Source organism: Carassius carassius, chromosome 13 (genome assembly GCF_963082965.1).
Source record: "Carassius carassius chromosome 13, fCarCar2.1, whole genome shotgun sequence".
NCBI classification, from domain to species: Eukaryota; Metazoa; Chordata; class Actinopteri; order Cypriniformes; family Cyprinidae; genus Carassius; species Carassius carassius.
In genome coordinates, this window is record NC_081767.1 from 2,298,676 (window position 1) to 2,370,764 (window position 72,089).

A 72,089-nucleotide genomic window follows, 5' to 3' on the forward strand; every position below is an offset into this window, starting at 1 on the left:
TAAATACATACATAAAATGTTGATGACTTTTTTTTTATTGCATGAAATGCTTGTAATAAATGCCAGTGTACTAGGTCACCTTTTTTGACACTGTTTAGTTGTTGCTTGGCATGTTTTTCACAAGCTCTGACTCACTCATGAGCACAAACACACAGACATGTAGAGCCGTCCAAAGACACAAAAATACATCTAGAGGTAAAGACAAACACAAGCACGCTGCACCACATGCAAACGTGTGCTCACAGTCCCTCAGCCGCACTGACACACATTCCTTCACATCAACACCTGCTTCTTCATTTATCTTACACCTACATCTTCAGTAACTTGTGTTACGATACAGCTGTATACAAAATAAAATGTGTCTGCTAAAATTTAGCCTATGCCCTTAATTTGAAATGTTCACTTATTGCGGTCGCTGAATATTAAACAGCGTATTTTACTATGGAAAAAGTGACATGCTTTAAACAGAAAACTCAGTCATCATCTTCCCTCGTATTGCTTGACGACTCTCATCGAACACAAAGCGAGTTATTATTAAAAAGTCACACCTCAACGAAAATACGCAGTAGTCACTGACAGTCGAATTTAGCTGCAGAAAATGTACGCACGATGCCTCTGCTGCCATCCCCCACTATTATCATGTAATTTCATCATATACACTTCTAATAAATGATCATATGCAGTCAAGCAGAGGCAGATAATGTGGGCAGAGGTGAAGAGGTCTTTGGGACGAGAGAGTCTTGGCCTCCGTATTTTGAATGTGGGAGTGCTGATTTGAGCTCAGATTAAACATAGGACAGGAACCGACAACATTCACAAGACTGCTGATAAGAGCAAAGAAGGGTTTTAATCACCAGCAGAGAGAAAGAGAGAGAGAGAGAGAGAGAAGTAGAGCTCACTCCATTTCCTCATTTAGTATCAGACTACAGGATAGACACTACATCCTTAAACCACATCTAAAAATAATCCTGCTGTTTTGTGGTGGGGTAGTCTGGTTTATGTGTGTGTGTGGTCAGGCTAGTGTCTGGTTGGCTGTGCATAATAAGCACGCTAGCATTAGAATATGTGTGTTGTGAGAATCTGGGAGTTAGAGCGGAGTTTGATGGGAACGTGGGCTGATTATTTATGTGGCTGTAATCTAAACCCCCTTCAGCTACACCCAGATCTTCTCCATCTCCCTGCAGTCAGTAAATACAGCCTGGAGATCATCTGCAGGTTATGAAACGTTAATACATCCTTACATGAGCAGGAACACCTGAAACGCATTTTGTGAACTGCCTTGATGAATGTACTAAATGGACACTGAACATCATAGTTATGGAACCAGATTTGGGCCTAAGATTATTATTCAGAAAAGTTATGTAACTCAGTATACAGCCATAACACTTTCACATGCTTTTATATGCATCACTTAAATAACCAAGTATAAAAATAAGGAAAAGTAGTCCGTTTAAATCAATATCACACTTGTGAGGCAATGTTATATGTGGAATTACCTCTAAATACCAACTTAGAACTACGGCATGGAAACGTTTTTGAAAAGTCACTGAAGTATGCCGAACAATTTGTGGTAATTATTATTATTTTTACACAATGTTACACAAATACAATGTTGATGTTGAGCAACTTACATTTCAAAAGCATTTTTGCAGTTACTCTGTTTTTCGCTTTGCTGATGATAGTTTCTGACAAATCCACAGTAGCGCTTAATTCGCGAATGTGTTATCGCCACCTACTGGTGAAATAACGCAACCTGCAGAAGAGTATTCATCAGAATCTCATAATTATGGTAAGTTTCCTGCCAGAAAGAAAAGAAAAAATGTGACAAATATCTAATTATAGCTTATGTGAAGCTAAAATGTGTTATAGGAAAAAAAAACAGTGTAAATAAGAGAACTTGACTGAATATTAAGTTTTTGGAACAGTTTATCTTTTATCATTTTGGCGATTTCCTAATTTGCTGTGAAAGCTGTGCTATAAATTGTAGTTCCCGTGGCTCAGTGGTAGAGCATTGTGTTAGCAGCGCAAAAGGTTGTGGGTTCAATTCCTAGGGAACACGTTAGGTTAAAAAAAATGTTTAGCCTGAATGCACTGTAAGTTGCTTTGCTGAATGGATAAAGAGAGTCACTCAGCTCTTCCCATCGCCAATCAGTAGACTCACGAAACAGGCTGTTTTGAGCACATTTGTCACACAAACACACATAAGCGCAGTCATAAGAATCAGTGTTTGGAACATCCACTTGTGAAAAGAGGAGTAACTGAGGAAAACCGTGATCCACTATTCCGATATATAACGATGCCTCTGAGTGTGTTTGTGTTGTAAATGTCAGATTTTGTACCACTAATGAAGAGAAGTTCTGCTGCTGGATGTTTAGGCTTGTTTGTGTTGGCCCGGTCTTAGTGAATTTTTGCTTCATTGTTGGATTGCTCTCATTTTTAATCTTCTTTTTTTCCTTTCCAACAGACAATCTTCTCCACTGGCACACATAAACTCTGCTGGCATCCATCTCCATATAGAGACACTCTGAGCTGAGACAGCTGTAAAATGCAGAGAAAGAGCTGAGATAACATCAAGGAAAAGGTAAAAAAAAATAGAAGGGTAATAGGTGTGAAAATAAAAAGGTAACTGCAACATTTTATCTCACAATTCTGACTTTTTTTCTTGTAATTTTCACAGAATTGCAAGATATAAACTCAGAATTGTTATATAAGAACATTGTGAGATATGAATTCAGAATTGCAAGATATAAACTTCTGAGAAGTCTGAATTGTGAGAAATGAGGCCAAAATTGCAAGAAAAAATTGAAAAATAAAATTGGAATTGAAAAATAACAAGTTACAAATAACTATTTCTTTATTTATTTAGTTAATGGAAGCTTTTTTCCACCATGAAAAAAATAAATAAAATAATAATAATAATAATCAAAGAGACCACTGAAAATTCATAGAAGGTACATGAAAAGTAAAATGTACCTGATTTTAAAACATTATTATTATTGTAGTTATTTTGTTATAGGGAAGTAAAAAAAAGCATCTCTGTTAATGTACATAAATGGTTTAAAATGAAGGAAAAGATGAGGTGCTGAGTTTAAGGGCAATCAGATGTTGAATACAGCAGCATATGTCTCCTGAACACTGAACAGAGTCCATGCAGGTCTTTAATTCAGTAAGGCTTGAGTCTCTTTGACCGTTCCTCACTGTTGGCCAAGCTTCACACGACAGCGGCCGAGTGACACTCCCTGCTCCCAAACACCCCGGTCGCCTCGGACAAACAGAGCTCCTCAGAATGAGCTCCAGCACATGTGTCCCGACCGGGGAGTGTAGGCCCATTGCGAAGCCCCTTGGAAGGGCAGAAATCCTAGAACACTGAGCAGGCCTGTTTAGAGGCTGTTTGCACAACGTATAAAAGGGATTCATGACAGACACGGCACTCCTTAAAAGTCACTGATTCTTTGGCACAGATGCACTCAACTTTGTGAAATCTCCCTGTCAGTATTAGTAAAAGACCCACATTTGGTCCGAAGGTGCAGTGTCTTTACTGTACATTTATTTCCATTCTCATGATGGCCAGCTCTCGGGTTTGGGTGATCAAGGGTTGATACTGTCACGAAGCATTATGAGCTCTCTTTTGTCATCATATCCATGGCTTTTATCTAAAAATACCTCAGGAAGAAATAAAACCAAGGCTTCAGCAGAAAAGAGATACCTCTCGGAAACACTGCGGCCTAAAATAGACACGGTCTTCATAAAGACCTCCTTCTTTGTAGTCGCTGGAGCAACATCTGTGGGGCAGTTTCTTTAGGGAAAGAGCCGGGCGGTGAATCAAAGCGAGCGAGCGAGTGGGAGGATTTTCTCTCACACGATCTCTCGCTCTTTCCCGGTTCGAAATGTTAGAAGAACCTGCAGCATTCGGGACGATTCTAATAAAAGCTCATATGTCTCCTGTTCTGCAGTATCTTTGGGAAATGTGCTAGTGAAGCGTTGACTGAATGAATAGATAGACTCTGCTAGATGATAAAGCTTTGATGTTCTGATTTATCATGTCATTTGATGGCTTTAAAAGGTCTAGCAGCATTTAGACGATCACGTCAAGGTCACTGTATCCTTTCGGCTTAACACTTTGAAAAGCAATTATGCAACAGTTCAGTGTGAGGTGTGATTCTGTGGCGTTAGAGATCTGTGAGATACGCCAGCAGTAAAGCAGTCAGAAGGAGTGAGTGATGGACGCTTAGAGCTGCAGGAGAGGGAAAAGTGCTCTGTTTAATGTGTGGCGTGACCAGACCAGGAGAGAGAAAGAGAACGAGAGCGAGAGATGTACAGAGACAGCGTGAGAGAGGCAACAATGGATAGGAAAAAACTTTATTCATTTCCTGAAATGATTTTCACAGAACTCTGAAAAAAAGGGAGGGGGGGGGGGGGGGGGGGGGAATGTAACTGATCTGATGTAACTGACAACAATAAAAATCTATCTATCTTATCTATCTATCTATCTATCTATCTATCTATCTATCTATCTATCTATCTATTGGATTTAAATGTGTGGCATTAATGACTACTTGAAAGAAAAAAAATGAAAATAGTAACGAAAATACAATAATATAATATAATATAATATAAAAATGAAATAATAATAATAATAATATCAGATCAAAATTACATTTGGTTAAAAATCAATAAAAATCAAATAGACGTTTTTTGCTACCCTTTTCAAAATATTTTTTATTTTATTTTATTTTATTTTATTTTATTTTATTTTATTTTATTTTATTTTATTTTATTTTATAAGTAATACATAGACCAACTAATACAAATACCTAACTGATTTTAAAGTTTTTTAAAAGATTAAGTCTCAAATACAGAAATTCTTGAAATTCTGCCAAAAAATAAAAAATAAATAAAATAAAATAAAAAATAAAAACAATTATAACAATAAATAAATTTTGTTGCTTTAAATAAATGTTAAAAATTTAAATATTTAAATGTTTTATTTTAGGTAGTTGCCAAGGAAACATTTCTCGCTTTCATTAAGCTAAACCTGACGTACTTAAATAATAAAAAAGGTTTAAAACTATCATGAATTATAAACTATTATAAATCTTCCCTTATCAAAAGAATCGCCCAGATATGTGAGTGAGAAGGGAAAGAGTGAGAGAGTAGGGGGGTGTTTGACAGGGCGAGCGAGAGGTGCTGGAGTGATAAGAGCGTGCAGGAGGTGATGAGAGGAGATCATGTGGAGCAGAAGAGCGTCAAGGCCTCTCCTTTGAAGCCGTTATCATGTTAATTGAAACAGTATTGTGGGCACACGAGGAAGATCTGGATCACATTCACTGCCTTTTAATTTAATTTGGCTCATCAGAAGGGGTGCGTCTTACCCACCTATCCCGTTTCTCTCAGCACATGGCCATAAGTCACGCAGCTCCCCCTTTGCCCCTGATGTGTTGGCCCTTCCTAAGCTCTCTGGGATTGCTTTGGCTAGCTTCAGAGAGATACCCGTCCGAGACAGAGCAGGATGACATGCCACTTCTTCATGCTTCTCACCTTGGACTTGAAAGCATCTCCAGATTTACTTTCAAGGACCCGCACAGAGTATCTCTGACCACGCACTTTCTAATTCAAACAAATGAGAGCCGCGGAGGGCTTATCACTCACCGCAAAGTGTTTCAGATGAGACACGGATGGCACGCTGATAAAAACTTTGAGTGGACTGTTTTGGGGAGAAAACAGGGACATAATCATCAGGAAAATAATTTCATAGAAATAATCCTGTGTATTCACCATGGTTATCATGTAGAAATAATTTTATTGAAATTTTTTAATAAAATTGCTTGTAAATTTCACCCTTAATTACAAAAAAAGTAAAATTAAAATAGTAATTAAGTTGGCTTGAAAAAGCCAATTTACTGAAATCATATTTAAACTTCTTCTTCTTCTTCTGAGACTTAATTTGAAAATGTATCTCCTCCTAGAGCTTTCAAGCTAGAACCACCAAACTCGGGTCACACCTTCAGACCGGTCTGACTCGGGTTGATATATCTTTTCTAACTGATCCGGCTTACGGTTTTCGTAAACCAGACTATCAAAACCACCTAATAGACTCCCATAGACTTTCATTGAGGGGGTGAAAATTTTAGACAATAAGACTTGTAATGTATTTTAGCTGTCTACTACTATAGCAAAGCTTAAAACTCCCTACTGAAAATACAGCTCAAACCAGCTTAAGCTGTTCGGTTGCTTTGGCTGGTCTCCCAAGCTGGTGGTTTTAAAGTGGTTTTGGCTAATGTCACGTTGGTCTTAGCTGGATTTAGTTGGTTTTTTACTGAATCAACTGGTTTTAGCTGGATTAGCATAGAAACATGTTAACAACATGCTAGTAAATTGCTAATCAGGCTAGCTAGAAAAATGCTTTTAACATCGCTTTAAAGTGGTTTTGGCTAATGTCACGCTGGTCTTAGCTGGTTTTAGCTGTTTTTTTACTGAATCAACTGGTTTTAGCTGGATTAGCATAGAAACATGTTAATAACATGCTAGTAAATTGCTAATCAGGCTAGAAAAATGCTTTTAACATCGCTTTAAAGTGGTTTTGGCTACTGTCATGCTGGTCTTAGATGGTTTTAGCAGTTTTTTCTTTACTGAATCAACTTGTTTTAGCTGGTTTTAGACTAACATCGCACTTGCTAGTCATGCTAGAAAAATGCTTAAAACATGCTAGTCATACTAGCAGCATGCTAGTCACTAGCTAATCATGCTAACAACATGCTAGTGACTTTGCTAATCATGCTAGCAACATGCTAGTCACTTGCTAGTCATGCTAGCAACATGCTAATTACTTGCTAGTCATGCTAGCAACATGCTAGTCACTTGCTAATCGTGCTAACAACATGCTAGTCACCTGCTAATCGTGCTAACAACATGCTAGTAACTTTGCTAATCATGCTAATAACATGCTAGTAACTTGTTAGTCATGCTAGCAACATGCTAGAGACATGATAGTCATGCAAGTAACATACTACTAACTTGCTAGTCATGCTAACAACATGCTAGAGACATGTTACTCACTTGCTAATGACATGCTGGTCACTTGCTAGTCATGCTGGGAACATGCTAGTTACATGCTAGCTTCAATCTTTCTGGCTAAGGTTTTTCAGGCCAACTTAAAGTTTGACCACAAACTTTACTATCAAATTCCATTTAAAATACTAAAAAATATGTTAACTGAAATAAAATGATATATTAAAAAGCTTATTATATTTTATTAGTTGCTTGGGAAAGCATTTTCCATTTTATTTAGTTAAACATGAAAAAATAAAATAAAATAAAAAAATAAAAACATAAAAAATTAAATTAAATTAAAAATAAAATAAAAAAATAAAATAAAATAAATTAAGGAAGTTAAAACATCAAATATAGTAATTTTGTCAAATGTAACTTTTAACACTAACTAAATAAATCATATTATATTTTATTTATATAACATAATAAAATAATTATATTTTTTGCTGAAATACAATGAATGTTACAAATAAAACAATTTTTAAAACATTTTATTGTAGCTATTGCAAAGGAAACATTTCTAAACGTATCATCTTTATGAACTAACGTGGCTAAAACTGAAATAAAAGCTGTATTTAGGAACCACGCATGATAAATAGCCTCTTTTCTCCTTTCTTCTATCCAAAACTCATCCTAGCTCAGCAACACATCATCGCTTCGGCCCAAAACTGCCTTCCACCCACCAGCAGCATAAAGAGGATCCTTGGACAGTGTGTCCAAACAACACCGCTCCCTAAACCTCTCCCCGATGCTCTCCTCCTCTCCACATCCCAGCAACCTGCTGGACAGACGTGACCGGAGGAAATCCACTCATTGTGACCCCCCAATGGCCGCGCTCTTCCTCTGTATATGGACTTTTTCCTCCAGCGCTTTACCAATCAGTGCAGGCTGCTGGACGCCGTCTGTCAGACACTAACGGAGGAACTGGCAAAAGTCAGTCGCTCCACTTCCTCTTCAACCTTTGTGACGCAATCAAGCTCAGGAAGAGCTAGTGTGAATTACTAAGAAAACAGTCCCAACTGCTCACATCATGTGTGTACTAGACATTATTAGATCATTATATGCGCCTAAAGCTGTCAAAAGTCTCTTATAGTAAAATATCAGGAAAACTTTCCTTTAATTACATTCAGAAAGTCATAATATTTGGCTAATAAATGAATGAATAAACAACAACAACAACAAAAAATCTAATGATTTCTTATTTTTTTCTAATTATTTGATATACTACTAGTATTATTATTATTATTTATATCATTAATTGTTTTTTAAAAAGTAGTAGTTTTACGTTTTAGTGCATTTAAAAATAACAACATAAACAACAAATATAAAGATTACATTTAGGAACTTGATATCTATATTTGAAATAATAATAATAATAATAATTGAATTATTAGTAGTTTAACACAACAATTTTAGTCTCATTAAATCTAAATAAAAAAAAATATATATAAGTAAAAAAAGGGTTTAAAGTAGTTTAAAAATATAATAATATTACTACTAACTACAAATATTCGTGTTTCATATTTTTAGTTTCATTGTATCTAAAGTGTAAACATAAAGATTACATTTAGGAATTCACTTTTAAAGTGGTTACAAAAATAAAGTATAACAATAAATGTAAACTAGACTAAATCACACACATCATCATCATTTTTTTAATTAATTTTTTTTTTTTTTTTATTATTATTCAAACATCAATGAAAAAAAAGAAAAGAAAGAAAGACGTCTAACAAGCGTCCAACAGTCCACAGGAGAAGAGCGTATGTATCGCTGCACACTTGTTAGATGTGGAGAGTCCTGAATGGTTTTGGAGGGGCGCAGTGATTGGAGAGGGTGGGACTCCAGCAAGTGCGCTTTATCCTTCCTCTCCAGAGACGAGCCAGGTACAAACAGCAGCTGACAGCCCACCGCCAGCAGACTCCAGCGACTCCAGCAGACCACGGTAAGAGCAAAGATCGTCTCTATCCTCTAAGCGCGTGTGCTGTACAGAACCTGAAGTTACTCTCGGGATCAGGATGAACCTCAGTGTGACGAGAGATAATAGCGACGGGCAACAATCGAACTTTTCATGATGAGTTGATTGTGGAATGTTTCGCAACTTTTTTCCCGTAAACTATTTGAAAAAAAGAAAAAGAAGAAGAAAGAAAAAAACCTTTTAAAATGTTTTCAGTTTTACATTCTGCATTATGTAAGATTAAAATGACTACGTCAGATTAATAAACAAAGACCAATTTATATAGTTTGTAGAAAACAGAAAAGCAAATGTATTATTAATATTATCCTGTTAGTTAAATTGTGTTCTTACGTGCTGTTTGGAATAGTGAAGTGCATTGTGCTGGATATGAGAGTGTTGTGATAACCTCTGGAAGATCTGTCTGTGACAGTCACCTCAACCTTTGACTCAGAGGAACATCAGTTGCCACTCTCTCTAAGCACTTCAAGATGTTCTCTCTCTCACACACACACACACACACACACACACACACACACACACACACACACACACACACACACTGCTGTTTTAGGTGAATCCTCAGTTCTTGGTCAGCTTGTCCATGTGTACATCATGAAGTTGCTCCAGAAACAGAATCCTCACAGCTGGGCTCCAGCTCTCTCTCTCTCTCTCTCTCTCTCTCTCTCTCTGCCTCTCTCTCTCTCTCTCTCTCTCTCTCTGCCTCTCTCTCTCTCTCTCTCTCTCTCTCTCTCTCTCTCTCTCTCTAATGCCTGCTCTAGTAAACAATGATTAAGGGATGGCAGTAAGAATGAAAGGGAAGGGTGGAAAAGGAGGAGTAAGAGACAGACGCCAGACTCTGGACCGCTTCTGAAGAGATCAAACTTTATTGCTCTGTTTTTGATTGGTTTAATATTCGTAGCTTAGTACTACTACTATTTAAAAAATAATTAATTGAATTGCATTGATTAAATTCTAAGCGTAAAATAAATCCTCCAAAATCTGCCATCATTCACTCCCATTGTAAGTGCCTCACTGTCTCTCATGCTCACTGATGAAGCAATATCAGATGACTACTATTTTTAATAAATTGTTCTCATTTACACAGAAGTATGCTGACTCTGATTTGATTTATCTGATCAGCACCCAGTCTGGTTGATTAAGACACATTTAAACAATATAACACTGCAATAGATGAATGCTCTATCGCTTCACCATCAGTTCATGTCAGCTTTAGCTTTGAGTGGCAGGTTATTACTAATCCAGGACAGTGCAGCCTCGTCTCTGCAATAAACAGTGTGTGATTGATCGGGGTCCTCACCTCTCGTGTGTGTGTGTGTGTGTGTGTTTGTCTTGTCTCCAGGCCTCCATCGCTGCAGCTCCAGCTCGTAGAATGAGTTACTACTTGGATCCAGTTTCCTCCTGTCAGGCTCTTCAACCGCCTGACTGTCTGGGTGTAATGGTAAGACCTCCACCTTCCACTATAAATCACCTCTGTTTGGCCTGAGCTGCCCACACTAGCCATGTGTAAGAAGCAAGTGAACACACAGCCATGGTTGTTGCAGCATCAGCATCAACATCAACGGCATTTGTGGCATAATGTTGATTAATACAAAAATGAATGGGACAAAGGGCTAATAAAAAGCATATATTGAATGCATTATAAGTCGCTTTGGATAAAAAAAAAAAAAATCTTCTGACAAATACATAAATGTAAGGTTTTCTTTAAAAAAGCAAAAATCTGGGTTACAGTGAGGTACTTACACTGGAAATGAATGGGGCAAATCCACACGCATAATGATACTCACGGTTTTGGTAGAATAGCTGTAACCTTTTTTTTTTTTTGCCATATTGACTTTTGTAGAACAATGTCAAATTTTACTTAAAATTTTGCTATCAAAGCGTAATGCAGTAAATGCTGAAACCATAAAACTATAAAAATAATAATTTAAATACAGCTAAAATAGTACAAAAAAATCTTACAAGAAGAAGGTAGTTTATGTATCTGTTATAAAATTGTAAACTGGACCTTTTTTGTAATCAAAATAATGCCACAATTATTAATATGTATTATTGTATCCGTAATTAAATATATATAAAGAGAGGCTCGTACAGATTTGGAAGAACATGAGAGTGAGTAAATGATGCCAAAATGTACTTTTGGGGGTTAATTAACCATTTTGGCATCATTAACTCACTCTCATGTTCTTCCAAATCTCTTTCAAGTCAAGTCTCTTTCTTCTGCTGAACACAAAAGTACCCATTGACTTCCATAATATTTTTATTTATTTATTTATTATTATATATTTTTTATTATTTATTGATTGATTGATTTTTTTGGAAGTCAGTCGCTGCCAGCTACTCTTTGGTTACCCACATTCTTGAAACTATCTTCTTTTGTGTTGAGCAGAAGAAAGAAAATTAATAGAAATAAATTCATCTAGATTTGGAACATTCTTTGGGTGATCTATCACTTTAAATATAAATTAAATATAGTGTATATATAATACTGTCCATTTAGGACAGAGATCATTTTAACAGTTCTGCCATGGAGTCGTTCGGGGCGTATTGGGATTCTGCACAGGTGAGTGTGTAATAAAGATTCAGGCATCAGTATGCACAGACAGGGCTGTTGGTGTTTGAGCCGGAAAAAGGGTCGCATGCTAATCCGCACCCGACCCGGCCTCGTCCTCATGCAGGGACTCACCGTTCTGCTGATCCGCTCAGCTGGCCTCGTGCCTTTGGAAATCGAGACGCTTGTCAAAGGCTAAGCAGAGGGGGCTTCCCTCCCGGTTCATTAATTTACATGCGCTGAAGAAGAAAAGACATTCCCTGATCTCATCTCTTACCCTGAACATCCCCTCCACCTCTTGCTCGCTCAGGAAGCACAGTGAATCCGAGGAAGACGCACAGATAGTGTCTGTCATTAGCACTACAGACTAAAACAGCAAGTTTGCCTAGTGTTGTTGTTCCTGTTGACACCACAAACTTATTTTTTTTTTCTGGAGGGTTGCACAAGAGCATTCTACTGTATAAAAATCCACTTCATCATGAAATCCACTCTTCAAAGGCATCACATTTGCATTCAGGTTGTTTGTGTTGCAAAGCAACCAAAAAAAAAAAAAAGCATTAGTGCATACCTTTAAGATTGGGAAGCATTTAAGCAAAATAAAACATAATCAGTTTGTTTAAGTGAATAAAAAACTTAAAGTGCAACTAGTGATTCCAGAATTAAAGGCGCTAACAAGTCTGTTCTTTTTAATGAATAATAAATAAATAAATAAATAAATAAAGCTCTACCTGGTAACTGGAATGACACTCCTTTCTCACATGTTCATTATTCCACCTGATTTCGCAAAAATTATTTGACTGCATTACTTTTTCAACAGTGCTGCAACAACACTACTGCATCTACAGCATGAAACATACAGAGCAACCAGTGCAGAACAAACGACTCTCTTGAGCTGGTTCTTTTGAGAGAATCAAAAAACCTTAAGCACAGATAATGCAGTGATTCCAGAATGAATGACACCTATGAGTCTGTTCTTCTTAGTGAATAAAACATAAGTGCAACCAGTTTAATCCAATTCCCAAACGAATGTCTTTTATGACCCTTGTTCTTTTTAGTGAATCACACACATCACAACATGCAGAGCTTTAAATCAGTGTAGTTACTGGCTGTTCATATCACAACGTCGTTAACTATGCTTATTCTGTTTTATCGGGGCATTTAATAAATTTAAATCAATTAAATATTACCACCCATTTATTAAGTTTCAGTGCATTTTATGCATTTGGCAGAAGCTTGTTTTGAAAGCAACTTGCATTGTTTTAGAAGATAGCTCTACAGATTTTATTAGTTTAATGTAGTTAATGTCAGTTTTTTTTTAATAGCGCAAAGGTTTGATTTAACACCTTTTAAAATAATTATTTTGCATTCATTATCTCATTAAGAAATGGAGTTGTTTTTCTTTTCTTCCGGATATTTATGGTTTAAAATATACTAAAAGCAGACGTACTGGTACCGGTAAGGAATCTGAATCATGATGAGGAATCAGAACCAGAATCATTCAATAATTCATGATCCCCATCTCTAATTCAGAAGCTGATGTGGTACTGCTAATATCCTGCTCATCATCAGATATCCCGGCTCCCTGATGTTAATGGGGGCAGGGGTGGCATTGCCCTTTTTAATGTGACGGGAACCTCCTGTACCCCATTTCTGCCTCCGTCTCTCCCTCCACCATCATCTGTTTCTCTCTCTGCTCTCGACTGCTTGTCTCCACTCCCCAAGGCTCCAGTGACAGACTTTCAGACAGCCTAACCACGATCCCGTCCGAGCCCCCTGCCGATCCTCCAACGACCACAGCTCTGTAAAGCTGATAACCACAGTCTTAACTCAACAGCAGGGTTATCAGTCAGGCTGCGAACGCCTCTCTACAGGAAGACCAGCCCTGGAGACAGACAGTAGCTCAGACACAGTGGCTTCCATCACCACAGCCACTCCAGTTCATAACCTCTCTGTTGTCCTTTCAAGAGGAATATTTGTGTCAACCTGTAGGGGCACAGTGTTACAGAGCATCTCTTAGGAATAGTGTAGATTCAGGAATAGTTCTAACTAGGAACTAGACTTATTTTGAAAGTGGATCTGTCTAGCTCCAAAGTGACCAAAAAAGCAGCATGAAAGTATCACAAAAGTGGTCCATGTGACTATAGTCCAAATCCTCTGAAGCCGCATGTTAGTTTTGTGTCAAGAACTGATTGAAATCTATGTGGTTATTCATAGAAAATCTTGACATAGTGCCAGTGGCGGACTGGGACAGTAAATCAGTAATCAGTAAATCAAACTGAAGGCCCGTTACGCTTTGGTCTCAAAAACTGCATTGTTTCATCAATCTTAAACATTGGATTCAAGAAGTTTCCCGAGACTGTAATCAAGCCGAGGACAATGCGTGTGTACTGTACACACACAATTATGTGATGGGATGTGCTTTTGGCCAAAGGAAGTTGATTCGCCTATTTCAATGGACCTGTATCTGTCACAAACTGTTTTGTAAGAGGTATTTTCCCTCAGAATGAGGCTCAGAGGCCGTTCTCAGAAAACATCCCGCTGATGAAGGTTTGTGGATCTGCTGGCCTCTTAGAAGCAGATCGCAGTGATTGAGAGGTTAATGCTTCTGTGTGTTTACTGGCTCTTTTTTTTTTAAAGCTTAAAATTTATTTTTGTAAAACAAATTCAAACCATGACCTCTGATTGAAAAGTATTGATTGATTTTTAATCAATAGTGTGTCCTATAAATAATCGTTGTTAAAGGGGTCAGATTGTGAGAAATCTAACTTTTCTCTGAGATAAAAGAGTTTATGAAAACTACCATGAAAACATACAAAATGTTAGAAATGTGTTAGATTTTTTGCTTGTTTGTTTGTTTATGTGTATGTGTGTGCTACATTTTTGTATAGATTGTAAAATGAATCGGTCTCAATTTGCAAAGAGCTTGTTATTGAAGAACTGGGCAACTGACGAGTATATTGGACCTAAAAACCCCACAGCCTGTGTCTTGCAGAAAAAAAACCCTAACTTTCGCATGATGTATGTGAAAAAAAAAAAAGAAAAAAGAAAAAAAATCAAATGAATTAAATTAAATTAAATTAAATTAAATTAAATTAAATTAAATTAAATTAAATTAAATTAAATTAAAAATAAAATAAAATAAAATAAAATAAAATAAAATAAAATAAAATAAAATAAAATAAAATCTATATGACTATTTTGGTCCTAAACTTTACTAGCATTACAAGAGATTTACATTTATCTGACACTTTTATCTAAAGTGACTTACACTTGCTATATATGTCAGAGGTCGCACGCCTATGGAGTAACTAGGGGTTAAGTGTCTTGCTCAGGGACACACTGGTGTCTCACAGTGGATTCAAACCCGGGTCTCTCACACCAAAGACATCTGTCTTATCCACTGCACCAACACAACCCCTGAGATCTTCATGAAAATTAAAAATAAATAGGTATGACCCTTTTAAGGAACCAGTTGACTCATCAAAGTTCTCTGCTAGTGTCTCCTTATTTATGTATTTATTTTATTTTATTTTATTTTCTCACTGTCTGACTTCCACTTGTCCTGGCCTGACGTCAGAGTCCCACCGAGATCAAAAGAATAAAAATGCCTCTCAAGCACTTTGCTGTAACAGAAACTCGAGCTGCCTCGGGCCACACAGGGAATTTTATGTGTAACATAGTTGCCGTTTACCGGTGGTAAGCGGTTTTGAATGAAAGACAAAACACCTTTGACACAAAAAGGGTTTATATATTCTGTGTTTAAAGTGAACTACAAATCATCCAATCATCTCTAGCTTCAGTAGTCTGTGTTGTGTTTGCTCTGTAGAGGTCGAGTGGTGGGATGGCAGTGACTCTGGTTCCTCACATGCAGCCTCCCAGACCCCTGTACGGCCAGCACATCCCCCTGCAGGAGGTGCCCAATGGGCCAGACTACAGCCCCAGAGGTAACACAGCAGATGTGTGTGTGTGTGTGTGTGTGTGCTGGGACAACTGATTGAGGGATATTAACGAATCAAGGCCAAGTTTCTTCATGTATATCTTCTGATTTATAAATAAATTATGTTTGCATAATTATAACTGACATTTTTTATACTTTGTCCAGTATTTACCTTTCCCTGATTATAAAATTGAAAATAAACAAAATAAACATTATTTAGAAAATCTAAAATAATCATAAAATTAACAACAACAATAATAATAATAATAATAATAATAATAATAATAATAATACAACTATTAATAACAATTACGTACTACTACTATATAAGAAATAAAATAATAAATATGAATAATAATCTAATAAAGTTTATTCTTAATGTATATTTCCTGACATATCAATAAATGATGTTTGGACAGTCAACATTGACAAATTAATTTACCTCAACACATATATATATATATATATATATATATATATATATATATATATATATATATATATATATATATATATATATATATATATATATAAAAAATTTATATCTATTATTATTATTATTATTATTATTACCAACATTGTATATTCCCTTTCTTAGATTATGAACAAACATTTTAAAATATTTTAAATTATATTATAAAACTAAAATGTTTTAGTAGTAACTTAAAACATTCCATCCAACACTTTATCTCACAAAAAAAAAAATTCACTCAGAAAAGTCATATTTGAGATGTAAAATGGGTTGTGGGCAGAAAAAAACGCATGACACAGATTGAGGTCAATATACTCGACACAATATAAAGTTGAGGCCTGTTTGGTTTTAAACAGATCTTTGTGTGTGTGTGAGAGTCTGTGAAACGTGCATGTGCGCAAACGCACGCTTCACATTTGAGGAGGAGGAAACTGCGATGCATCTGGTAAAAGCATCTGTTTGGGGGTCAATGTCCCCGTCGTCCCCAAGAGAACAATGTTTTCTCTGCCACACTCAGTGTATGTGTGAGTACGTGTGTGTTTTTATTTGTGTGTGTTGGATAGAGGAGGTGACTGCATGCTCGGGATTCTTCTGTCCAGGACATTTTTTTAAATGTTTATTCAGAATAAGAACATTCCTCCCCGTGTTTGACATCAGCCTCCCTGCTTTTCAAAACGCCAGAAAAAGCGTGGACATGCGCCATCTGTACATGCATGTGTGTGCTTGGATAGATCCAGCAGTGGCACCAACTATTGCTTGACACCTCCCCAATTGGGACACAAGGCCACAAGGGTACAAGGGCGCAAGGGCTCAGCAGCGGCCGTCCTTTTCCCAAGCCTCAGGGCCCCGGGGGGATCGGGTTTGATGGGATTTGCTGATGTTTGTTGCTGGAGCAACTCACTGTATGAGTATGTCACACCATCATAAACAACTTCAACTGGAAAAAAACGACCTGTTGAACTTTTTCCTTGGAGGTGATGCATGTGAGGGCCAAGCACTGTGAACGCTCTGATGTTTGGGGTTTTATTTAATACGACGGGCCGTGAGTTTAGAGAGATTTTACAGGCCGGCAGAATCCAGAGATGCTGTTTCTCGGTCGTTTCTTTAGTCATGGCTGAGGCACGGTTTAGTCAGATCTAAAGTGAACGAGCTCGTCTGTGTGAGACGGTAACCTCAAAACACACTCTTGAACTGTCATCCAAGCCACCGCGTGCAAAAACCGTTGGACTGCTACAGCTGTTAGTCAGAATGAAACGGGCCACCCTCCTGTCACACACAAGCTTGTGCCTTTAGCAGTTAGAATGACTTTTAACCATATTTCAAAGACAATAGAAGTAATTTAAACTATATGAAGTCCTAATTAAGTGGGCGAAAAATGTTAATGGAACTGCATTTAATTTAAGTTTAGGCTAATACATTTTCATTTAATAATAACTAGCATGCAATTCGTGTCCGAAAAAGTCTATTACTTCTTCCACAATGGAAATTAGCCATCAGTTGGTCATTTCAATACACCTTTTGTGACCTATTGCACATATACTGTATTGAAATAAATGACATAAAAGTTTGGTATTAAAGCATATTTTAGTTTAAAATAAATGCTTGTCAGTACATTCAGCAGTAACTTTAATGATATTTCAAAGACAATAGAAGTAATTATGACACTACATAAAGAAGCACTCAAGTCCTACTAAAATGGGTCAAAAAAGTTCATGCAACTGCATTTAATATATATTTAAACTGATGCATTTTAATTTATTTGGAAATAACATGCAATTAAGTGTCTGGAAACAGGCAGAAGTCTCCCAGTTTATCTGAATTCACCCCTACTGTTTTTAAGAGAGTTTACTCCTTTTCCCAGTCACAGCCTTGCTATAATAAAATGCATGCATCATTTGCATAATGTCTAGCATTTTGCAACTTTCTGACACACTCGCTTGATTTTCGCTCCACTGTCAATCCCACAATCCCTCACATAATTGGCTGATTAGCTCCCACAGAGAACGAATGGGAACCGCCCATTTAAGCATGACTTTATGATGTAAAGCTTTACCTCAGAGTTGACAGACTCTGTTTTTCAGTTCGGGCTTATTTCAGTTTTTCCATCCTTTTCACGGCAGCAAAATCATTCAGAAGGATGTGACCAAATGTAGTTCCTGATGTAATTTTTTTGACTACATGATTTGGCTTTCCAGACGCCATTTTTCCCTCTGTCCTTTTTTAAGTACTATCCAATCACGTGCAAAAGCTTATGATGTTTACCAAACCAGTGCCATTATTGCTGCAAATGAAGGTGGAATTTTTTCCATGACTGTTAGAACAGCAGGCTGGCCTTTGGTTTCCAGGTGTGCCATGAAACGTGCCTCTTGACACACCATAACACACATAGACATGCACAGACGCCCACATGTTTTCAGACAGCTTCAGCAGAGCTGTACGAGTCCTGCATCTGTAGGCTGTAGGCGCAGGTGCAAGCAGTTAAACCAGAGACACGCTATGAACGGCTTTTGCGTACTACACATATGGGACCTGTATGTGGAGAGGGAAAGCTTGTGTCAGTTTTCTGCGACGTGTCACACACTGTTGTTCCTTGAGTCCATCAAGAAGTAATTATATTTCACAAAGAACATGCACTAGTAGACTATACTTTTCTATTTAGCATGCATGCAATCATGTAACAAATCTACTTCTCTACAGTCCAGATGTGAATGCTGCTTATCACATGCTTTCCAAAAGAAAAGCCATGCAACCATTATGCAATGAGACATTATTCTGCATAAAATGCTGGGGAAATCTCGAGATTTAACAATGATAAAATGCTTTAAACTCTGCAGAGTACAATATTGTTTAAAATTGATACCTTTCTCCACTTCTCTTGTTCACCAGACTTCATTGCTCAAATTTCACGAATACAGAAAGTCCAATGACACAAATGCACACACACATAAATACATGTTTCTCACAGCTCCATCCATTAAAATCACACAAGCACTGTAAACTCCCACATCAGTGTGTGTGTGTGCACTGTTTAAACACACACACACATTTGGGCCACACTGACAGCTGTGTTATGTAGCTCTGGCACCACTGGCTTACATTTTACGTTATTTGACAACTGGAAAGTTGAATTGAGGAGAAACTGCAGAGCTGAAATCGAAAATTGTGTGTATGATGTTGAGTGGAAGCACCTTCCAGTGTCTGTGTGTGTGTGTGTGTGCTATGCCTGTATCTTTGTATACAGATGTGTTTCTGTGTGTGTGTGTGTGTGTGTGTGTGTGTGTGTGTGTTTGGAGGAGAGTGCTGTCTCTGATGAGGGGCACGTCCTCGCGGGACAAGGCCCTTTTTTCTGGGTTAAAATAAACAGACAACTGGCGGGGGTCTGGGGGTTATGGGAAAGGAGGAAACAGTGATGCTAATCAGTCCTGCACACACTTCCCCCAACTGTAAAACAAAACGAGAGAGAGAGAGAGAGAGAGAGAGAGAGAGAGAGAGAGATCATTTTTAGCTGTAAGTGCACATGAGTGAAAGTTTAGGACTACAGCTCCACTTCGCAAGGTCAAGGGTCAAAACTAACTCTCCAGATCATTTTATTTCTTTATTACGGTTTTCACAAAGGCAATCCATGTTACATGATATTACACAATCAAATGTATAGGCAACAATTACACAAGCTGAACAATTTAGAATTTGTACAATTAAAGGGATAGTTCAGTCAAACATGAACATTTTGTCATATATATTCCGTAATATATAATATGTGGAACAGAAAGGATCTTATTTTAAAGCATTAATGTCCAAAATGTCTGTTTACATATGGAAAGTGCACCATAAAAGTATCAGAAAAGCAGTCCTTTCAAGTTGAGTGCTGTAAAAGTGCACTTAATTGTACTGAAAGTGTATTTGTAGTTTTTGTGTGTGTGTGTGTGTGTGTGTGTGTGTAAAAGACAGAACGTCTGGGGGGCAGAGACGCCTAGAGAGGGGAGGAGAAGAAGAGGGCAAAATGGAGAGATGTAATGTAATTTGCCACACAATGGGGTGAATAGCAAGCACGTGGTGGAGCTAATGGAGGAGCGCTGTCCTTTTTAGCAGCGCTAATTGATAAGAAAGAGCTTTGCCTTTGTTCAAGCAGTCCCCCTCCCCGCCTGTCTGGGACACCATCGGTGAACCCCCATCTGCTGTACAGGGTCCTCATGAACTATTCACCAAACACAAGTGTCTACTTGCTATATTTTTATGTGTGTTTGTTGCTCTGTGAATGATATATAGTTTAATAATCAGTGTCACTGTGAGACAGTCAGTATAATAATCCCTCAGTGTTACTTTATTTTATGCATATTTTATTTTGCTGAAATGTGTTAGCTGGTACTTTGTTTGACTGTTCATAAGGGTTGACACTGTTGTCATATTGGTTATTGGCTAATATTAGAGTTTTATTTATTTATTTTTATCATTATATTATATTGATATAGGGTGTTTAATGTCCCAGATGTTTATATTTTATATAAGTCTAACTTAAAGTAAATCTTCAAAAACACAAAAGAAAAACTATATCATGTTGTATTTTTAAAATGATAGATTTTTGTTTATAATATTATATTTATTGAAATATATATAGTACAGACCAAAAGTTTGGACACACTTTCTCATTCAAAGAGTTTTCTTTATTTTTTATATACATTAATTATATACATAACAAAAAAGTGTGAAACAACTGAAAATATGTCATATTGTAGGTTCTTCAAAGTAGCCACCTTTTGCTTTGATTCCTGCTTTGCACACTCTTGGCATTCTCTTGATGAGCTTCAAGAGGTAGTTACCTGAAATGGTCTTCCAACAGTCTTGAAGGAGTTCCCCGAGAGATGCTTAGCACTTGTTTGCCCTTTTGCCTTCTGTCTGCGGTCCAGCTCACCCCTAAACCATCTCGATTGGGTTCAGGTCCGGTGACTGTGGAGGCCAGGTCATCTGGCGCAGCATCCCATCACTCTCCTTCTTGGTCAAATAGCCCTTGATGCCTTCAGTGTGACTCTACAATTTTCATAGCCATGAATATAAAGAAAACTCTTTGAATGAGAAGGTGTGTCCAAACTTTTGGTCTGTACTGTATATATATATATATATATATATATATATATATACATATATATACACACAAACACACTCATTCTATTTATCTTTAATTTTTATTTTTATTATTATTACTATATGTGTTGTATAATGTGAAACTGTTTCTGCAGTTGTGCCAGACTTCTCATTCATTTAAGTATTTTTTTAATACATAAATAAATTAAGCATAATACTATGACCTTTATGAATAACTCATGACGTTTTTGCCCACTCCCAGTATAAATGCTGTTTGATGTAATGCGTAAGCTCTTCCTGTTAGCACCCGTGGCTCAATTCTGATGGTAGTCATTATACAGTTGTTGCATTGCCTCATCTCATACCTCATAACCATCGAAACCATGACAACAGCACAGTAGCCATCAGAGAAGCGGTGTCTGCGCCGGGGTCTTCCTGCAGCATAATGAACTCCTTAACACAGCCTGATTCCCCTCCTCAGGGTAAATTCCCATACAACTATGAACAGTTCTGAAGCAAAGCACATGCTTCCAGTAAGTGTGACGGGCAAGACGGGTTTTTCCTTCACTGTATCCTGGAGACTGATTGTTTTGGGCAGTCAACAACTTATGTTGTTGCTTGCAACCCAAGTTGGACAAAGAATGAATTTCGGTTTTATGAATCAAAACCAAGACTCCCCCGTGTTCATGTAGAATTTCTTATAATTACAGAAGCGTTGCCTACATTGAGGAGGTTTCTGAGAAATCCTGAAATTCTGAGTAGGATGCCTAACCTAGGCTTCGCTGGTTTGTCCAAAACATTTTTCCATCTTATAATACAGCAGCCAACAAGACATGGGAAGACACGAAGAAAATGGGAACATTAAGAATATACACTAACCGCTGACGGAGGTGTTTGGCTGTTGGCCAATCAGTCATACTACAATCGAAACAATTCATGGATCTAATACACAATGTGAATAATTTAAGATTTTTAAATGTTTTTGAACCAAGTCTCTTCGGCTCACCAATGCTGCATTTTATTTGATTAAAAATGCATTAAAATTATTAATATTGTGAAGTATTATTACAATTTACTCCAGTCTTCAGTGTCACATGATCCTTCAGAAATCATTCTAATTAGCTGATATCTACTTCGTCGGACATAGACGTCCTTTCTTAAAAGGAGAAAAAGGGCCACTCAGCAACCTCTGGCTCTGATATTAGTCAGCAACCTTATTAGTCTTAATGGCTGTCTCTGGGCACAAGGGAGCCTGGGCTGTCCTTTTAAAAGTACATATAAGGAGCTCATTAATACTTAAAACAAAACGGAGCAGTGAGAGGGGGTCAAACGAACGAGTGAATGAGCGAGTGACTGACTGACAGAAGGGGGAGGAGTGCGAGATCTCCTCCTTCCATTAAGATCCCTTCCCCCTTCCAGCTCTCATTGACGGGTTCCTGCGACCACAGAAGCCCCATAAAGGCTCAGCCATTTCCATAATCGCTCATATCTGTCGGATGAAACACTATCCAGACATCTTAATGGACACTCTGAAGAATCCCTGTTTAAAAATCCATAGCTAATCAATAACGCTGGCTCCCCGGCCTCTCAGCAGTGCTCGCAGATGTGCGCCACCGTACTCGCAGCCTAGTATTGACACGGATAATAGGGTTATTCTGAACACAGAGACCTGTGCTGGTCACATTTCTTACCTCAGCTTTCCATCAGCGAAGCTCTTTGTGGAAAATCCGGGAGATCAGAATTAGTTTTACGGAAATGCACGAATCCGCAATGTGTTCTAGGCAGCCGTTCCCACAGTTGTCAAAGCCGTTGGGCTCCACTTAGGAAACGAGCTGATCAGCACATGAAAATTGCAAAGGCAATCTGTTATCATGGCAACTAATTAAGTTATCGCAGTCGTAGGCCCTCATCCCTCCGCCTCATTCACCTTCTTTTAGACGCCAGTCAATCTTTGCTCAAATCCATAAGCAGGGAGATTTGATTTACAAAATTTTATTTGAGTTGTGCACAACATGAGTCAAAACCAACCAGATATACGTTCGTTGACATTTTAGAGGTTTCCATGCATATAAAGTGGATTTAAAAAAAAAAAAACTAAGAATAAATGAGTGGCAAATCAGCATATTAGACTGTTTTCTGAAGGATCATGCGACACTGAAAACTGGAGTAATGATACTGAAAATTCAGCTTTTTAATTTACATTTTAACAGATATATTCAAGTAGAAAACCGTTATTTTAAATTGTAATAATATTTGACAATATTACTGTTTGTACCATACTTTTGATGACATAAAAGTTGCCTGGTGAGCATAACAGACTTCTTTCAAAAACATTTAAAAATCAATCACACGTGATATAATAGAAACGTAACGAGTCAATCTTTGCTCAAATCCATGAGTACTGTGATTCAGTTTATAAAATAAAATTTGAACTGTTCACAACATGAGTCAAAAGCAACCAGATATGCATTTGTTGAGGTTTGAGCGCTGATTTAATGCGAATAAAGTGGATTATTATTATTTATTTATTTTTTTATTAGAGGTGTTTAACGTGAAAGGATCCTCTGTAAAATCCTAAATTGGGTTTTTACTGATCTAGTCAAGGTGGGCAGGAAATATGCCGAGGTGTTTATGAGGACTGGGTCGAAGTTATGAGAGCACTCGTTACTTTCAGATCATTTGCTGTGTATTAACCAGACGAGGGACATGTCTTTTTATCCTCTTTTGTTGCTGGTTTGATTCCTCCGCTACGGTGAGAGTTCAACCGAGCGTAGCGTCAGCCATTCACGATGACGAATGGGATACTAAAACACGAGCCAGCGCGGATTACACTGTTTATCTGTGTTTTTGAATAGACTGGATAGTTTTCTTGCCCTTTTCTTGAGAGAGTGAGGTGTGTCGTATTCATCATTCGGAGGTCAGCATTTCTCGGGTTTTGAAATCGCCAAAGAACAGCACATGCAAGTACATGAGTGTTTGTGAGCTATTATGGTGATATGACACTTTCTGCAGTAGATTGCATCAGTGTAGTTAGGCAACATTTTTCTCATGTTTTTTTTTTTTTTTTTTGAGTCTGAAGAAATTGCTCAAGGATATTCGCACAAATAATGGACAAGATGTGACCTCTGTTTCTTTGTGAAACTGCTCTGTTTGTCAACCTCAGCTTCTCTGTATTGAATAAGGCCCTTACAGTAAGAGAAATTAACAAATGGGAAGTTCCCATAACCATTCAAGTGGCAATTGTGCTCAAGAAATGACCAAACTCGTTTCCAGGTCAGATGTTATCACAGCTTTGTGATCCCTGGTGACTGTACATTAAAATGCAATGCTCCATTTTATTGGTGGAGATTCATTTTGGAGCAAAACAAGGGGTGTGGATGCAAAGGCCACATCTGAAATGTGTTTACACTGATTTTTCAGTGGTGGCAAAACTATATTTACATACGACTCACAATTGTGGGAAACCATGTATCGTAGTCTTGTGCACAGCCAATAGAAAACAAGAAGGTGTGTGCTGATTGGAATGACTGTTAAATATTCATCTGGTTCTTTAAGATGCAGTGCAAAAAAATGGTAGACTGATACTGAAGAGTCACACTGTAAAACAACAACAACAACAACAACAAAAATATGACTTTTATGGTAACATACAGCTTTGGTTGCCAGACCTTCATTGTAAAAAATATAATTGCGACATTTTTGGGTTCACAGACTTATAAAAATAAATAAATAAAATTGTCTTTAACTGATGTAATGTTGATAAAAGAAACATATTGTACTAAGTTGTAAAGTACTAATATCTGTTTTGTACCACTGTAATACACGGATAACCATCAAAAACAGATGGTGATAAGAAAGTCACACAAGCTCATCACAAACAGCTTTTCCACAAGCTGAGAAGGGAAATGCTTAGCTTATATATAGAAGGTGCACTGTGTCATTCACACAAATACTAAACACCATCATTGTAACACCCTGAAATAATGCAAAAAATAGTCATTTAACAACATCAGATGTACACAACTGATAAGAGAGAGAGAGAGAGAGAGAGAGAGAGAGAGAGAGAGAGAGAGAGAGAGAGAGAGAGAGAGAGAACACTAAAAAGAAACATTTATTTTAATGAAAAAACTTCAAATATGAAGTGTCATGCAAGGAATTTTGGGATTGTCACTTTACATTTTATTTTTCACTGCATATTATGCAATGGTGATCTTTTTCATTTGCATAAACTGTAATTTTAACAGTAAAGTTATTCACCATACAACTAACAGGTTTTTACTGTATTATTTTTTACAGTCTTTTACTGTTAAATGTATATATATGTGTGTATATATATATATATATATATATATATATATATATACACACACTGTAAAATGTAACAAGTTGAGTTAACTTAAAAAAGTGAGGAAACCGATTGCCTTAAATTTATAAGTATAGTATTCATTTTAAGTTGGCAAAACTAAATAGTATTTGTAAACTTAACTTAATTATCAAGTACAATTAAGTACTGGTGACTCAAAAGCATTAGTTGAGGTAACTCATTATTATTATTATTATTATTATTATTATTAGTGTTCACGTTACTTGTAAATATAAGGAAACCGATTGCCTCACATTTTTAAGTAAGCTAAACTAACAAAAACGAGTAAAGCAAAAAATGAACTATGTTGTCAAAACATTCATTTTATTGTAACAGTGTACAAAAATTGCTTCTTTAAAGCATGTTTAAAACAAAAAGGGTTGATAGTGAGTGATTAAAACCCTACAATAAAACATTTGTGTTACTGCAAACACACAGATAACTGATTAAAACAGACATTTTTGTTGTGGGTCATCCATTCACACCTGGATACAACACCCAAAATGCAAAAATAGACACAAGACTAAATCTTTCTGTTATTACTAACATAAACACATCTTGTGGAACATTCTCAAGTCCATCCATTGCTATAAAAACCCTCCAAAATGATTGCTGTATCAGTGACCTCCAATGGCAAACCTTGTGGAGACATCGGGCTGTCCTCTGGCATCACAGTGAGAATTCCCATCGATACTTGAGGTTCAACTATATCACAGTCCTAAGAAAGAAAGGAAAGCGATATTAAAATACATTCTTATATTGCAAAAGCAAACAAGTGCATGTTCCTTTAAAAAAAATTAAACTGCTTAAGGTGCTGTTACTAGTTCTTGAAGTAACATTTCAATTTGTAACAGGGCTTCAGTGGGAATTGTCAGTGATAATTTGGACCTTTTTAGCAAAAGCATCATTAAAACTTTTAATAGCAATGTCTTTTTAGTAAAACACTTACATCCATCCCATGATCGGTTTGGTTTCAAACGTTCCTCAAAATATGTTCCTTCGTGTTCATCAGGGCTGTCATGGGACATAGGTAAGGAATGGCTATATTAGAGACCTTTTTGCGCTGAGTAGTTGGATTGAAATTGGATTGGAAAAATTCAAGACACTATTCTATATGAGATTTTTATAGTTTGAAAACGGTTTCATCCACATTTTAAGATTTATTTGATCAAATGTTATGGAAAACGAAGTATATATTTTACTTGCATTTAAATTTATCTTCTATGTACTTTATATAAGATCTCTTAAATAGACGTAATGCTGACACAAAAATTGGGACATCTTTCTTGTAGCACTTATTACAGAGATTAAATTAGTAAGTAAGTCTTTTTATTTGTAAGTTTTTTTACTTACAAAGCATGTTTTTAAGAAGTCTGTAGTGTCTTCCCCAAGAAGGACAGCAAGAGAACTGCTGTCCGTCGAGCAGTGACATCAGTGATGTTCTAACAAATAATACATAAAACATCAAGATCAACAGTGAAAACAGATCACTTTAAACTTGACAAAATGGACTTACACTATTGTTAAAAAAAAAAAAAAAACTGTGCCTTTCTTTGATTCGAAAACTTCCAGAAAACGAGACGTATGTTTATCAAGGGCTGAGAAGAATTCTTGCTTGAGGTTTTTGCTTGTGATCCGATTGAACTCAGCAATAATCTACGTAAAGAGAACAAAATTTCTAAATCGCTGTCTTTGTATGGGCACTGAACCAGTTCATTCTTTTTTAGATGTTGACGCAAATGGCAGAAAAACAAGGATTATGTGCAGGGTTGTTTAAATTTACAGAGAGGACAATGAAGTATCAACGGTGTTGGTTTTGATCCACTTGTTTGTTTTGCATTTTCAGAGTGATTTCTTGTTAAATGCACTTTTAGAACATTGAATGATTTAAAAGAACACAAACCGTCTGTGTGAAGACAAGGAATTTGATTGGTTCTTGTGTAGCTTCCATGTTTAATCCAATAATGCTTCAATAGCAGAGCTCTCTTTCACAGAAATAAACACAGAACTTACACTTCCACTGCATGCCCACTGCACTCTTCGAAGAAGAAACTTCTGCAAAAAATTTAACAGAGTTAACAAAGTATATGGATATTAATGGCAATTGCAGGTACGAGTAACGTTACACGTGTAAAGAGCTTCTCTCGTCCATCACAAATCTGAAAACAGTTGTTTATATATGTATAAAAACGACATGAACACACATTATAAACTTGTAACTTTTCCATTGCATACCTTTTCTTTTTACTCAAGTAATTATTAAGACTATAGCTTTAACTACTAATCACACAATAACTTGTATTTTACTTAAGTTTTTGTTACTCTATCCACCTCTGTAACTTGTCTGTTGACCTAAAACATGTTTATCTTTAAAGCTAGAAGATTACCAATTATTAGATTGCTAAAAGCAATCCAACGTCATCCATCAATTTCTTATCAATATATTAACAAAATACTACTGTTTATAAACTTTGATTGGTATATTGTTATTTTTTAAAGCAAATGTAGCAGTTAACTATAAAAAAACCAGACTCACCTCATCATGCTCTTATCCAGCCACATGCAAATTAATGAACCTGCAATCTGTACCAAGTAAAGCCTGGTTCACACGGCAGGATAATTAGGCCGATTTTAGCCCCGATTCACCCCTTCCGACAATCTTAAGGTTGCTCCGATTCGTAAAATAATCTGATCAGATATTCCTGCCATGTTTGGTGTGTTAAGACTGCTCTCCTCTGCTCGGAAGGACGTCGGGACCGCTCCGATCTCAAATCGGGGATATCCAACATGTTGGATTTATTTGGCCCGATTTCTTCTCGTGTGTGGTGTCCCCGGAGGACAAACGATCACACAGCCTGTGGACTGTGGCGTGTATCCAATCAGAAAGCGAGGCGGCATGACGCACCAGAAAGTCGATGGGCATAACTACATCCACAACTGCAGTCCACCAGAGTACATGGAAACGAATATATGAACGTTTATTTCAACGGTAATTAATCAGTGTAGTACGTAACGACATTTCTATGAGATAAAACAACAACTCACCTCCATATCATGATGTAGCAAGTATAGTCCATGCTCGCGTTTTCTTGTGGGTTTTTTTTTCGGTTAAAAACAAAGCACAAACTATGGCCACTGCATCCTCTTCGTCCGCCATGATTGTTTACTCTGAAGTCACGTTTGATCTCGAGGGATTTTGCGAGATTTCCCGTCTGACCTGGGAATGCTCGGGAGTCAAATCGGTTCGTGTGTGATGTGTTGATTTTGCCGTGTGGCTGCACACCACACACTGTACGAGCAAAACTGTTAGACCAGTGATTTTTTATCGCCGTGTGTGGGGTCTCTCAGGTTTGGAAAATCGGCCGACAATTTTAAAATCGTCCCGTGTGAACCAGGCTTAACTAGCAAAAAAAAAACAAGTAACTAGCATGTGCAGTCGTCTTCTTCTCTGTCCAATTAATCAAGTAGGGTTAATGGCCTTTCACACCTTTGGAGTATTATCGCCACCTACTGTATATCTGGTGCATTCACAATACTTAAACTTTTAAGTTGAGCTAAATTAAGTTGTTGAGTTCAAGCACTTTGTGTGGGGGAAAAAGTTGCAATTACTTAGTTAAACTAAGTAATGTCAACAAACTTAATAAAATAAGTTAAGTTTACTTAATCATTTTAGTAAGCTCAGCAATTACATTTTACAGTGTATATATATATATATATATATATATATATATATATATATATATATATATATATATAATTATTATTTTTTTTTTTTACAGTGCAGATGAATTGATACATTTCTACATTCTCATAATCAATAATACAGTCTATACCGGAATTGTCTGTTCCAAAGTGCAATGACGTATTGTGATGCACCTTCAATTTATTTTATAATCAGCTTCTGTTTTTATTGCATCTTTTTATGGAAATAAATAATCACATTTTCCCCATTAAAACTTTAAGCAAAGTCATTAATTTTTTAATTAATTTATTTTAATTAAATTAATTTATTTTTTTAATTAATTAAATTAATGTACCCACAGCACCCCATATTGACAGAAAAAGACAGAATTGTTGACATTTTTGCACATTTATTAAAAAAGAAAGACTGAAATATCACATGGTCCTAAGTATTCAGACCCATTGCTCAGTATTTAGTAGAAGCACCCTTTTGATCTAATACAGCCATGAGTCTTTTTGGGAAAGATGCAACAAGTTTTTCCTCTGCCATTCCTCCTTGCAGATCCTCTCCACTTCTGTCAGGTGGGATGGTAAACGTTGGTGGACAGTATGGTTGTGCAGCGAAGCCAGTATTTGTATCTGTATCAATCACAACATTTTTGAGAGAAGCATAGAGACGGCAACGCAGCTATTTGATTGGCAATTAGGCTGTATTTATTCATTCGTGTATCATACCATAGCCTATAAGGTTTAAATAGTAGAACAAATTGTAGAATGGGTATGATGTAATATTTTAGGTAAATATAGCGCTTTCAACAGACCACATGGCCATCCAAAGCGCTTTACAAATTGTAATTGTCATTCACACACCGACTGCGGTGTCAGCCATTCAAGGCGCCACCCAGCTCGTCGGGAGCACCTGGGGTTAGGTGTCTTGCTCAAGGACACCTCGACACTTGGTCAGGTGGAGCTGGGGATTGAACCACCAACCTTCCAGTTTGTAGACAACCTACATGAACCACTGAGCCACTGCAGCCCTAGGTAACATCAGCCCTACTCTTGCCAAGCTCTGATTTCTGAGAGATGTACGGCGTGGCAACAGCAATGCGGTGTTTGATTTGCGCTCTTTTCATTCATAAAGTTTACGTTCATTCACTTCACACACTCATTGAGTGAATTTGAGGTTTGTGAAAAATATTGCACTGATCCCCTGGCCCACCTGTGAATCTAGTAAACACCAAACTGTGAATATTTGGGCAGAATTATTCGTTATCCGTTATTCATTTTTGAAGCCATTATTCCTGCCTTTCCAAATAAGGTATTCGGCTTCGAGCACACCCCTAGTGGACAGCCATTTTCAGGTCGTTCCAGAGATGCTCAAATGGGTCTAAGTCAGGGACTATACTGCTGATAAAATCATCAGAGCGAGTGTATGTGTGTCTGTACTGTATATGTGCATTTAAAGAAAAAGCATTCAACAAAACTGTTGTATAATATTAAAATATCTGCAATAGACCATAAAGATTGAGAAGAACTGAGAAGATGCGCAAATCCACGTTCATTTTCAGTGTTTATTTGCGCATCTTCTCAGTTAACAACGGCTTGTGTAGTAACAGCTCTATGTGAAATCACGCACCTGCACCTGAGGGAATTTACCGCTGATTAGAGAACCGGCTTTACTGACGAGATGCGCATTAACGATCGCAGCCCTAATATACTGTGTATATATATATATATATATATATATATGTATATATATATATAGGCTATATATGAACAATTATAATTAGGCCTATATAAGTTAATTATACCAATGGATTTCCGAAAAAAAGGAAATAAAGTCTATCCTTCATTTAACTGTAGCTGATCTCACAGCTGAAATAGTGGACGTTTTGAAATGAAATGCATCTTCAACCTTCCGGAGCTCTGGCAGCGCGTGCGTCGCGTCGCGTCGTCGGTCGCGTCCAGGGAGAGACAGCAGAGTGGAGTGTAATTGAATTGAATCAGCGTGTAACGCCGCCCCTTTACGCGGGGATCAGCCTCTTCCGTGCCGCACACAGAACCGCCCTGGACCGGGGTAACTAACAGAGGGAGGACATGAACGAGTGATTGAGATAGAACGGAGAAAGAGAGAGGGAGGGAGGGAGGGAAGAGACGCTTCAATACTTCAGAGATCTGATCTTGTTAAGGGAAAACCTGTGTCATTTTTAAGAAACTCCAGGCACACAGACGGACTTTGGAGGACACATTTGGGACTAAAAACATCCAAACTGACTTTCTGCATTGAATGCGTGACAATGACGGCAGCTGTCGATATTAAGCCGTTAACTATAATAAAATCTGAAAAAGTCGACGGTAAGTGCTCTATTCGTTTTCTCATGCCTATGGTTTTAGATTATTGCAAAACTTGTCCAGTCAGCTTAGTAACTTTTGTGCATATTGAGGTAATGTCTGTGTGAAATGCATTGAAATCGAGATAATTTAACATACTGTCATGATTTGATGTCAGACAGCAATTTTCCGAAAGTCTTTGGTTTTTGATCAGCGAGTGATAGACAGGTATGATGACAGCCTGCACGCGGCGCTCCAGATGTGCCAGTCTTTGATTTATTGATATACAAATAATCTTTATTATGTAACCCGTTGGTTTTTACACAGCTAAGTGAGCACATGCAGTTACCTCCTAGTCTAATTTCATCCAAGATAGTATGCATGTTTTATATGTGATCATAATTGAAACCAGTGATGAAAAATCACTTAGTTGTTCAATAAGATCCAACAGAAAGTTGCATACAGTAGACTAAGATGATTTTGTATGATCAGGCTATTGTAGGAAAAGGTATAGATTAATACAAGAGTACTTATATTTTAACATGGTTACATTTGTTACACCCTTTTTTCTTCCATTTTTATTATGGAAATTAGCCAGTTACATATTGGGATTTATTTTCTTTCTTTCTTTCTTTCTTTCTTTCTTTCTTTCTTTCTTTCTTTCTTTCTTTCTTCTTGTTCTTCTTCTTGTTCTTCTTCCTTGGTTTGTTTTTGTTTTGTTGTTTTTTTCCGCTGGCCACAAATGTGACCACCGACATGTTTGCATGTATTGTGATCATGAGACAGCAATAATAGACGGTTTGTATACTCTCTAAATGTTAGGAATCAGATTTGTTATGCGTCTAATGACATGTTTTCTTTTACTGAGCTTTCAGATTGGAATTAAACAGCTCTGGTCATGTGACTACTTCTGCCAGTCATGTAAAAACGTTTTTATGAAATGTAGTCATACTCATTTATAGTTGAAAACTCTGTAAATTTATGTCACAAATGTCACCAACAGGATTGAATGGGTTTAATACTGTGATATTGTATTAGGGAATTCAGACCATATCATTGTTTTTCAATAATTTGAACAGATATACTGATATTATGTGCAAGACTGGACTATTTTATTTCTACGGTGCAAGGTTATTGCAGCAAATACTGTACATGAAGAGTACTGTACTGGCAAGAGAATGATGTTGAATGCCACACATGGCCTCTCATGACTTGACACACTTTTCACTTTACATAGTCATATTTCATTTCATGCATTACCAGCAGGCTTGAATTTTAACTACATGAGTGATTATTCTTCGTGTTCAGCGGACTTTTAAAACATTGCGTCTTCTAATGCACTTGTGCATTTAGTCTAAGTTCATTATTTGGTCATTGGCTGAGCCCTGGGCCTTCAGTCCTTTAATGCAGATAGTATGGGCCTCCTTGTTAATGCGTGATTAAAGTTTCATCTTTCTTTCTTTCTCTTTGCGTTTTGATGTGAGTGTGCTTGTGCAACCTCATGCATTCATGTCATGGCAGGGAATTTCCCTTTTGGCTTAAGAGTGGTCAATCTCAACTGAATGAAGTATGTCATGATTCTGCTTCACTGTCCATTCATACCACATCCATTAACCCCCACCGCTGACCCAGCACGGCTCAGGAGGGGCTGCATGCCTGACCAGGGAAAAGGGAGGTAGAGAGGGAGGATAGATGCCATGCTGGTTAAGCAGTCAGCAGTCTCACACTCCCTCTCTGTACTCCTGAGGACTGGAATAAAGTGACGAGTATGCAAGTGGGATGTTAGCACATGCCTTGGCCCGGTGTAGTCTATAGAGGGAATATGACCCTCTTCTTTGGCCCGGAAGGGCAGGGTGAGTTCAGTGGCCGCTAGTTTCCCTACGATAAAATGCTGACTGGCTTCGACCACAGCTGGTGGTTGTACACACAGAATTCTGACTCCCAACCTCTCAAACACACACCACCAGCTGTTAATACATAATGGAAAAAGGCATTCACCTTTGCAAGCATGTCAGAATGAAAGCTAAAACATGATGACTCCAGAGCAATGTGCAAGATGTGATATGAATCATTACTAGGTTTGCATATTCTTGCATGCACAAGGGCCTGCTCTCTTTTCACACACAGTTGCAGAGTTTACATTTCCAAATGCACTGGCACATGAACATGCACAAACACTCTCCAACACACATGCACAAGATTTCTTGTCGGATGGAAAAGCAGTTGTGCGCTGTTAAAAAAGAAAGTGCTGATACTTGCAGCGGGGGTTGCCAAAATATCATGCTATCTTGCTAAACAATTTCTCAAGACATGCTCCCTCGAGTTCAGTTAACAGTGAATGTTCAGGCCAGGGTGAATGGAATACACTGGGAAAGACTGTAAAATCCACATAAGACTTGTTTACTCCTGGTCTGCTGCTTTCGTCTTTTAGAAGAATGGATATGTGCACCTTGTGGGTGCCATTGTTTAGCACAAAGTGCTTGTAAGAGTGTAAAGCTCTGGCAGACTGGCACAAATGATAGTTTCTAGCATGCATGCGTCGTTAATGCGGAGAGGCCGTAGCCATTAAGCACCTGATCCCAGTTTGTATTGGGTCTTAAATCAAGACAAGCGAGCTGTGTCTTGAAGACAAAGGCTAGTACAAAAACAAGCCCACCTTCCCCCATCCCTCATTTGCTTTTTGACTCCGTTTATACAAAAGTAATGAATGGCTGAATTCAATCGAGTCACACAAAAGTTGTTTAGAGTTCAGTCAAGATTATCTGATTTACCCCGGAGACATGTAGTGCATGAAGAGACAATGGGACCTACACAAGAACAGGATAGCTTCAATAAACACACTTAAGTTCATTAATGGAACTTCTAAAATAAGATTGCATATTGAGTTATCACAAAACAATCTCGAGCAACCCACAGAGAGTCTGGAAGCAAAAGAGTTTATGTGAAAAAGATTTATCGTGCAACCCGCTAAAGAGTGTACAAGTCATTCACAAGTATGAATCATGCGTTGTGGCATAGCACAAATCTTAAAGCGGCCTTACGGTCAAAGATAAACCCATGTAACATCTGCTACCAAAATGGATAATGTTGTTCCTACCCAGCCAGTTTTGCTGTGCCAGAAGTCTTCAGCATTTTCTTTGAGCTTTGCTTTGAAAGGGGCGTAGTTAAAACGCTTGACAACAGGGTCAATCCTTTCATCTTTGCCCAAAGACTACTTAGCAGTGTGAAATGAGTCAGCAACAACATGAGAAACAGCCAGGGGTTACCTCCCACTCATTTCGGACTAGAGAAATAACCCTTGATGTGGATATCTGCTCTTCCCTTTCTCCTTCTTTTTCACTCTTGGCCTGTGTCCATCTCAGGGTTCAGTGAGTGACAGGAATGTCTGAGGATTGGGTAGGCTGCCTATTGCCCACCTTTATCTGATTAAGACACTGCACTCTCTCATCCCGAACCCCTGCTAGGCCCCACTCGTACACCCTCTAGATACCCACACACTGAGCACTCATGCAAAAGCAGTATCCAAGCATTATCAGGTGTGTTAAGAGATGATAATTCAATCAGGCAGTCATCTTCAAGGGTGCATCTGAAAATGGCCTAGATTCCCAAGTAACATAACAGATAGGTTTCTGTAATATCAGACTCTTTGCACTTTCGCCAGGCCCTGAGCATGCCTTGCTTACCTGACAGCTGTGCAAACACAGGTCTGGGTAATCAAGTTAGTCTGATGTGGGTCTCTGATTGCAGCTTTTATAATTTGTTGAACAGTGTACAAGAAAATTATTTATTAATGGGAGGTGTAGGGCAGGCTTAATGTTTAGAAGTCACTGGATTAATATTTGATGCTCAAAACTGATTCACCAGACTCAGGCCTCAAGGATAAGATGAAACACAGTTAGATCAGGGCTTCTTGCCTAGTGTTAGGGAATGACTCCCCCTTCAAATAATGTTCAATGGCTACATGACTCCCCTGTCAAAAATTATTTCTGGTGAACACAGGCTTTTATTGTTCCCTTTAAAGTTTAGTCATCAAAGGGTGAAGGGAGGTTCAAGTTATTGGCACAAGCTAAGGGCACAAACAAAACTTTTCCAAATCCTTAGATGCGTCAGAATGACTGAACCATACGTCAGAGCTGTTTTCACTATAGCATACTTGTGAAAGCTGTTCTGACCCACTTCACTGTGTTGCAGTTTGAAGTCTTCCCAATAGTTCCCAATCTCTTGCCCTGCTTCTCTGAAATTCAAAAGAACAAAACAAAAGCAAACGACACAGCATGTCCCAGAGCAGGGAAGAAATAACAACCCTATGTGTATTTTTTCCAAAAATTTTACAGGATCCATTTTCCCCCCATGTGTTCCATGTCTCTCTTTTTTTCCCTGCGTTTGTCTCTCTACCGTCTGCAGGCCACATGGGCTCTTTCCTTTTCTCCCTGGCCCCTGATGTGGCGTCTGCCTAATGTTGTCTTCTCATCCCCACCACGTGCTACAGGCTAATTTCTGAGTCACAGCCCCTACCATGCTGACTCCAGCACCCACCCCTCCTCCCATAAGACATTAGCCCATCCCAGTCCCTCTGAGGCTTTCTGGTGGGCTCCAGACCACGTCCTGGATGGTGGAAGGCCCTTGAGGTGAGTAAGCCAGCCGAACCAGTGCCTGCCTTTTCATGCCACACTTGTTTTTCACTGTGGCTGTTTTGCAGATGTCTACCGAGTACAACAGAGAGACACAGAGGTTGGCGTTGAATCTTGAATTTAGAGGTAGAGGAAGACCTGTTCCCAGATTCCACTCTCCCATCAGTGTATGCACTTTCACCAAGTCACCTGTTTTAGGGCTCAGTAGTCGGAGCTGGTTTTGTAATTATCCTACTTTTGTCTCACCTCTTTGAACACAGTTCCTACCTCAGAGGAATATTGACAGAACACTTCTGGCTACCAGTCCAGTTACATTTAAGATCTTAAGCTGTTCTCCGAGGTCCAGGTGTTTGGATGTATCCAGCTTTACGGTCTCTCTCAGTTTGTGAGTGCTACTTGATGTACAGCTGAATAGAAGTCACATGATCCTTGGCAGTCACAGGAGCAGCTACAGCTGGGACTCTTTCTCGTTCAACCTTCTTACCTCTATCTACATATTTCTGACAGAGAGGCTCTGACAACTCACACCTTTCTCATAAAACTACAGAACATGGTTAATCTGACTTTTTCTTTTTAGCTTATGAGAGTGTTCAAATAGAACCTGTTTAAAGCATTTAATACTATTCCTTACACAGTTTAGAACTGCAGAGATGTAATTCAGCATGCCTCTATGCCATTTGATGTTGATATTTGTCACCACAGAGGATTTTACTAAAATTATTTATCACTTTATTTACTTTGATGATGCGTTAGCACACTGTTGTGCTCTGCAGTCCGATGTGGATTTCAGAACAACTTCCAGCCATCCATTAATCCACTTTGGGCTCGAGAACTCTTTTCATTGCTACAGTTGTGGTACTTTTCTCTGCGTACAGTTAATTGTGTAATTGGTGCATTTAGAACTGAACTCAAAGGCGCATTGGTTTTTAGGTCACAAATACAGAACAAACTCACACAAAAATCCTGTCCACATTAGCGACTGTAAAACAAGGCAGGAATGTGTGGCACGATACATAAAAACAATGCGGCCTGTGGGGAATTCATTTACCGAGAAAGCATCTGTTGGCCATCGGCTGGTTCCACAATAGCAGAAACCATTAGCTTGCTAATTGCATGCAGAGCTTTCCTTCCTTCATTTCCCTGATACTGAAAGCTGCTTGCTCATAAACGTAGCTCAGGCATGACTGACTACTCTTGTATGAAGTTGCTTTGATCAGAAATGCTTTTGGACATATTTATATCCAGTGATGGAAACATGTCTGTCTTTTGCCCCTTCTTGAAGTGCTGCAATTTCAGGTACGCTAAGAGGAGGTTTTTGGAGGTTTCTAAGAAGAATGTTGATTGTAGAGTAAATTGTTTGTCAAGATATGCATTTGTTTGTTCAGAAATCTAAACAGTATGATTCACTGATCCAAGTGCACACATGGTCTTTTAGAGGTGTTCACACCTACAATGCATGCTCTCAAAATTTGCATGCTGCAAAACGCCTCCGCTTTACTTTGCAGTATGCATAGTAGCATCACTATAAGTATCTCTTTAATGCCTAGCATGACAATTGCGGGCAGTTGAAAAGCAAAAATGCAGACAAAAAAGCAGTTGATCAGCCCTAGTCTCTGGTAGTACAAAAAGTTATGTTTTGTCAGCAGAAGATCAAAGGTACAACAGTGGTTGCCATTTCGACCCTACCAGATTGAACAATGAATTGTACAACCGAATGGGCAAGAACTTGCCAAATGATGCCCATTTTGAAGTCAATCCTGTAGGTCATTGGGATTTGAATGCTCAGTTTGACACATTGATGGTATTGTGTGTGTGAGACCATCTAGTAAACCCGGGGAACCCACTGGCTGGGTCTTTAAGAATAGCCACAGTGTTCCAGGGCAGGAAAGCCCCCGACGTGTGACCCCAGCACGGTGGATGGACCCTGCACTGCTTTTGGGAACTCAATCGTTGGCTGCTGCTATTCCTGTCTCGGCCCGGCCCGATCTGCATGCTTTCAGATGGAAATCTAAACAGTGGGCAGAACAAGCACTTCTCTCACTGGATTCCCCACCCTTGACCGTGCCTTGTTCAGGGTGGACCTGCTGTGTGAATGGCCCTCCTTCATGTGGGCCAGGTTTAACAGCCTCACTGTCACACGCTCTGAGAAAGATAGAGCAAAATATAAAGAACTGAAGGTGTTTTGTGGGCTACCCTGACACCCTGCTGAGACACAGCTGTCAAAGGGCAGAACCCAAGTTTTTTGCAGGTTTGGTGATTCTTTTGTCCTTTTGTACTGAGCTCTACATCCTCAAACGACTTTATTTTCAGACTGGAATTTGATGGCGTATGCAACTCTGAATTGAAACAGAAAGAAAGCGAAAAAGGGAAACGCATGTCGGGTAAAATATGCTAATTTGACATACAGACACAAATATACCAAGCACAAAAAAGCATTCAGAAGCTCAAATACCATCCAGACTGTTAAGGGACTTGAATGAGCTGTTTGGCTTTTATTACACAACCCACTCGCTGTCTCTCACGCACTTAAGACAGACCCCTCAGACACACAAATACAGACACACACTCATTCTTTGAAGTGTCTAATTTTACAATCAACCATTAACGTTATCATTAGTGTGTGATGTGTAAGGCTGAAGATCGGCCCTGGCTAGATGTGTGCATGACATTAAATACTATGGAAAACACTGAATGGACTTGATGGGCGGGACCTGTGGTCATGCCAATGGTGATGACTTCCCTTTGGGGACTCCATTCATGTTGTCTTGGATGCTTTCACATCATTTGACCAACCACACCTGACTACATGAGACCACCAGGGCCTCATGAACATACTCACATTTTCACAACCCCATGACTAATGCACAGAGCTCACAAATGTGGACTTATACTCATCCACACCGCCCAATGCACACCTGCACTTCCATATGATATGAAGGTTTTCTAGTTTGGACTGTATGGCTCAGACCCAAGATCTTTTGGGCCTAATGCAGTTCAGTAGACAGAAATATCATGGCTTCATATCTACTGCTATTAGCAATGTTTAGTTGCTCTCTATGGAAATTAATACAATCCTTGTTTAATTCATTGAACTTTGCATTGAGGTAATGATTTATTTGCTTCATTAAAGAAGAGAAAAAGAAAAAAATAGGTTACCAAATTAGTTTTTTAAGTATTCAAGGGAACTTTGTTTTATGTTTTATATGAATGTAACTATTGAAATTAAAATACCTAAAACAAATTCTGAAATATTGTGATGTACATTGAACTAAATATTTACTTTCAACCAAGAAGACACAAAGGGTTAAAATTAGGGCTGCAACTAACGATTATTTTGATAATCGATTAATCTGTCGATTATTTTTACGATTAATCGATTAATCGGTTTATGTACTTATATTTTAGTTTTTTCAATTTTTTCCCCAAAGTAAATTATTAATAAATGGTCTTTATCCTTCAGCATAGATTTTTAAGAGATTTTAACCATTTTGCATTGTCATATCCTCATCAAAAATATACCTGGAGTTGTTTTATTGTGTTAGTAATCCTTTGTCGAACTCTTCTGCAATCAGAACACTGACCCATACTCTAGCAAATTTCACAAGGAGATTTAAAATAATGTTTTCACCATGGCAGTCCTTAGAGCTCCTAAAGTAGTTTAACATCCCGAATGAAGCTTATTAAGGAATCTTTCAGAACATATTTTCACGAAGAGTAAGGATAAAACAGAATAAAATTGCAGTGCATTGTATTTTATTATTTACTGGGAAACAGCTTTATAGCTTTTGCTGTGAAATTGTAAACAATCCTTCGAATAAAGTGCTAATGGCATGAAACCTGAATGGAACTCACAATTTAAAGTAAAATCCATCAGAAGGTTGTCCAGAAAAAAAAATTGGACAGTCACACACAAAAAACCTGCTGTGTGAAAAAGAGCAGTGAATACTTAGAAAAAAAGTGCATTTCAAATATCTTTAAACATTTACCTCTCTCATTCAGTCATAATTAGGCTGCAGGACTGAATTATGAACTGGTAAACGACAAACTGATCACAGAACATGTTTGTAAAGCTTTAAATGTTAACTGTTAAAAAGCAATGTTATCAGCTTTTACGACTAAACATTTGCAAACAACATTGTACTGGAGAATCTGCACAAATAAAAGTCTTAGGGGCCGTTCACATATCGTGCCTAAAAACGCGTGGAAAACGCTAGGCGCGCCGCTTTCTCCTTCTTTCCAAAGCGCTCGGGCAGAAGCGCCCCTGAGGCGTCTGCCTTTGATAAGCAACCATGACGTGCTCTCTCCATGAAGACGCGGAAATTTCAGCAAAGGATAAATGGATTTGCAGCTCAAAAAATCGCTTGCAGTAGCTCTGCTACTAAATTTATTTCAAAATGGAAATCCATATACAACTATGATCAGCTGTTCCTTTCATCTTGACTGAGCTTTAAACGTTGTTACGGGAAAGGATGAAGCTGATTGGTTAGTTCTTGTCACATGACCCGCGATGCGCTTGCAGCATTCTGAAAAGTTGAGATGTTTTTAACTCGGTGCGGTGTTGGAAATAACGAACTTGAGCGCGCAAAAGACGCGATATGTGAACGTCCCCTTAAACAGTTCAGTAGTGCAGAGTTTACAGGTTACTCTTCTTTTTTGAAGGCTCAAAGTAAAGTACTCCCAGTCTCCCACATCCCGCTAAATGCTGCAGAGACGCTGTTCGGGAAGCACGTGACATAAAACGAGGCCAGCTATTGGCTATTCGCTACTTCTCCTGCTGTACTGGCTGAGTAAAACCTCCGGTGGCTCATTACTGCCACACTTTGGTCACCGCAGATTTGAAATATGCACGAAATGAGCCGCTTACGGCAAATAAAAGTTATTTAGCAACGAATCGATGACTAAATTAGTTGACAACTATTTTAATAATCGATTTTTATAGATTAAATCGATTCGTTGTTTCAGCTCTAGTTAAAATGAATTGGTGAATAGTTTATTTGATCAAATTAATTGTATGTTTAATCAGCAAGTCATTTATTTACAGACAAATTAACTAAAATGAATTGGATTTCCAATGGAATATGAGAGTAGTGTTTGATTAAGTTTGTTATACTGTTTGATGACTGTGATTGGCCAATGATAATGTCAGCGTTCAAATTCACAGAAAGCTTCTTCCAGCTATTTTGGAGGCAACAGTGGGCAGATTAGATCAGTTGATGTAAAGCTTTTCTATGAAAATGGCTCACTACCCTTTCACCTCATGTGTCCTTGCAGAGTTTGATAAGTGAACATGGAACATAATGCAAGTGAACCACATAGATACTTTACACGTTAACAGAATCTTGACGTTTGTCGTGATTTTGGCTTTTTGTTATTTTATCTAAATATACAACCATTTGAAATCACCATGCTGCTTTTTCTTGTTAAGAAAGCACTTTGCATTTGTTACTAATGTAAAAACCTCACTGCAGTTTGTATGCTATATTTTGTCCAAACACAACATGATTCCTTTACGAAGAAAAAAGGAACATTTGCACTTGACCAGGGTCTTCCGGTGTCTTTCTTGCCAGTTCTGGCCTTGTATCAACAAATGTGAAAATGGCCTCTTCTGCAGTGAATGAAGCTGCTGATGTCCAGCTGGTAGAATGGCCTCTCTAATGTGCAATTAAACACTGTAAATGGAGACTGCAGCATCTCGCTCTAATCGAATCACACAAGAGCACTGCATTGTTCTTCTCCATTTAGACACTCCGCATAATGCATCACCGCAAGTCCTTCCCTGTTTGATTCAACCAGGGTTGCAGATCGGGAGAAGGAGCAGGAAGGAGGTTAGGAGGGACAGCTGTTGTGCATTCCTCGCTGGGTTATGTCGTGATGTGGATTGACAACAGCGAGCGCAAACCCATACGGCGCCCAGGGCTGGCAGTTTCAAAACCGTGTGGAGATGCCAGAACATCTGGGTGTCAGTAGAAAAGGAGTCACAGGCTGCAAGAAAAGACACAAAGTGTTGGCTTTCCACAGTCTGGACTTTGCATTTAGCTCCCAGACAAATTAATTGTGCTTGAGTCACAGTCTGCCACCAGTAATAGAATAATCACCTCTCACCTTGTGTTTTTGATCGCATTATTGTCCTTTCTTCTTCACTCAGTTTTGTGACATTCTTCAAACCCTCAGGGTTTTTTGTTTTCCTAGACCCTCTTCTCTCTCGAACCGCCTCCCCGACAGTCCTAATTGGATCAGTGGAAGTCACTGGGCACTGTTTAATTCATCAAAGCCCTCTCTGTGTCCTGCTGGGTGCCCACGAGCAGAGAGGGCGAGCTTTCCAACACTGAGCTGTCTGTTCGATGCCCCGCAGCCTGGTGTGACATCATCACCCCTCTACCACGACCTCTGACCCCTAACTATTGACCCCTGCCAACAGAGGCCCCTCTGTCTGTGGATGGAGATGGAGATGGGACAGCTTGCTGGGCAGAAGGGTTTGTGGGAAGGTGTTCATTGATGTAGAATCTGACCTGTGACACACACTCGGTGTGTTTGCAGACTGTCCTTGGCTCTGAGCAGCAGTCTAGGAGGTCAGGATGGAGGTAGTTGGTGTGTGTAGGACTGCAAGTCAACTACATTTCATTGTGATGCTAAGAATGCTGTATTTTGTTTTGCTGGATATGATGATATAGTTCTTGACACCGATTAACTTTCTTCTGGAAACTAATTTTGTGGAAATCAAACTCTGAATATATATTGGAATTTGACTTGGAATGTAGTATATTTTTTGTTATATATATATATATATATATATATATATATATATATATATATATATATATATATATATATATATATATATATATATATATATTATTAATGAAGTATTTTGTGAAACTTAATACGTGTTTTAATTAATTTGTCTGGATTTATTTTATTTTACTCATTTAATTTAAAGTATTGCACCTAATTTTATTTTTATTTGATTTGCCTTTTTATTTATTTATTTATTTTTTAATTTATATTTTGTGAAATAATGCAGTGTTTTCTTTGAATTGACTTGATTTTACTTTAAGTAAAAAGAATAAAATAGGTAAAATGATCATAATATGTGACTTGAATTTATTATTTTATTTTATTTTTGTAAAATGTATATCTTATGACATAAAAAAAATATATATAATATATATATATATATATATGTGAAATGTTTCATCTTTTTATTATTTACTTTGGCTTGATCTTAACATTATTTTATTTGACTTTTTTTATTTGTATTTCTTTATTTGACCTATTTTGTGTGTGTGTGTGTGTGTGTGTGTGTGTGTGTGTGTTCTGAGATTGTGTGATGACATTTTGTCTGTGTTTGGTCCAACAGATCTGGAGTGTGCGGATGTTCCATTATTGACTCCAGGAAGTAAAGAAATGATGTCACAGGCTCTTTTGGCCACATTCAGCGGCTTCACCAGGGAGCAACAGCGGCTCTCCATCCCAAAAGGTTAAATTCTGCAGCACTTACATCTAAATAAAAACACTCTCTAATAACCTTCTAGAATAAATTTTAGAATACATCTAGAATAAATCCATATGTCTGTAGGTCTCTCTCGCTTTAAGGGAAAGTTTCTGGCTCAGTATTCTATAGCACTAGGCTGTTTTTGAAATGCCACAATTAGATGGCCTAAAAAGAGATCTTGCTAGATAGGCACATGGCACTTTGAAGCAACAGAGGTTATGAATTATGTTTCCCAAACTATGGCAGACCGCAAGATGGCTTAACTTGCTGTGTCTGGAGAGGCTGAAGTCTGTGTCAGGTCCGCGTCTGTCTGGAAATAGTTGTTGTGGAGCATGTGCACAGCCGAGAGAGAGAGAGAGAGAGGGAGAGTGTCTAGGTCTGTAGGGTAAAATTACAGCTGTTTCAGTTCCTCTCATCATAGCATCAAATTTACATTGAAATCAGCTGATAATTTCACATGAGCCCATGGACCTGGGACTAAATATTGTATGCATCAGCACTACAAGTTCACTGTATTAGTTTCTTTAGAGTTGCAAGTGCACGCTTACTTAAACATTTCTGTAGTTGATTATGAAACAAAAACATACTGTATGCTTCTTTAATGTAATGCGATCTGCACAATATACTGTATGTCATACTGTCTATGAAATACAAATTCCATATGCATGTAACACCTGAGATGAGACGTGTGCCTGTCCCTTTCTCTTCTCTAGACCCCCGTGAGTGGACCGAGGGCCATGTGAGAGAATGGTTGACTTGGACAGTAAATGAGTTCAGTCTGAAGAATGTTGACTTCCATAAGTTCAGCATGGACGGGGCCCACCTCTGCGCCCTGGGCAAAGAGCGATTCCTGGATCTGGCACCAGACTTTGTGGGTGACATCCTCTGGGAGCATTTAGAGATGCTGCAGAAAGGTAGACATCCTCACTGCCTCACTTCAATCAGTGTCATTTTACTATCTTTGAGATACTGTAATATTTTTTTTTTAATATTTTAAATTATTTTTATTATTTATTTTTATTTTAATTGTAGATATTTTTTGTAATTTGTTATTTTTTATAATTTAAAAAAATATGTTTGTGTGTGTGTGTGTGTGTATATATATATATATATATATATATATATATATATATATATATATATATATATATATATATATATATATATATATATATATATATATATATATATATATATATATATATATATATATATTTTTTTTTTTTTTTTTTTTTCAAGTTTTATTTTATTTTATCACTTAAACTACACAAAAAAGAGAAATGTTGTGTTGCCAATTAGATCAAATAAAACAAATTTTTAGAATATTTTAGTTTTTCACTAAATTATGATCATTTTTTAATGACCGTAATCAGAATGTTAATGTTAAATATATATATATATTTTTTTTGTAAAATAATATATGAATAATAATAGTATTTATAATTTATATATTAAAATTTTACTTATTTAGTTACTTAGTTATACCTACTGTAGTTCATTAATCAAAATTAGAAACTTGCATTAAATCACAAAATGCATTAATATTGTTATATGTGAAAATGAGCAACTGCTTCGCGATAAATGCTTCAACTTAGAAACATGACACATTAATATAGATTTTGACAGATGTATTGTAGAGTCACAGATGTGGGTACTGTATATCCAGAACTCTGAATGCAGCACATCCCATCATAATTTTGAGCTGTAATGTTATCTATATAGTGATTTTTACAAAAGTGTATGATACAGTAGGGTAAATCATCTTTAGCATATTTTATAATCTTTGCTGTGATTTTGTCATGTCAAATGCTGGAAGCATGCAAGAGGTTTCACATTTTAAAAGTCTGTAGAGTAAATTCCACTGTGATATGCATTTCTGTTGCACAATCTAATCTGTTATCCACCACGTTCAGCTTACAAAGAGTGCATAGGTTCAGTGATGTGTGTCATTTTCTTCACACAGAAGACCAGAAGCATTTTCCTGTCAACAGTCTGACCTCCAGTTTACAGGAATGCCGCTACCCCTCAGACTACTTGTTCAGTGAGTATCTATCCTTTGTGTCAGTACTTGAGCACACGTTCAGCACTTCAGTCATGACTGTACTAGATGTCATCTGTCTGTGAAGGCAGTTGAAGAAATCTTTTTTCACTTAACGCCTGCATGAATGGAAGAGTTCATTCATAAAATGTCTGTATTAACTCACCGATATGCCATTCAAGTCTAACTTTATTTATAGAGAAAGTTGTTGATGTCAAGCTAAGAGGTACCCCAAAAGCACATGAAAGTCTGAATTCATACAAAGTCATACAGGGCTTTGAAATTTAATTAGAGATGCAGTGATATTAAAACTGGTGATTATTTTCTTATTATGGACAACAATATAACATTTTCTGAATAGCTAAACTAAATACATAAATACAAACTAAAAGCAGTTGTTTTCGATGTTACAAGATTTTAATATACAGATTTTTTTTTATTTGTTAAGTACCAGTCTCAAAGTGTGCTAATATTTGCTAATAATCATATACTTGCATAGTGACAGTGTTATTAAATGATTAGTTCTGAATTTTATCTTTAATCTAATATTGACTGATACAATAAATGATCTCTCATTTTAGCCGATAACCGATAATGTGTACCGATATTGTAACCGATATACCATGCATCCCTTAATTTAATGTCTTCTGAAATATACGTTTGCTTTCTTTTTGTCTTCCTTTACTCCAGATTATGGCATAGAACATCCTCAGTGTGTCCCTCCGTCAGAATACTCCGAGCCGAGCTTCATCACCGAGTCCTACCAGACCCTCCACCCGATCAGCTCAGAAGACCTGCTGTCGCTCAAATACGAGAGCGAGTATCCCAATGTGATACTGCGAGACACACCTCTCAATCCACTGCAGGGAGACTACTTCTCAGTCAAACAGGAAGTTGTGTCACCTGACAACATGTGTGTGGGCCGCATTAGCAGAGGTGAGTATGGGCCAAAGGTCATGTGTTTCGTTGGAAACGAAACTGAGTTCATGCAAGCTCTAGATTAACATGGTTTAAATGTTTGGGAGATTGAAGCTAATTCCTTTTATCTTAGATGCACGTTTATAATCTCCCATCGGGGCTTAAATTGATCCCCATCGCCCCCACAGTGATCAGCAGTGTGTGGTCTTCACAATGCTGCGTTATGCATGCATTACCAGGAATGAAGTAGACCGTTGGGTTTATTTGTGGTTCTATCTTACACCATCTTGAGGTGCTCTCAACTGCGGCGGGGAAAAAGTAGAGAAAAACAAAGCTGTTTGCTTCAAAGTGAGAGATGTTTGAAGCCACAGAGCGCTGGTAGCCGTCTTTTGTGTCAAGGCGTCCCTGTGAGGTTACGTTACTGGGGTACAAGGTGTTTTTTTGTGAACCTTAGGTTCTCGTAAGGAGCAAGAGTAAAGCGTGAAAAGAGCATTCCGGTTTCTCATGAAGTTACTTTACCTCACGTACGTCTGGTTTCGCTCCCACTCGTCGAATAAACAGCCCGCCTGTCTAACCATCATGCAGCAGAGCAAATGATCAAGATTTGGATTGGATGTTGAGATTTGTTGAAGTCGCTTGTATATTTTTGAACAACGCAGAGATTTGGGTTTATGCCCTTTCGGTACACACAGGCATTCTGTGGAGTAAATCCCAGCTTTGGCAACGGCACTCTTTGTTTTTTCTGTGTGGGAAAGTATTTGTGGTGCCACCAAACTCACATGTGGCTTAAATTTTTCAATTGAAGATTTCAGGCTCAGACCCAGCTCTTATATTATCTTTCATTCTGTAATTGACATTCAATCGAGACCAGCCTTTTATCTCCAGCTTGGCCAAAAATAGAGAAGCAATTTGTTTTCCAATTAGAGAAAACCCAAATATTTCCACATGGAAATCGTGTAAGAGAAAGACAGTGTGGTGTGGAGCGGTTCTGGATTTTTCCACGTGGTTGGGTCTAGACCGCTTGTGAACAACTCTGGCTGTCGTAGATGCAAAACTTTGCACCCTCTATAACCAAAGACATTGGGCTCAGGGGTAGAAATAAAGGCCAGGGGCCTCATTTATAAAACACATGTGCAATCAGATTTCATTCTTTTGCATCAAGTGAAGAAAAACCATCAGCATCTATGAAGTAAAAAAAAATGGCGTGCAAACTGTTTTTACTCTTTGTATACCATTAATTAAAATAATCTACCAATTAATTAAAATGTAAAGATAATATGCATTAATATGTGCAAATGGGCAACTGCTTCATAATAAAAACATCACTGAAATTAGATAATAACTTAAATATAATTTCCTGAAAAAATACTACTACTAATAACATTTTTTGGAACTTTTTTAGAAATTGTTGTATGTTCATATTAAGGAAACATTCAGTGTTATTTTAGCATAATTGAAATACTAAAAAATGTTTTTGGCACTGTGGTAGTTTGTGTGTGTGTGTGTTTATATAGTTTTTTTTTTCTTTTCAGTTTTAGTCATTTTACTACATTGTTACATTTATTTTATAAGTTATTTAAATTTTAATTTCATTCATAAATTTTTTTCATGAATGTCGTTTTAAATGAATACCCTGATCTTTAAAGGAAAAGCCTGTCAGTTTTAAAATTCAGCATACTGCTATACGCTGGTCTTTTTTACTGTGTAGATATTTTGAAGAATTTCCATGCTCCTCTTTTCCATACAACATAAATCAGATCAAAACACTTGTCTTTTTGAATATGTGGAATGAAAATTGACTTTGAATGATGTTTAATAACAGTGAAATCTCCGTCGCAGGTAAGCTGGGAGGTCAAGATTCGTTTGAGAGCATTGACAGTTTCGAGAGCTGCGACAGACTGACACAGTCCTGGAGTAGTCAGTCATCATTCAACAGCCTACAGAGAGTTCCCTCTTACGACAGCTTCGACTCGGAGGACTATCCCACTGCACTGCATGGACACAAACCAAAGGGTACCTTCAAAGACTACGTACGAGAGCGCTCGGACCTCAGCAAGGACAAACCGGTCATCCCGGCGGCTGCGCTCGCTGGCTACACAGGTCAGCATTACCCCGAATTCAATCATTCGTCACTTCACCTACTCGCATGCATTAAACCCCAAATGAGTCAGAATTCAAATAAGCACAAGACAGAAGCCAGAGCCATGAGACATAACCTAGTTTCACAGTCATGCACAAGGCACACGGGGACAATAACAACAACTTTACTGAAAATAATACTTTTATACTATTAAAAGGAATACCATGGAATTTGTATTTTATTTTTTTTGATACCATATTATTTTTGGAAGTACCATGTAAATATGACATCACATACCATAATATATATAATTCATGATATGACATACTATATCTTAAAACATGATATGTTTTTCTAAATATCATAAATCATATTATATTGTATATCATATAACACACCATGTTATAAACAGTATATCCGATATATCATATCAACAACCATATGATGTTTTTGTATGTATCATATCATAAATCATGTCATATTAGATACCAAAACCATGCTATTTACCATATCACATCAAAAAGCATGTCATGCTATTCTGTATACCATATCATGTTAAAAGCCATGTTATTCTATAAATCATATCAATATGCATCATATTGTATATGTCATTTACTGTATACCGTATCATATAGTGCATGTCATATCATATGCTATATACCAAAAAACATATGCTATTCCATATATCATATTTTAGATAATATTGCATGCAATTTTATATACTTAATACCATATCATATATTTAAAAAGAAACCTTATTAAATATATTTCTCAATAATAATGCATGCTATATATCTTATTGCATACCATGTCATAAAAAAAGGAAAAAACAAGTGTTATGCTATTCCTTATATCATAAATCATATTTATATATCACATTGCATACCATATGGTATAAAAAACATATTGTTACTTCATATATCACATAAAATCATATAAAAAAGCACATGATGTTATTCCATATCATACAGTGTATATATATATATTATATCATATGTACAGTATATGTATGTATGCATAGAGCAGCAAAAGAAATGAAATATCGGTGATGATCAGCAAGCATTTGGAATCACACATTTCTGCATGTGTCCTGCTAAACGAGGTGCATGGTCTCGTGTTACTGGGACAAGGATCGGTGAAAACGAGTCGTGCACCAGTTTTGAATGCACTGGTGCACTTGGTTACCGCAGAGCCACATTTGTTACACGACTGTAAGAATGTCATGGCAGTCTTTTATGTGAGCATTACTGCAGCAGCGGCTTGTGCGAGCGGTTCACATGAAAACACAGGCAGACGCTCGCTCGTTCCCTCATGCTCCCTCCCTGCCTCTTTCTCGTCGCTTCTTGTGCTCCTTATCTGCGGCCCACATCTCATTTCCCAGGTCGTCTTGGCAACAGAGGGTGCAGCACAAAGTGATAGCAGTCCTGTGCACTTAAGATGAGAGCTCCTTTAATCGGCCCATCTTCGAGAGGCTTTTTTAACCTTGTGCCATACGTCTCAAACCTACCTGCTCATACTGTACATCTGAAAATGCAGCAGAAAAGCACTTCCCTACCGTAAAAATAATGAACATGCAGGCCCCACTCACTATGTGTGGCTCATTTCATTTCTATTTTGGGAACCTAAGGTTTCTTTGAGCATAAAAAGGCCCGTTTGGCTTGTCTGTCATCTTCTCCATTCTAGATCCGAGCTCAAAAACGAGACATAATAGCCATATTTCACGTCTGCGATTGTAAAATGTGTTTTTGTGTGTATTCTGTTTGTGCACATGCAAAAAGGCAAAAAGGACCTGTTTTTTTTGTTTGTTTTTTACAAGTGTTACCGCAGTGTCAACACAACAGCCTTCAGAGTTCAGAGATGGGGTTGATAAAGCCAGCAAGTGACAAAAAAGATCTATTTGCTCTAACAGCTCTGAGGTTTTCATGTTTGTCATCATTAATCACATACACAAGTACAAATCCATCAGATCTGTGAGGAGAGCAGCACAACCACAGGACCACAACACTTTCTTCAGCGACGGCTGATTTTTAACTTTATAGGGCAGCTTCATTATAAAGACACACACACACACACACACATTAAAGGGACAGTTCACCTAGAAAAATAAACTCTGTCATCATTTACTCATAGACCACGGAGGGACGTTTAGAAGAATGTTCACTCTGCCTATGTTTTATTTTTTTTTACATACAAAGAAAGTGAATATGGTGTGAGATGATCAAGCTCCAAAAACAACAAACAAATAAATAAAATAAAAAAGCAGCACAGAAGTGGCTTAAAAGTAGTTAATATTACTATGTATGGCAGTTCAATTCTTCTGAAACAATATAATAACTCTGATTTTAAAATGCTCAAGGATCAATGACATTAGGCATCAGTGGCAACTAGTTTGGGAGCACTTTACAATAAGGTCCCATTAATGCATTAACTAACAAAGACGATATTTATATTAAAGTTATTCATCTTTGTTAATCTAAGTTAATAAAAATGCAACTGTTCATTGTTAGTTCATGTCAGCTCTGGTCCATTAAATAACTTTTGACTTTAATAATGCATTAGATGTCAAAATTAACATGAACTAAGATACTAATAAATAAAGAAGTATTTTTCATTGTTAGTTCGTGTTAATTAATGTAGTTAACTAATGTTAATAAATGGGACCTTATTATAAAGTGTTACCATTATTTTGTTACTTTTTCGGATATTAGTCACCATTCATTTTCATTTTATGGAAAGGTGCAGCGTGAACATTCTGCTAAACATCTTCGTTTGTGTTTTATGCAAGAAAGAAAGTCGTACAGATCTGGAATGACATGAGGGTGAGTAAAAATGTAAATTCACACATAAACTATTTATTTTAGGGTTAACTATTATTTTAAGTTCAGTGCCACAAATCCAAGTTTATTTCAGAAATCCTTGTCTTTGCTTGTGTGATATGCTGTAATCATGCACTCACTTCAAGTAAAGTGGCCTTAATGTACTTTTAAAGCTTTGCTGAAAGTCTGCGGTGGATTTGTCTGTCAGTCTGAGGGTTTGGTTCAGGCGTGTAGAGGACAGAACGATTGATTTCTGTTTCCAGCCCCTTTGGGTGTTTTACAGTAGCCGAGCTTATGGAATGTGATTTAATGCATTTACCTACATAAACAGATTACTACATTGATCCAGATGAGTGATTGTAGTGATTCATATGTTTAGACGGAGACAGAGAGGCAGAAAGACAGAGGGAGAGAGTTAGAATGAACTGTTGAATTGTTGATGAGATAATCTGTTTCAGAATTGCATTGGTGTTTTATTGCATTATCGGCAAGGATATTTTTAGCTGGATGTAACACACAGTGGGGAATTGACTAAGAATGAATTGTGCCTGCTGTTATTGTCATTTATTTTGCATGCGCGTTGCTTTCCCGCCTAATTCACCAAAGGGAATAATGCAGATTAGGTAACTGAATGAATGCAGCACACAGTCTATGCTGAAAGTAATAATGTGACAAAAATAATATGTCTTCTAAATAATGTGCTACTCTAAAATTAAACAAAAATAAAAATAGGGTTGCACCAGTATTAAAATTCTGCCTGATTACAATATTTATTTATTTATTTTGCTGATGAACAATAAATGGAGAAGATTAAAATGATATACTACTTTTTAAATAACTGAAAAATAAAAGTAACATGAAATGCATATATATTTTATTTTATTTTATTTTATTTTATCCCAAAAAAAAATCAAGATTACATTTCTACATACTACTTTGTTTAAATTAATAATAAAATATATATATTTTTAATGTGAATTATTGAATTTAGGCATCACAACATTGACTTCTACAGAATGAAAATGTGCATCCCTAGACTTTCAGGACTTTTGCAGGGAGAGGGAATGAGAGTCTCCCTCTTCTCTTCGCTCTTGTCTTGCAGCAGGTATGATATGAAATGACAGTTGGTTTTAATGCACACAAACCACAAGATGAAGAAAAAGCAAAGCTTATCTAGACGGGTGCATGAGCTGCTCTGCTGCTGCCTACACGCTGTGAAGTCCTTGCACTACAGATCTCGCGCTGTAGGTCAACACGACCACATAAACCCTACACGCTAGTCCTCAAATGGCTTCTCACAATCATATGCATTAAGATGCACGTTGCAATTTTTAAATGTCTCCTTAAATATCGAACTGTGCAGACAGGTTAAAGTCTTTAAAGCTGACCCCGGCACAGTCAAGGGCACATGCAAAATTAAAGCCTGTGAGAAAAGCCTCTTGGTTTGCAGATGGCCACCAAGGGCTTCACTCTCTCACACCCACACAGTCTTTCACACACATGTCGACATCACACACATCTGTGCTTTCAGATACACCCAGGCCACATACAGACATATACATCATGGTCTGCTTGACCAAACACATTTATCCACCAGATATTTAGCCTTGGGGCAAAATCCAAATGATGTCAGTGCTTTGGAATTCACATAAAGAATCCAAAGCCCAAGTAGGACATGCAGTCTGAGCAGTAGCCGGTCAATACTCCATTGTGTCTCAGCCATCTCTGATTCACGCTGAGTGACGTAAAGCTAATGGCATGTGAAACTCAGTTTGGACCGGGATACCAATACTAACTTAATGCACTAATACAGTAGGAAGCGAGAATTCTAGAAGGGAAATAACATGGGACTTAGATATGTCATGCATGTAGATGGTATTGAGATTTTGTTGTGAACATCCTCCACAGAGCTGTAGTAAGTCATGGTGTTGCTTATCTGTTCAGGCAGCGGACCCATCCAGCTCTGGCAGTTTCTGTTGGAGCTCTTGACGGACAAATCCTGCCAGACCTTCATCAGCTGGACTGGAGACGGTTGGGAGTTCAAGCTTTCTGACCCTGATGAGGTGAGCGGTTAAACATTCAGCGTACCACAGGAGTAGTTGGGGAGGGTTCGATTCCAATTTTGGTTTTTTTTGTTAGTTTTTTTTTAAGTATTTTTTAAAGGTAACATACGGGGTATTATAGTTAACTAAATCTATAAATAAAATGAAATTTGAAATAAAATGAGTTAAAAAAGTTAACTAGACTAAAATACTTTTTTACATTTTATTTTATTTCAGCTAGTTGCCAAGGCATTATTTCGTATTTTCACTTAGTTTAACTTGATGCACTAAAGTAACTAAAACTAAAACTGAAATTAATACAAAATATATAGAGACATTTAAACTGAAAAGTCTAAAAATGACAAAAACACAACAGATTTTCTAAAATATTTAACTAAAACTAAAATGCAACGGAAAATACAAAAAAAAATCAAATTCAAAATATCATAAAAAATATATCTCAGTGATGCTATAATAACACTGGCATTACAGTAATGACTGGCTATATCTTAAAAATGCATTGACATACTAAATAAATATGTGTATACAATGTGGAAATCATTTGGTATTAGAGATTGACCAATTTTTACAGCTGATACAATAACAAGTCTTTTTTTATGCTTATATTACCAATGAACAGAGATATGTGTGCCCCTCTGTCCCACACACATATGTCAATAACATGTCGCATATAGATAGTTTAAATGATAAATTTAAGATTAATGTTAACAAATGCCTCTAATTTTATTAATTTAAACAGGCCTTTAAAGTTTGGGCAAAAACTCGTAGAATTTATGTGTTTTCATGCATTTTATTGTTGCATATGGTGATTGTGAAACATGAATGTATTTATTACTGGAAAATGTGTTATTTTCCATGTTAATAAGGTCAGTTTTGATCAAGAACAATACTGCTGCGCCGCCTCTGCATGTGGTGTGAATTCTCTGAGGGCACCGAAAAAAATATACGCTGCTTACGCTCTGTTTACTCGTGCAGCCAACATCTCCCGGATATTTTCTACTTGTATTAAAATGATGTCATAGTCAACGTTTTGATTGATAACTTTATCTGCAAGAGTCAACAACAGATCTTTTACTGTACCTTCCTCAGCCATAGCTCAGGATACAAAAAACAAGAAAAAGGTGTCTATATTAGAAAGAACAAAGAAACTGAGTTTGAAAGGTGACGCCGCCCACTGAGTGACATACCCACAACCGTAATATGTTTATAATCAAACATATAAATAAATGAAGAAATGCATTAATAAATGAACGAATAAATAAATGACTGCATAAACAAATGAATAAATAAACTAATAAATAAATACATGAATGAATAAATAAATAAATAAATACATGCATGAAATGAATGAATAAATAAATTAATTGATTAATCGATATTTATATATTTATTTCTGCATTTACGTTTAAATATTTAATTGTGTATTTAACAATTTATTTATATATTTTAACATTAAAAGTAATTGAGTAATTTGGCCCTCCATACAGAGCCAATTTGAATCAGCATTGATAAAAAGAAATAAAACTATCATTAGAAAAAATAAATATATGAGTTATATGTATTTTAAATGAGTTACATGTACTGTATATGTATAGTAGTTAAATTCAGGTAAATTCAGATATTAATGCATGTTGCTGGCTGCTGTTCATCACACGCCTACCACACAGTGCCATTTATTGTTTGAAAACCAATGATCTCTAATAGTATCTAATACAATCACTATACATCGGTCCCACCGCTGTAAGAAAGAGAGCAGCATGCTTGCACACACAAATGAATCTCATGAACAGCCAGATATGATCCTGACCCGTGTCTCCCTGACCTCTAGGTGGCACGCAGATGGGGCAAGAGGAAAAACAAGCCCAAGATGAACTACGAGAAGTTGAGTCGTGGTCTGCGCTACTACTACGACAAAAACATCATCCACAAGACGTCCGGCAAGCGCTACGTCTACCGCTTTGTGTGTGACTTGAAGAGCCTGCTGGGATACACTCCCGAAGAGCTGCACACCATGTTAGACGTGAAGCCCGACACGGATGAGTAAACTTCAGACAAAAGTTTGGAAACAATAAGGCTGCAAAAGTCCCTTACAGACCCTGGAATAAAAAAAAAATGGGGCATTCAATCACATTCCATCTTAACACTTAGTCGTGGTCCAGTCTTGTTTTGAGCTCACAGGGGACGAAAAAAGAAAAAAAAGAGCAAGCACCAAAACATTTACCAAAGTTAAGAATCCGTAGGCTTGGCGCCTCTGTATTGTTTGTAGTTCTGCTGGAAGGGAATACTCTGCGTTCAGGTAGAACTGCTGTTTTGACCCAGTAGCACAAACACCAGGAAGGAACAGAGGACAATAAGATGGACATTTCTTGGACTCAACGCTCCTGTTATTAAACACGTTGCCAACATTAGAGACAAGAGGAATATCGCAGAAATATTTACGATTGAGTTACATACTGTTTCTGTCTCCTTGCATACACAACCACGAGGAAGAGTTCTCAGCCGGACCAAAAGAACAAAAGTGTTTTATTATTTTCTATTTGATAGTTTCTTAAAGATCTATATGTGTCAGTATTCATTTGTTGTGTTGCGATGCTGTCCGGACAGAGATTGCACCGTTTTGTACATTTTCATATGAAGGTTTCTTGAAGTCAAACTGTGCTTAGATAGTCTCTCCGCTTCTTTTAAGGTCACGGTTGGTTACGGTTTGCTCTTACCACAGTGTCCATAAGCGCTGTTTCTGATCACCAGATCAAAATAGATACCAGAGTCTCGCCCTTTTCAGTTGAAAGAGACATACCTCAGTCAAACTGAAAGACGCAAATGAAAGCGGCCGTTGGCTTCTCAACGGTGACACGCTTGTGGTGAAAACGAGGTGTCGTTTTATCACTCGTATTAAGACAAGAGACATTAAACATTTCTTGCCTCGGTTTCTTTGTATGTGAATGGTTTTTGATAAAGCTTTGCCTTAATATAGCACATTACATTTATGAACTCGCTGTACTTTCTCAAGGTTGACTGAAACGTGTGGGTTGGTGACAACTGAAATGTCACTCAACCGGGCCTCAAGCGGTTTGCTGGCAGCGCTAGACTGAACCGAAAGCCATAAAGCGAGGCCTTTTAACTTTGAGACAGACGTGGCGATGTTAGCCATGTTGAAAAGTGCACACTTCAGCATGCATCTGGATTGGCAAAGTATGTGAGATGGATTCTGCAGCAGAAACCAAGGATCTGTTGGGCTGCGTTCGATTTTCCTGATGGTTTGTGAAAGTGTTACTGTTAGCGACTGATATAATGGTAAGATTGAAGGAAGACCAGATCATGCTGAGACTTTCGGCAGCTTTAAAGATGATGATGTGTGCTACTACTGGCTAACAAGCGTCAAAAGATCAGAATCATAAAAATGGGAGCAAGTTTCGTAATGGTTCGTTTGAATGCAGTATCATGGACACTGAACTATTTTAGTCATTGCAGGGTGTAACTTAAGCCAGAGTTATAATATAGTGTCCATGAAATGAATAGCGTACTTTAAATTGAGCTACTTGGAGTAACTGCACATGAAATGTCAAATATGTTACCAGTATTTTCAATACTTTACAGGTTAAAAAGACTGAATGGTTTTCTTCAGCACAGCATTTCAGTCTGTGGGAAGGGTCTCGTGCACCAGACCTTGTGGGAAAAGCCAAAGTAAAGAACATTCATCCAGAAAAAAACAAACCGTATTGTTTACAGTGGCAGAACGCTACCAATCCTGATTGGTGTAGCTTTGGAATTGTCTATTTTTACAGATAACGTTTCATAAAATGGCTAGATTAAACAATAAACTGGGAGCACATTCAAAATAGAAGTATTTAATTCAGAGATGAGCTGCTTTCAGTCGCAACAACCCCAAAAAGTGCTACATCGCCTGAACAATCAGTTTATAGTGTTAAAAAGTCTCTCTGGAATAACACGAAGAAAGCATGAGTTTGGTAAAGCCACAAAAGAAAGCCAGCGTGACTTTATTTTTTAATTGTCATTATTATTTGACAAGGTCTAAATCATAATGCAGTCTGTCCTGATTGTAAATGTTGCAAAAGCGATGCATTTGTGTGAAAATGAACACTTCTGACAGATGCATACATGCGTCTTTTTTATTTCCCCACAATTTTGCCTTGTTTTGTATATTTTATATTTCTGTATTTTTTGAATTTTAATGTATTTAGTTCACAAACATTTTGATATTTTTCAATAATTTATATTTTATAAACTTTGAAATATGAGATGCAGACAGCTGGTGCTTTCGTGGGGGGAAAAATAATAAGGTAGCGCAGGACAAAATGTAGCGAATTTTCTTTTATATGAAACGGAAAAAGAAAAAGAAAAAAAAGTCAAATTGAAGGAATTTAAAGACCTGTGTGCTTCTACAGTTCTGTATAGATAAGGCTGATGCTGGCCCATCATTATGTTCCGCTGGAGAGTTTTATAAACAGTAGCTTCTATTTCTTATTGTACTTTAAATTGTTATCTTATTAAAATATATGTGGAGAAAATGATTCATGTGCGTCCTCGTTATTTCAATGTGAATCTTTCACCAATAATGCTGAATCAAAGTAGCATGAAGGAAGACACACCCATAGCAAGCCAACGCTCGCACAAACACAGGTATGAAGTTACAAACACATGCAACCATCACCTTGCTCTCTCTGTGCAGCGCTGCAGGCTTTGCGGCAGATTTGTGGTTTTGTTTATTATGAGTCTTGGTTAAATGAGAAGCTCATTTCTTTCATTGCTAATCATCATGAATACCACAGCTGCAGTTTTTCATCGAGCTAAAGCTGTCATATCACGGAAAGACATTGGTTATTACCTTTGATTCTCACACTTAAGATTAGCGTGTGGTGCCTTTGGCTGTCATATGTCGGGGCTCTACATTCACCACGGGCTCTTCTGAGGAAGGAGATGGGAATATGAAATGCAGTGACAACCCTCGATAAAGGCTTTGTGGTAAAACAGGCACACTGAGTCTATTCATGTAACCTCACAGTACAATAAATGACAAATGGCAAGAGCCGTCTCTTCTTTTTATGACTGTCTGTCCTTTCTGTCAAGATCCAAATACGCTTTCTTGACTATATAAATATGGATTTATATTGCTAATGCATAAAAAAACCCATCACACATACAGTGGGGTCCAAAAGTCTGAAGCTACACACTCAGAATAAAAGGTACCAAAGCTGCCACTGGGCCTGTATGCTTTCAAAGGGTACTAATAAGCACTTTTAAACTATGTGCAGCTTTAAGGTATTAATATGCATCATTTAGGGGTAAATAAAGTACAAATATGTACCTTTTAGCTTTTGGACCTTAGAGTACTGCCACAGTGACAGTTTTTTTTAATGTGTGTCAAAATCAAATTTTAACCCCAAATAAAGTGAGTTTAATGATTTAAAACAATGTAAAACAAAGAAATGTTTACATAAAATGAAGCAATATTTATGGGTCGCTAATGTGCATGTCACTGCTTCATACAGATGTTCATCTGTTCTTGCTTACATTGCTTACTAAAAAAAAGAGAGAGAGAAAAACCAGATACTAAGAATTTTTGAAATGCATTTTAATGTTTTAATTACGCTGTTTATAATCTGCATTATTTGCATGTATATGAGTAGGTTATGGATATGCATTGCATTGCAATTTTTCTTCACACACATTTTAAGCAGGGCACTGTGATTATTATAAGTTTAAGAAATTTCTACATTTATCCCCTTTTTTGGGAAATATTCTTACTTTTCAAAGATTTGTACCATAAGTTGTCCATACCCGCTTTTCAAAGTGTTCCTATGCTGATGCATTTGAACTTGCAGGGATTTCACCAGATACGAGAGATGAATTGCACAATTTAGCTGAAATTCTTTGTACGGGTCTAACTTCTGTGGAAAGAAAGAGTCAGTGGTTTGTGCATAATCAGAAAAGTAATTTTTTTTTTTCCTGTGCTCTATGTTATTTTGTGTGCACTTTGCATATACTGTTGTCTTTTTGAAACTAGGTCTGGAAATGTCCGTCTTCGGAGTCAATAAATAGTGTTAGTCGGTCACGGTGGTCAGAAAGTGTGTCAATCAGCATTTTCTATTCTGACACATATCATATTCCAGTATGCTCTGTGTAGATGGTTAGGACGTGGGGGTGATGGGGGAACCAAAATACTTGGTCTTAGCAGTTATATTAGAAGTGCATCACTTATCAAGGCAAAACACTGCAGGTGAATAGGGTCAACTTGTTAACTAGTAATGTTCACTAATAATCTAACTTATTATACATGCACTCATTTTCATTCATTCTCAGAATAGAAATCTAAAAACCTAAAGCAAGTTTAAAAATCCTTGTTTCATTTTGTGTACATTCATGGCTTTTACAGATGGGATTCAACATAGTGAAAGAAGTTATGGAAGCAAAACACCTTAAAACTGACCAGTGCATAAAAGAGTTTTGGCTGTAGTTTCTTGTCTTAAATGCAACTGACTACACACAAGCACACAATATTCAGGGTTCGTGTGTTCTACACATCATTCAGCAGTAGTACGTTCACGTTTGCAGGTGGTTCCTCTCTTGCCTTCACTTTTGTCTGCATAAGATCCGCATGTCATCACACGCTTCCCCCATACACACACTAGTGCACTTTACCTCATCACTTGTTTATAAAGAATCTGATCTTGCTTAAAATAAAGCCTTTAATAGAAACATTCAATATGCACAGAATTATAAATATAACATGAAGTAGATTTTTTTGAGTGTGTTTGGGAGGCATTTTTCTCTCTCTCTCTCTCTCTTTCACTATACAGTTGAAAAATGCTGAAAATGGTTGTCAGGTTACACAAACATGATGTATCTGTGGGTTTGAAGGCACCTACAGTTGGGGATTTCAAAAGGGTAATTTTCATATCTGACTGAGGTAATTTTCCATTACGGTTGAGTGAAAAAAAAACGAAAGAAAGGTAGAGAGAGAAAGAAAAAAAAAAAAACTTATTTGCAATTGCAAAAGTGTCATAAGTGGTGAAGTTAGGTGATGTCCTATGCTTGCAGGCTGTTGAAGAATCTCTCTCTCTCTCTCTCTCTCTCTCTCTCTCTCTCTCTAGTATGCGCACACACAAACACACGCACACACAGAGCTTTAAGTGTCCTGTGCAGGAGATGTGTGTGGAGTCTGAGCAAACATATTTATGCTAAAGTCTACGGCTGTCTCCTGTATCTTACTACCATCAGAGCACAAGCAGACAAATGCCCCAAAAACTGAAAAATAAAAGTGAGTGAGTTTCTGCAGCATCAGCAGTAAACAGAAATGCAAGTAAAATTACTATTTTTTAAAGTTTCTATTCGAAGTAGTGGACGCACATAACTGGAATCATAACAAACAAACATAAACATATAAGCATAACAGGTACCGGGTCAAAAATAATCCAAATGTAAGGAATAATAATAATAATTTTAAAAAGCACACAATTTTATCTTATAAAACTTAAATGAATTATAATTACAATTTGCCCCAAACAAGGCCTTCGTCAGCTGCCTTGTTTGGGTTGAAACATAATATATTAAATAGTTCACCGAATTTTGTCACAGACCATCTAAGATGTAGATGAGTTTGTTTCTTTATTGGTACAGAGTTGGAGAAATGTAGCATTACATCACTTGCTCAGCATTGAAGGCTCTGAAGTGAATGGGTGCCGTCAGAATGTGTCCAAACAGCTGATAAAACAACACAATAATCCACTAATAAATAAAGAACTAATACACACCACTCCAGTCCTTAAATTCACTTTAATGAACTCTTGTTCATAAAAACAAGGAAAACAGGAGACTGACTTGTTCGCGGAGGAACAACTTGTCTTACTTGTGGATTATTGCAATGTTTTACCCGCTGTTTGTACTCTCATTCTGACGGCACCCATTCACTGCAGAGGTTCTGTTGGTGAGCAAGTGATGTACTTGCAGTGGCTCTGGTAATATAATCATGGTGAGTTTCTCCAGTTCTGAATGTGGCAACTGAATCTGAATCTTTCAGAATCTGATACTGAATTGGATTCAGTGCATGTAAACACACCTAATGACATCTGACTGAACTTCTGCATGATTTTTATGCCACTACCATCTGGTCCTGTCAGTGGTGATGTGAAGCTATCTGTGCTCCAAAACCCAATCTTATTGTGACTAATTAACTCACAAAATGTGCCATGAATCCCCGTGAGGAGCTGGAGAGAGAGATGGCCCTCATGACGCATGTGAAGCTCCTCTCACTGGTTCCATTACGCCACAGCTTGTGAAATACAAGCCCATTCCTGGTTCCCCAATGTCCTCTTCATAACAGCGTTTTCTATTCTGGGCTCATTGTCCTGAACGGTCAAATCTGGTTCGGGTCAATATTACCAGGGATCAGTAACACTGTCTTGGGAATTGATCACAGCCCCATAACTGAGCCTACTGGACTATCAGTGTCTGATCTATCTCTATTCTCATGGTTTCAGCAATGACTCATGATCTGCTAGCAAATCATCTTTATTTTAACCTTTTTACTGTAAGCCAAAGGGTAAGGGTGCCAAATGATATATAATATCTGTTTACTCAGAAATATGATAAATAAAATACTATTTTTTAAATAAATAAATAAATACATAAATAAATGCATTAATGTCTTTAAATGAACACAATAAGTGCATTAGCTATTATATTCAAATGCAAATAATTGTATTTCATTTACATTCACATTCACATTAAATACATTAGTTATACTGTATTATTAGTCTCATTAGTATTTATATTTAAATATGTTTAAATGGGAAATAATGGAAACCTTATCATTGTAATTTTAGTCATTTAGGGTGTTACTTTATTTATACCAATGTGCAACATACCCTAATATTTGCTATTATAAAAGCAAATAATAGTTGTTTTGATTATTTATTTATTTATTTTTGCAAAGTGCAAGTGATTATAATCAAAATATCTCTGGTAAAATTGATGGATGAATGGATGGATGAAACAAACAAACAAACAAACATCTTGGCATTAATGGGTTAATATACTCATTTATGTTCAAAATAACTATATTAGTTATACCATTGTGAGGCGAATTTGCATTTACATTTAAATCAAATGCAAATATTTCTAAATTATAATATATTATTTAGAACACATTATTCTAATAAACAAAAACATTGGGCATTAATGAGTTAATTTACTCATTTATGTTCACAAATAACAGATTTTTACTTATTGTGAGGCCAATTTTACATTTAAATATGATCAAACAGGAAACAACAAAGACCTTATAAATGTCATTTAATTTATTCAGCGTCTCACAGACGGTTTGATTTTCTCGCTCTTGTGTTTGTCAGTCTGCAGTGAAGACGTCGTGACCCAGATTTAGCCACAGGTGGGAAGTGTATTATGTGGTTTAGGGGGTCAGGGCTCGGGTCGCCCAAGTTTTACCTGTGATTTGCATTTTTATTACACTTGTCCTAGTCCAGGAATCACATAATGTGCTCACACAGACCCCTCCACAACCCCAGATGAGATCGCCCTCGCCGGGACCACACCGTATTCATGAAGGGCCAAATGCTAGGGACCTGGCATTCGAGACAGGAAATGGAGAGGTCTTAAGATGGTAATGTGGATTTTCCATCAAGAATGCTGAGTGATTTTTGTTTCAAGGCATGGCAGCTTGTAAAATTCTAGACAAGTACAATGAGAAGCGAGTGTGTTTGTTGGAGTAGAGCCAAAGATGGTAAACGGAGGGTCAGTGGACGATCTCCACTGCACTCAATACCTGACACTCCAACACTAAAAGCTCGCAATGAAGTGCATTTATTATGTTACCAAACGGCAAGCGCTGGCCTCTTGCTGCACCTGCAAAACCCTCATCAATAATGTAATATTTGGTATTTACAAGAAAAATGGTGCTTATGCAATCGTCCTCATCTAGATTCATAAACCCGAGTGCATTTCTGCTGGCCACAGTATGGGATTCCAGGCTCATGTTTGCACAAGTGTGCTGTGTGCATGTGCGTATGCAAGTGCAGCTGGTTGAGCACGATCTCTGCTCTGGAGCGAATGTTTTCACTTCTCATTTACTGGGCTTCGTTTGGGAGTTAGCGCGCCTTTCCCAGGACATCTGCTCCCTGCGCCCACGGTCAGCCTCTCGACCAATCAGGACGCTCCTGACGCCCTTCAAATGGGCCGCTGATGTCCTGTTATTGGTTGACAGAGGCAGGGCCCAGAAAGTGAAAACTCAGGCCTGAGAATTTTCCGAAACCCCCCCACCCCCTTCCTCTATGTCTTTTTCGGGCCGACATCTGCTTCCAATCACAGTTTCTCCAGAGATCCCCCCTCGGCCCACTTTTCAAGGGCCCCCGCTGGAGAACTGTTCTTGGGATTCTCCTAATGGACTCTGGTCCTGCTCTGACTCGAACAGAGGTTCTCATCCATACATGACGCTTTAAAGAAAAGGCATCTGGATAAACGTAACACTTGGCCTGGAGTGATTCAAACACTTGCTATGGTACATATACTGTGGGGAAAAGCTTTTTGGTGGGAAACTCCATGTAAATGTTTTAGTGGCCTCCTGAATGAATCAACAGTAGGATGAATACAATGAAATAAATGACAAGGCCATATTAACAGGACATACAAATGAAAACTATTATCTGACCAAGAAACTGGAACCCATTTTTGTTTTCTCATTTTTCAGTTAAAAAAAAACTAAACATAGATAAAAATTTTAACTTATTACACAAAATAAGCTATCTGACTTAAGCTATTTTTTGTTTTAGCAAATTAAGCCTATTCTCAAAAATATTTTATTTTATATATTTAAAAACATTGTATTAAATTATATTTAAATAAATCAAACAACAAATTTATATAAATTTATGAATTCAAGTATTAATAATACATTTATCATTTATTATCCATTATAAAATCATTCATTTCAATACATTTTCTGACAAAAATAATATATTATGATGTATTTACTAGAAAAAAGATGGAACCTATCATTATTACTACTTATTTTCTAAGTTAAACTAAATGATTTAGGAAAACTAAGTTTTCACTCCATTAAATTATCTATAATATTATATAAAATAGTATTAATAATATATATATACTCCATTATCTATTTTTAGATAGATAGATAGATAGATAGATAGATAGATAGATAGATAGATAGATAGATAGATACTTAAGTTAGAATTTTATACTTTGATTAAAATTAAGAACCAATAATTTATGATACATTCTCTGATAACAGGTCTTATCTTACACTTAATTTTTTTTATGTTTTGACAATGCTTAGATGTTTTTTACTAAAAAAATGCTTTACTGACAAAAAAATACTGAAAATCAGTTTATTAATTTTAGGAAGCTAAAAATGCAATTAAGTGCAATGCACTTTACACCCAGCCAAAAAAAAAAAAAAAAGTGCTCCTTTGTTTCACGACTGACCTTTGTGCAGTCAAAAAATACAAAACCTGCAAGGCAAGAGAGAAGACGGGCCTTCATACGTTAGCTGGATGGAGATGAGTCTTGCTGCCTCACATGCACATGTTTGAAGTGGTTTCTGAAGGGTTTGGGGAGGGCTGCTAGACCACCAAAGTGCTGCAGTAAGCATGCTCTCCCACGACATCTAGAGCCACTGAGGCCAGGGTCATCTCTCTCTCTCTCTCTCTCTCTCGATTGTCTCACTGCCCTTCAATACCCATCAAACACAATTTTCATGTGTGGTCGCTTGTGCAGTTTTTCCTCTGCATGACTTTTAACTGCACTAAGAAAATAAACAGCTGCAAAGGCTAATAATAACAGGAACTTACCGTAAATATTCACAGCTAAGATTCGTGAATCACTATGGGTAAAACAAACACACAAGAGATGGAGCTGCAGCATGGATTCCCATTACCATGTTTTCCAAGAGCTTCTGCAATGATCGGATACTGGCATCTGGAAAAGCAACTCTATTTTGGCGATGAAAAAAAAAAAAACACGGGACATAAACATCGCTCAAGATGATTAACAACCTAGCTTACTTTCTGTTTATCAGGTCAATGGGAAAGAATCCAGTCCCTAACAAAACAAAGAAAGCTGTTAAAAACAGTTAATCCACAGGTGAATCATGAACTCTTTCATAATGTGCCTTTTCAGAGAGTCATACGTAAAGAAGGTCTTAAAAGACAGACTCAGTGTTAAAATGCCAAGACAGCTCAATGAAGATCACCTTTTCAGCAGACGTTATTAAAAATTTAAAATTATTAAAATTATTAAAAATGATGCTGAAATTATATTACTTGTGGCTTTTACAGAAGCACATATCATTACTTAAAGATGTATTTTTTAATGGTTTATACATTACTTCTAAAACGTATTTAATGGGGACAATCGATGGGGGGTTTCTTCTAGAACCTGTTGCTCTGTACACTATGTCAAAAGAACATAGAAGAAAAGAGCTAGTCCTGTCTTGGAGTATGACAGCCTGTTTGAGCTTCCTTCCTGTAAACTCTTATAAACACGTATGCCATAACATTTGATCTAGATCTGATTTATTGGCCTGTGTGCTGACTGCACTTCCTTTATACATTAACTTGATATGTGAGGAACATAATCTATAGGCTTTACTTCTCTGTGGAGCTATGTTATCTTTGTATCTACTATTTCTTTATATCAGTGAAGAAATGTACTTACAGCACTACTATAAAATAAGCAAATGAAGCTTATTCTCATCCAATACATATTCATTATTCATGAGAAAAATAATAAATTAATTTATAATATATATTGTTTTCCCCTCTTAATTCATTAAAATAAGATACATAATATTAATGCAATGATATTAAAATACCTGAACACATAAAATAAGATACATTTACTTATTGCAAAAAAGAAATGAACACACGAAAAAAGAAATGTACACAAAAATAGTGACTCGTACCAAAAAAACAGCCCTTCAGACCATTGAATAAGTATTGCATGAACAGAGGAAGATAAAGATATGACTAAGGACAAATAATTCTAGCCACTTTGAGATTTCCCATAATGAATCATCTTAACTTGCTTCGCAGATTCTCTGTCAAGTGAAAACAATCAGATCGCAAAGGACAAGATTACAAGCCATCTTACTAAATAACGCTCTCATTTAAAGAGTGTGATCATTCAAATTCCTGTAAAGATCTTGTATTTGAGTTAAAAGACAACAGATATGTTCATAGGGCATTCAAAGCTGTCAGAAATGGTGTGATGATGTGTTGTCTGTGAGATGGTGATATTATTAAAACTGATAAACTGAGCACGTTTACATCAACTGACTCATTCTTTGGTGGAATTGGCATCTGGCACGGCAAATCACAGCTTCAGTCGAGAACCTCCATGAACTCATTCCTCTTCAGCGACGTCAGCGGGTCGATTAACTATGAGAAAGAGTGGAGTCACAAGATGAGCCAGCAAACGCATACACATCTACATCCTGCACATCCCAGCAGTCCTGACAAGGTTATGAATAAAGCAAATGAAGAATGGAAAGACGAATGAAAACGGGAGTTATTCTCAAACACTGAGCATGAATCATGAATCAGAGATCATGGACTCCACCCTCCTGGGTCAAATAGGGTTATTTCCATTAGCACAATTAAACTGAATTACAAAAACAGTGACAACAATGTTCCCTAAATAATATGTGTGTGTGTGTGTGTGTGTCATCTGAAAAGCTTATATCGTATGGGAAACATCTTCACACAAAAATCGCTGTTTATGCACTATGGCACTCTATGCCGCTCACTGGATAGGAAACAGTGCATGAGTGAATGAATGACCAACGTCAGGCATTATTAATCAGAAAAGGCCTATAGATCCACATTTTATGTATGCATATGTGTGTCTCCAGCCTGATCTCATTGTTTATACGTATATAGATATCACTGCATCACATTAACAGGTACAAAATGTTACTTTTTTGTATGTTTGGACTGATGTTGAAATATACAATATGGATTTACTGACACCATCTAAAACCTAAACATTTTTTGTATTTATTTACAGTTAAAGGAATATAAAATATAGATTTTTTTAATGCTATATTATATTTTTGGACATTTATAGATACATTTTAGATCCCTTAACCCTATTCCCATACCTAAACACATCCACATTTATAGAGCGTTTAAAATAAAGATGATGTGTAAGAGAATGAGTGTGGAATTTGACAATAAAAGTCAATACTGAGGATGGAGATGAAAATAATAATTAAATAAAATGATAATTTTATGTTGTGTTTTTGGTGTAAAATAATAATTATTATTATTATTGGATTCACAGCATATTGAGAAAACATATTCTATGTTTCACGGCATAGTTAAACGATTAGAGAAATGTCCTTTTTAAGGTTTTAAAGTGTATTCTTGTTTAACATCATTAAATCCTTTGAATAGAGTTGGCAGGAGAAGTCACAAAGAACAGAAATAAATGTTGTAATTTAAAATGAGTCAATTGCATTTAACAAATGTGATTGAAAACAATGATCTCAATGATCATAAAATCAAACAATTAAAGGAACTGCTCACCAAAAAGTTGTTTCAAGCCTCACACACACACACACACACACACACACGCACACAAATATATTTTGAGGTTGTTGAGAAACAAATACTAGTAGACGGTTGACACTGACTTATTAAAAAAAAAAAAAAAAGTAAAAATAAAAAATTTATAATAAAATATATAAGTCAATAGTCACCGTCAAACTGTCTGGTTACCAACAATGTTCTTACATTTAATTCAGTACATGTGAATACTCATGTTGGGTTGTGTGTGTGTGTGTGTGTGTGTGTGTGTGTGTGTGTGTGTGTGATTTTATCCCTTGCTAAAGGCTATCAATGAAACTCCAGCTTTATGCTCTCTGGACTCCAGTAATGTCTAGACTGATATTTTCCTGCTATCGTCTCCTGGCTGTCTTTGTGTGTAGTTTTGTCATGGGTGGCCCTGCTCAGTGCCCGGTAGAGAGATATTGGAGGTTTGAGTCCCGCTGTCGGAGAATAAACAGACTGCTGTGTGTTTTATCTATTAAACACAGCTCCTGCAGACTGCATTATCACAACCGTGCCAAACACTGGAACACGTTTGGAGTGTATTAATAGATAATTATAAACAATTACATGCGCTGAGGCTACAAGTGGAAATAAAAGGTAATTCCGTGACCTAAATAAAATGAGTGACTGGGTGAAAAAGAGGTAACAGGTTGAAATACGCTTCATATTCACTGAAGTCAGGGTTTATCTTTTTACCCGGCTGACTTGGATTGTCTCCTCTATCCCCTCCTGGATATTCCCACATTAGGAGTGTCCACGCCGGTCTCCAGGGCCAGGAGGCTGGGAAAGACAGCAGCCTGGTGTTCTCACATTCAGTCCAGGACGCTTGTTCATTGGCCAGATGTGTGGATGAAGAATAGACAGCCAAACCAGCTCAGATGTGTTCAGAGCAGCACAGCCAATCGCTGAACATCGACACAAACCTGCAGGGAGACATCAGCGGATTACTGGATGTAGGGATGAGGTTCGACCATGAGAAACTGATCTAGATTGATTTCATGGAAAAGATGCTGGTAGAGCAGAGGGGGTCCAGTTTCATGATTGGTTTGTTTTTAAATGTGTGCAAAGGAGTCCAGAATTTATTGCAAATGAAATATGAAATCTCGAACACATGGGATGGTTAGTGTTTAGTAACATCTTAATCATTGTACTAGGTTTGGTTTTAACATTTAAACATGTATTTACAATCAAACTACCTACATTTCTGCCCACACAGTGAAATAGCTTGTTACAATCTGTTCTTATGGTTTAGAAATGATATTTATATATGTATAAGCATGTCTGCACTGCAATAAACTGAATAAAACATGAACATATCTTGTTTTGTGTTCACCACTGACCTTGTCCTGGAATCCAAAACCCACTGACTTGAGGTTGATGGAACCAGAAGTCATCCCTGCAGCGTTTAACATAATTGGTTTTTGATGAATTTATTAAACTATCCAAGTTTCTTTTAGCTCTCATTCATTTTCACATTAGGTGTGAAAGCGAGGCTCTTAAGTCAAAACTGTAAAAACCTTAAGGTTTATCCAACTGACTACATCACAGTTTATCAAAGAAAGTATCTCTTTATAATAAAAAACATGTTCTGAATAAGCGTAAATCAAGCGTTATCTGCACAAATGGATCAAAGGACAACAGCAACATGGCGGATGAGAATATGTGAAGAGTTCAGATGCAACAGCCTCTAAGTGCAATCTGAATTTTTTTTACATAAAATTAGGATTTTTATCAGGTTTCTATATTTATGTTCAGTTATTCACTTTAACAGCCTGGAAAAGGACTTGCACATTGCAATTAAAGAAAAATGATTCAACCTAAGCATAGGAGCTTAATAAAAATCCTAATTTTAGATGAAAATTTCAGATGGCACTTAGAGGCTTTTGCATCTGAACTCTTCATATACAAATACTATATATATATATATATATCTATATTCAAAGCTGGCACATTTTAGCACCTGGATAAACTGGCTCGTGGGTGTTTAATGAATAAGCTGCAGGTTTTATGATAAAATAGTGGGTTCAGTGTATTTTTTTGTGCATTTACATAATAGTTTCGAAAATATATAACTACGATTTCTTATTAGTCAAGCTGCATCTTCTCTTATCTGCAATGAGGACAAACATGGATTAAAAATAAGTCAGAGAGATAAAGATGGGGTGGTGAAGTTTAACAAACTGCAGACTTGCAAACCGCAGCTTGTACTTTGATAGAACACCTTTCTTCCCCCACACTGTGAACTAGTGCAAGATGAGTAGGCGGCAGCACAGCAGATTAGAAAGAAGGAGAGATAGAGAGAGAGTTTCAGGTCACTGACTCTGCAGCCGCAACATACTCCAAGACTGCAACCAAAGGGCAGTTGTGCGGCGTCTTCTCCGGACTGACCGGAGGAACCCGACCCCGTCAACCGGTTCTGTATCCACACTTTCCCTTTCAGCTGTCATTGCACTTTCACAATCTCCACGAGCAAAATGGCGCATCAACAGGAAACCACTTTATCAGGAGCACAAACTTTCTCAGAGAGCCATCACACATTAAGCACAGATAGAAGGCACTAAAGCATAGTTCAGCTGGAAGAGCCAAACACTGGGTCATGGGTTTGACTCCCAGGGAACGTACTCAAATGTGCATTCAGTGCACTGTAAGTCACTTCGGATTGACTAAATATAGGATTTGGACACGTGATACCTCTCAAATGCTGGTTTTGATGTTTTGCATTGTTGTATTGGAACATGCTCAAATCAGTATGAGAGACGTGCTGGTATCTTGTATAAACCAAGACTGCTGTTAATAAACACCCACATTCTTCTTTGATTTGATCTAAAATAGTAATAATACAATGTAAAACAAACAAAGCAGAGGAAAGTTTTGTCAGTACAAGAAAAACACTAAAGCATACATTGGTATTTGATTTAGACAAACATAAAGACTTTATCGTCTACTCTAAACCTGAGAGTGTGCATGGTGTAACTTTTCTATTTGTTGCCATGTCTAGAGCACAGTAAGTGTGATGTGTTTTTCATCAACTTTCTTGTGTAGCACAGACATGCATGTGCCTATAACTACTCGCACTGTTCACAGACTCTAGGTCACTGACTAAGTGAACTGTTAATTCACTTACGAATTTGCTGACTGATCGAAATAGTTCATTGCAAAGAAGTGTACAGAAGAACATATTAGTAGTTCTAGGATTTTACCTCCACTTCACGGATTGAGTAAGCTGTTAAAGTCATTAAAATCTGTTTTCTAAATGCATGTTATTGTGGAAAATTCATTAGTGTATACGTTTCATTTGTGCTTTTTTTTGACCTTGCAACATTTAATCAAACTTTACACATCTTCCTGGGGGAATTCTGAGATCTTCTATATCTTACTGTCAGCACAACGGATTTCTCCAATCAAATTATTGTCTTAAAATCCACCCTACAAACCCCTCCTTTCGAGTGCCACGCACACGTCTCATTCTCCAATCAAAAACTGGTGAATATAACCAAGCCCCACCCTACTTTTTTTCTTTTTCAGATGTGTAACAATTCGGAAGAAAAGATCTTTCACAAACTGTTCCAATTCAGTCTGAATTGAGTGAACCAGTTCAAAAAGAATGATTCGTTCACAAACTGGACATCACCATTTGATACTGAAAGGATCACTTTGCAGGAACGCACATGCTAGAGTTTCAATAATGTCCACTGGACAAAAAAAAAAAAAAAGATTTTGTTTCTGGCTAGAACTTGTGAAATACTTGTATAGATGACCTGATTTTATTTAGCTCAAATGGATATGACCTCTGCAAATGAGGAGGACACAGCGGAAGAAAACAAGTGGAAGTATCAATCTGTGCTCTGAAAGACATTAATGAGACGATTCTCGTATTTTTAGCCTAGAATGTGTCTCTCATTTACCTGCAGATGCATAGAGCTATATGTATTGGTCCCTGTGTTTGGCCGGCCGCTCCAAAGCTGAATTAATCAGGTGTGAGAAACATGGAGCCTTCAGACAGACGGACATGGTA

At 37.2% G+C, this 72,089-nt stretch overlaps 1 protein-coding gene and 2 long non-coding RNA genes across 5 annotated transcripts in view; 2 read left to right on the forward strand and 1 right to left on the reverse strand.

Moving 5' to 3' along the window:
* The first annotated feature begins 8,876 nt into the window (after positions 1–8,876).
* LOC132155834 (uncharacterized) lies at positions 8,877–15,450 on the forward strand. The gene is made up of 3 exons (XR_009437354.1): positions 8,877–8,992; positions 10,365–10,463; positions 15,400–15,450. It is a non-coding gene; the product is annotated as an uncharacterized LOC132155834 (long non-coding RNA).
* LOC132155833 (protein c-ets-1-B) lies at positions 15,451–57,768 on the forward strand. 2 transcript variants are annotated; one of them, XM_059564554.1, is made up of 8 exons: positions 15,451–15,517; positions 43,425–43,544; positions 44,273–44,473; positions 45,523–45,600; positions 46,288–46,533; positions 48,355–48,615; positions 53,356–53,474; positions 55,303–57,768. In XM_059564554.1, exons 2-8 carry the CDS (start codon positions 43,472–43,474, stop codon positions 55,516–55,518), a joined length of 1,194 nt encoding a protein of 397 aa, XP_059420537.1. In that variant the 5' UTR covers positions 15,451–15,517; positions 43,425–43,471; the 3' UTR covers positions 55,519–57,768. The 2 variants fall into 2 exon arrangements, with proteins under 2 accessions (XP_059420537.1, XP_059420536.1); XM_059564553.1 differs by lacking the exon at positions 15,451–15,517 and adding an exon at positions 31,220–31,460.
* Positions 57,769–66,783: 9,015 nt separating this feature from the next.
* The window catches only part of LOC132155535 (uncharacterized), a 5,310-nt gene continuing 4 nt past the window's right edge, over positions 66,784–72,089 (reverse strand). Inside the window, exons 1-4 of one of the 2 annotated variants that reach the window (XR_009437261.1) lie at positions 71,980–72,089; positions 68,771–68,997; positions 68,642–68,684; positions 66,784–66,901 (exon numbers count right to left, since the gene is read on the reverse strand). The exon at positions 71,980–72,089 is cut by the window's right edge and continues 4 nt beyond it. This is a non-coding gene — a long non-coding RNA (uncharacterized LOC132155535). The remainder of the gene's footprint in view (positions 66,902–68,641; positions 68,685–68,770; positions 68,998–71,979) is intronic. The other variant, XR_009437260.1, reaches the window with a different exon arrangement.

Excerpts from the sequence above, each read along its gene's own strand:
- LOC132155833 (XM_059564553.1), top strand. The coding sequence starts at position 31,403 with ATGACGGCAGCTGTCGATATTAAGCCGTTAACTATAATAAAATCTGAA. Across the intron at positions 44,474-45,522 it reads TTTAGAGATGCTGCAGAAAG|AAGACCAGAAGCATTTTCCT; the intron begins GTAGACATCCTC and ends TTCTTCACACAG. Across the intron at positions 53,475-55,302 it reads AGCTTTCTGACCCTGATGAG|GTGGCACGCAGATGGGGCAA; the intron begins GTGAGCGGTTAA and ends CCTGACCTCTAG.